The 60,948-nt window shown below is 41.3% G+C and overlaps 1 protein-coding gene and 1 non-coding gene across 4 annotated transcripts; both read left to right on the top strand.

The window, feature by feature from the left end:
- The first annotated feature begins 21,293 nt into the window (after window positions 1-21,293).
- TRNAV-CAC (transfer RNA valine (anticodon CAC)) lies at window positions 21,294-21,366 on the top strand. Its single transcript has one exon. It is a non-coding gene; the product is annotated as a tRNA-Val (tRNA).
- A 7,751-nt stretch (window positions 21,367-29,117) lies between these two features.
- On the top strand, window positions 29,118-60,651 carry CFAP126 (cilia and flagella associated protein 126). Of its 3 annotated transcripts, none has more exons than XM_055587340.1 (5): window positions 29,118-29,670; window positions 58,341-58,403; window positions 58,599-58,679; window positions 59,170-59,346; window positions 60,167-60,651. In XM_055587340.1, exons 1-5 carry the CDS (start codon window positions 29,584-29,586, stop codon window positions 60,176-60,178), a joined length of 420 nt encoding a protein of 139 aa, XP_055443315.1. In that variant the 5' UTR covers window positions 29,118-29,583; the 3' UTR covers window positions 60,179-60,651. The 3 variants fall into 3 exon arrangements, with proteins under 3 accessions (XP_055443315.1, XP_055443314.1, XP_055443313.1); XM_055587338.1 differs by having other exon boundaries at window positions 29,183-29,670; window positions 59,720-60,651; XM_055587339.1 differs by lacking the exon at window positions 58,599-58,679 and having other exon boundaries at window positions 29,179-29,670; window positions 59,720-60,651.
- Window positions 60,652-60,948: the final 297 nt, after the last annotated feature.

Raw genomic sequence — 60,948 nt, forward strand, 5'->3', positions numbered from 1 at the left:
CAACTATATCCAGAGAATAAATTCATGGAAGAATTGCTAAGTGAAAAGAAATATGAATTTGTAATTTTTAAGGAATTTCATTTTGTTCATTTTTCCTTCTTATTGAGATTTAAGGTGCACTGAACTAATATTAAACTTACAGCTTGGTGAGTTTGTATATATTCATACACCTGTGCAATCACCACTCAAGATACAGAATATTTCCAGCATTCTAGGTGGTTCTCTGGAGAAGGCAATGGCACCCCACTCCAGTACTCTTGCCTGGAAAATCCAATGGACGGAGGAGCCTGGTAGGCTGCAGTCCATGGGGTTGCTAGGAGTCGGACACGACTGTGCGACTTCACTTTCACTTTTCACTTTCATGCATTGGAGAAGGAAATGACAACCCACTCCAGTGTTCTTGCCTGGAGAATCACAGGGACGGGTGGGCTGCCGTCTCTGGAGTCGCACAGAGTCGGACACGACTGAAGCGACTTAGCAGCAGCAGCAGCAGGTGATTCTCTCCTGCTCCTTCTCAATCTGTACTCCCCACCAGAGGGAGACACTGTTCTGATATTTATCACAGTTCTTGAAATTTCACATACATGAAAGCACAGGGTAAGTTCTCTTTTGTGTAGAGCGTCTCTCACTCACATAATGATTATTAAAAACAATTATATTGTTGAGGATATCAGTATATAGTTATTTTGTTGCTATGAGTATTACATTATATATCACATTTTTAAAATCCAGTCTCCTAATAATGTCTAGTCAAGGCTATGGTTTTTCTAGTGGTCATGTATGGATGTGAGAGCTGGACTGTGAAGAAAGCTGAGCACCAAATTATTGATGCTTTTGAAATGTGGTGTTGGAGAAGACTCTTGAGAGTCCCTTGGACTGCAAGGAGATCCAACCAGTCCATCCTAAAGGAGATCAGTCCTGGATGTTCTTTGGAAGGACTGATGTTGAAGCTGAAACTCCAATACCCTGATGCTGGGAGGGATTGAGGGCAGGAGGAGAAGGGGACGACAGAGGATGAGATGGCTGGATGGCATCACCGACTCGATGGACATGAGTCTCAGTGAACTCCGGGAGTTGGTGATGGACAGGGAGGCCTGGCGTGCTGCGATTCATGGGGTCGCAGAGAGTTGGACACGACTGAACGACTGGACTGACTGAATAATGGATATACGGGTATTTTTCCCAGTTTTAGATGATATTGGCACACCAGTCTTTTGGTTAATGGCTGCATGGTGTATCATTTTCTGACCTTTTACTTTCAACCAATCTGTGTCTTAATACCTGAGGTGTATTTTGTGTGTTGTAAAGAGCACATAGTTGAGTCTTAGGTTTGTTTATTGATCCGGTCTGACAACTTTTGCTTTCTAACTGGGGTATACAGTCTATCTACACTTATTACGGTTACTCACACAGTTAAGTTTATCTGTTTGTTTTCTACCTGCTCCTTATGTTATTTATTTCCTTATTATTCTTTCCTCTCTTCTCTTATGTTGATTGTATGTTTTGTTATTCAATTTCATCTCCTCTATTAACTTTGTAGTTATTGTTTTTTGGGGTATTCTTTTAGTGGTTATCCTAGAGATTACAATAGGCATCCTTGGTTTCTTTTAGCTTAACTTAAATTAGTATATTTACAACTACTTTATGAACTACACAGGAATCTTAACAGTTCAATTCTACTTACCCTCCTGCATTTGTGTTATTTTTGTCATATATTTTACTTCACCATAGGTTATAACCACCACAAAACATGGTTATCACTGTCACTTAAAATAGGCAATGCTATTTCATATTTATATGCATCAGTTTGCCGGTTGTCTTTTTTTTCCTTATACATACCTTTTTCTATGTGGAGACATTTTCCTTCATCCAAAAAACTCCTCTTAGTCAGCTGGAAATGTACAGCTTTTGTTTTGCCTGAAAATGTCTTTATTTTGCTTTCATATTAAGGATGTTTTCATTGATCATATAATTCTTGGATGGTAGGTGTTTCTTCTGTTTTTCAGCATTTTAAACATGCTATGACACGTCTTCCATGGTTTCTGTTGGAAAACCAGACATCATTCATATTGACAGCTAACAACGGTGTCGGAATCATGATCTCTGAAGAAGACTTAGCTTTGGGACCAAGGACCAGGCCTGATCACTCAGAGCTTTTGTGCGGCAGATGTTTTACTACAATGAAAAAGGGCAGAGAAAGCTTCTGACATGGACATCAGAAGGTACAGAGGGTACCCCCTTGCCAGTCTTATCAAGGCCTTTTATATACTTTTACCAGACCCACTCCTATAACACACATCTTAAATTAACAAGATTAGAATGAACAATAAAAAGATCTTACCAGACCGCTTCTACAATATACATCTTAATATAAAAAGATTAGTCAGAAGGTTCTTGTTAAGGAGAAATATGTCCTCCAGCAAGATACATTGTTGTTATATAATCATTCAGTTCAGTTCAGTTCAGTTGTTCAGTCGTGTCCGACTCTTTGCGACCTCATGAATCGCAGCACACCAGGCCTCCCTGTCCATCACCAACTGCTGGAGTTCACTCAGACTCACATCCATCGAGTCAGTGATGCCATCCAGTCATCTCATCCTCTGTCATCCCCTTCTCCTCTTGCCCCACGATCCCTCCCAGCATCAGAGTCTTTTCCAATGAATCAACTCTTCACTTGAGGTGGCCAAAGTACTGGAGTTTCAGCTTTAGCATCATTCCTTCCAAAGAACACCCAGGGCTGATCTCATTTAGAATGGACTGGTTGGATCTCCTTGCAGTCCAAGGGACTCTCAGGAGTCTTCTCCAACACCACAGTTCAAAAGCATCAATTCTTCAGCACTCAGCTTTCTTCACAGTCCAACTCTCACATCAATACATGACCACTGGAAAAACCATAGCCTTGACTAGATGGACCTTTGTTGGCAAAGTAATGTCTCTGCTTTTTAGTATGCTATCTAGGTTGGTCATAACTTTTCTGCCTATTAGTACAGAGCTTATAAGGAATAACATACCCTTGAGCAAGATGAGTTGTTTTGTTGTGTAATCTTTAGCTCTGGGCTTAAAGGAAAAAAAGTCTTATGTGACTAAGACAAACCAATGGAAAAAAAAGAAACGCTTGTCCTTTTCTCTTTCTTGAGGGATTCAGACCCCTTATCAACCTACCTAAGAATTAACTCTCTCAATATGGTACTCTTTTAAAAGTAACATCTTTTTTTTTTCTATTTTTATGATTTTTATGTTTAACTTGTATTTTTAGTAATTGAACTTTGATTTTTCAGAAACTTAGTAATTTAAAGAAAAAAACAAGATGTGGTTTTCTTTGTATTTGTCCTGCTTGGGATTTGCAGAATTCCTTGAGTCTGGAAATAGAGTCATTCATCAGTTTTGGAAAGTTCTCAGTCACTATCTCTTCAAAATCACTTCTGTCCATTATCTTTCCTCTCTCCTACTGGAACCAAATGCAATGTTTTTGGTATAGTCTCTTTTCCCCCATGTTTTGCATATGCTGCTACTGCTGCTAAGTCGCGTCAGTCGTGTCCGACTCTTCCCAACCCCATGGACTGCAGTCCACCAGGCTCCTCCGCCCATGGGATTTTCCAGGCAAGAGCACTGGAGTGGGGTGCCATTGCCTTCTCTGTTTGCATATGTGTGTGCTTCAATTTGGATATTTCCTATTGACCTGTCTTTGAGTTCACTAATCCCATCTTCTGTTGTCCAGTTTGATGTTAAAGCCATCCAAAGAGTTCAGTTCTAGAAGTCCATTTGCATCTTTGTATGGATTCTTACATCTCTACTGAAATGCTCCATCTTTTCATCTATTTTTCATGTTTCTCTGTATTTTCTTTAAATAATAACCATAGTTATTTTGAAGTTCTTGTCTATAACTTTAAGCAACTGGCTTACCTTTGTTTCTGCTTCTACCATTTGCTTTTTCTCCTGATTAATGGTCACATTTTCCTTCTTTTCATGTCTCCTAATTTTTATTGTATGATGGACATTGAATAAAATAACTATAGAGACTGAAGTAGATGTTTCCTCCCAAAGGGTTTTTTTCCCTTTTATTTTTTTCTGTCAGGCAGAGAGGATTAGAGTTGATCACTTTAATCCAATTGTGAATTAATCTGGGTCATGGATAGGTACATGCCCTAGATCATTGAAAAAGCCAGCGAGTTCGAGAAAAACATCTATTTCTGCTTTATTGACTATGCCAAACCCTTTGACTGTGTGGATCACAATAAACTGTGGAAAATTCTGAAAGAGATGAAATACCAGACCACCTGACCTGCCTCTTGAGAAACCTGCATGCAGGTTAGGAAGCAACAGTTAGAACTGGACATGGAACAACAGACTGGTTCCAAATAGGAAAAGGAGTACGTCAAGGCTCTATATTGTCACCCTGCTTATTTAACTTCTATGCAGAGTACATCATGAGAAACGCTGGGCTGGAAGAAGCACAAGCTGGAATCAAGATTGCCGGGAGAAATCTCAATAACCTCAGATATGCAGATGACACCACCCTTATGGCAGAAAGTGAAGAAGAACTAAAAAGCCTCTTGATGAAAGTGAAGGAGCAGAGTGAAAAAGTTGGCTTAAAGCTCAACATCCAGAAAACTAAGACCATGGCATCCGGTCCCATCACTTCATGGCAAATAGACATGGAAACAGTGTCAGACTTTATTTTTTGGGGCTCCAAAATCACTGCAGATGGTGATTGCAGCCAAGAAATTAAAAGACACTTATTCTTTGGAAGGAAAGTTATGACCAACCTAGACAGCATATTAAAAAACAGAGACATTACTTTGTCAACAAAGGTCCGTTTAGTCAAGGCTATGGTTTTTCCAGTAGTCATGTATGGATGTGAGAGTTGGGCCATAAAGAAAGCTGGGCACAGAAGAATTGATGCTTTTGAACTGTGGTGTTGGAGAAGACTCTTGAGAGTCCCTTGGACTGCAAGGAGATCCAACCAGTCCATTCTAAAAGACATCAATCCTGGGTGTTCATTGTTTTGTTTTGTTTTTTGAATTCCTCATATCATAGTTTATTTGCTGAAATTCCCAGTACAGAAATTAAGGCAAGACAATGCTACTCTTAAACTCCTGTACCATGTACCAAGTTTCCCAGAGAAATAACACTTGAGACCTCAGAGCAATACTGGCCAGGGGCTATTTTAGGTTCTTTGGTTCCCTCAAAGCAACAACATAGTTTGTTCTTAAAAAGAACTCTAGGAAGTTGCAATCTTTCAATGCAGTAGCAGTCTAATAGGAAGAGATCCTATACTGTGGCTATAGCAGCTAGGCTTTGAGAAACTAAACTGGATCATTGTACCTAAAATCCCCAGCTTGCCTGTTAGAAATTAAGCTCTAGACACACTTATGAACCATTACGTTTTCATCATTAAAAAAAAGCTTTATCATGCACCTTCACTGTTCTTCTCTTTGCTCTCAATATACATGTTTCCTTTTTGCATGTAGAAAATATTTTCAGTGGATTTTTGACTCTTCAGCAATGCAAATCTTTGCCCCCTATTCCCCTAGTTCCTTCTTGGTAAATAATGTTAATTTTCCAATAGGAGGTGGAGTACATTATCATCAAGCATCATTTATCTAGCCTCCTTACTTACGAAGAAAGTTACGGGGCCATGTTATACACCTGGAATTCCTTAAAGGTACTTGCTTTCTAGTGAAATACGTGTATTTACACATACACATTATTTTTGAAATCTGTGAAGAATTCACTGAAGCATGAAATCACCTTTTATTGAGAAGCTAAAAATGTATCAAAATGCACATAACAATGGCTAATCTAGATACTATCTCCTATCAAATGTATCATCATCCTCCAAATCTAGAGCATATGCAGGCATAAATTGTATTAATCACGGTTAAGTGTGAAACCTTGCTTCGAAACATTGCTCACTATTAATTCTCAGAAGATATATGCTAGAACCATAGGAGTAATTGATGGACAAGTGGCTGAGGAATACCAGTTAGAAAACAAAGCTTTGAGTGCTCAAAGTGCTTCTCTAGAAACTGTTGTATTCCCCATGGTATTTAGGAAGGGCACTATTAAGAATGAGTGTGAGTGATAGTTGCTCAGTCATGCCTGACTCTACAACCCCATGGACTGTAGCCTGCCAGGCTCCTCTGTTCATGGAATTCTCCAGGCAAAATTACTGGAGTGGGTTGCCATTTCCTTCTCCACTGGGTGTTCATTGGAAGGACTGATGTTGAAGCTGAAACTCCAATACTTTGGTCACCTCATGTGAAGAGTTGACTCATTGGAAAAGACCCTGATGCTGGGAAAGATTGAGGGCAGGAGGAGAAGGGGATGACAGAGGATGAGATGGCTGGATGGCATCACCGACTCAATGGACATGGGTTTGGGTGAACTCCGGGAGCTGGTGATGGACAGGGAGGCCTGGTGTGCTGTGATTCATGGGGTCGCAAAGAGTCAGACACGACTGAGCAACTGAACTGAACTGAACTGAACTGATGGATAGGTACAATTTTAGTCAGATTTAGTCCAACTCTGATATCAATGATCTCAAGAGTAAACTCTGATATATATATTTGTACTTACTGCAGGCCACTCTCTCTGGCACCCTGTCTGCCAAGCACCGAGACGTTGCAGAAGATCTCACTCTGCCTTTTCATCTCAGCACTCAGCCTCCCATGGTAACCCAGTTTTCAACAAATGTTGTGTGTGGGGAAATAGCCATTTGTTTGATGTTCCATTGAGTTTTATCTATCAACAAACCAGTATGGCCATCAAAAGTTCTGCTAGTTCTTCTTTCCTTTAGTAGGGTTCCTGTGCCTTTGTTGTTATTGTTCAGTCGCCAAGTCATGTCTGACTCTTTGCAACCCCATGGACTGCAGCACACCAGGCCTCCCTGTCCCTCACCATCTCTCAGCATTTGCCCAAGTTCATGGACAGACTGTTGCCCTTTTCTCCTTCTGACTTCAATCTTTCTCAGCATCAGGGTATTTTCCAATAAGTTGGCTCTTCACATCAGGTGGCCAAAGTATTGGAGCTTCAGCTTCAGCATCAGTCCTTCTAATGTGTATTCAGAGTTGATTTTCTTTAGGATTGATTGGTTTGATCTCCTTGCAGTCCAAGGGACTCTCAAGAGTCTTCTCCAGTACCACAGTTCAAAAGCATCAATTCTTTGGTGCTCTACCTTCTTTATGGTTCAATTCTCACATCTGTACATGACTACTGGAAAGAACATAGCTTTGACTATCTATACGGACCTTTGTTGGCAAAGTGCTGTCTTTGCTGCTTAATACTCTGCCTCAGTTCAGTTCAGTCGCTCAGTCATGTCCAACTCTTTGCGACCTGATATCTAATTCTCACCTTGGTCCCAGACTCAGAAAATTTTCAGAGGGAAGAGAACAACTAACAATCTCAGCTTACCTGAGGCTATTTCTCTATATAATTTTCGTTCATCTAGTCCTCTTTGCTTCACAGCCCTCTAATAACTTTTTAAAGTATTACATTTACAGTTTACTACATAAACTGCGGCTGCTGCTGCTAAGTCGCTTCAGTCATGTCCGACTCTGTGCGACCCCATAGACAGCAGCCCACTAGGTTCCTCTGTCCCTGGGATTCTCCAGGTAAGAATACTGGAGTGGGTTGCCATTTCCTTCTCCAGTGCATGAAAGTGAACAGTGAAAGTGAAGTTGCTCAGTTGTGCCTGACTCTTAGCAACCCCATGGACTGCAAGGCAAGAGTACTCCAGGCAAGAGTACTGGAGTGGGTTGCCATTGCCTTCTCCAACTACATAAACTACATACGGTTTACATATTATATTTATATTAAAATACTATATGTATTGGGCTTTCCAGTTGGCTGTAGTGGTAAAGAACTCACCTGCCAATGCAGGAAATGTAAGAGATGCAGGTTTGATCCCTGGGTCAGGAAAATGTCCTGGAGGAGATCATGTCAACCCACTCCAGTGTTCTTCCCTGGAGAATCCCACAGACAGAAGAGCCTGGTGGGCTGCAGTTCATTGGGTCGCACAGAGTCAGACAACACTGAAGCGGCTTAGCATGCATACACGGTATGTATTATATAGAGAGCTGCAATATATTATATCATATATAATTTTAAAGTATTCTATTTTTTCAGTTGCTGCCTATTTTTTCAGCCTGCCATTTCCTACTACAATAAACTCTGAAGCAGAGGAATTTTTTTCATTATTTAAATAAATAATATGTACACATTGCAAAGTTTGAAAGGGCAAAGAGTAAAATCTAAGTCTAAAAACCTTCTTTCAGCCATGTAGTTATCCCCAGAAGCAATAGATACTAGCATATTCTGTATCTTTTCAGATATATGTAGATATGGATGCATATATGAGATAATTCCTCTTTTGAGGGAATGTTTGTGTTTTTCCTCTGCATTAAAAAATCTAATATTTAATTTTCTTCCCTTGTGTCCAAGGATCTTTGCCAAGATATGTTAAAATAATGACAGTTGGCTTCAGTGTAATCATCCATGTTAGAATATACATCTCTGTGGTTTCATTTACTCTCCAGAATGGTAAGTGATACATTTCTGCTGTTTACAAACCGAGTCTGTGGTATTTTGTTAATAGCAGCCTGAACGGACTAAAGACAAGCAGCAAGAAGAGGTTACAGATGAAGACGGTAGATTGCATAAGCGTATCTAATTTCACTCTCTTCAACCCTCAGTAAAACAATAGTATGAGATTTTAAAAAGATACAAAACACAGAGATGGGGAGAGCAAAGGAATAGCGGATATCAGTTTATAGGAACCAGTCAACAGCAGTGCAGAGTAGCTTATCTCTATACACCATTTTCTCCAGAGTGAATAGAGAGACTCTTACAAAAGTCAGTGGGACTATCGCTTTCTTGTCAAGCTCCATGTTGCATAAGCATAAGTAAATCAAGCATAAATTAATCTATAGTGATAGACATCTGGACTGCATCCAGCTCTCACTATCACACACAGTCCTATCTTGAATATCCTGGTACAAGTTTCCTAACAGACCTACATGTTCATTTCTCTGTGGCATATAGTAGGAAGACTGCTGAGTCAGAGCACATGGTTACGTAAGGGCTTCCAGGTTGCTTCCCACTATGCTGAGCTATTTGAACTTCTACCAACAAGACGTGAGTATTCCCATTTCTCTATATTTTAGTTAAACTTACTTTCTAATGTTTCCCACTCAAAAATGTGAGGTGATATCTCAGTTTTATTTTCACTTTTCTAAGTACTAGTAAGATTCACCGTCTCTTCAAATTTTGAGCCATCTCGTTTTCTTCTTCTGTGAATTGACTAATGATATTCTTTGCACACTTTTCTTCCTATTGGGTTTCCAGTTGGCTTTCTTATTTATTTTTTTTTTGGCGGGGGGGGGGAGATTATTGTTGAGGAAGTTCCTCATATGTCAATTATATCTCCGTTTTTAAAGAAAGGTCTTTGTAAATTCTAGAATCTAAATATCAGCCCCTCGTTTGCTTTAGATGCTGCGGTACCTCGCCCCATCTGTCGCTGTTCACGCTGTCTGTGCGGTGCCGTGTCGAAGTCTTTCCTTTTCATTTGCTCACATTCATCTGTGTTTCTCTCCGTGCTTTGTGCTTTCACAATCTTATGTTTAAAAAATCCCTTCACACCCCAAGGTAGCAAAAGCACCGTTCTGCCTGTTCTCCTACTCGGCCTGTAGTTCAATCTTTCACTTTTTAATATTTACTCTATTGGAAATTTGTAATTATGTGAGTTACAATCCAAATTTCTTTTTACGGTATACAGTAAGTCACTTTACCCAAGATTATCTACTAAGCAACTCATTAATTTATGCTGCTATTTCTATCCTATACCAATGATAGAATAATACCATTTTATTACTATGGCTTTCTATTATTTTTTCATATCAAGTATAGTGAGTCTCTACTCAGTCTTTTGAGCCGTGTTAGGCATTACTGACAGTATCCTTTTTCAAAATTCCCTTAATTATCCACAGATTTATGTACTCATGTAAATTTAAAAATCAATTGTCAAGTTATAAAGCCACCCTGTTGGTATATAGATGCTGCATGGATTTTGTAGGAGGATTTGGGAAAAACTGTCATCTTTATACTATCAAATTACTTCATTTGTGACTAATGTAGATGTCTTCATTAAATAGTTCTCCTCTTGTCCTTCAGCAATTTAAAATATTTCTCCATACAAAGATGATGTGAATTTGTTCTATGGCTTGTTGTGGGTACTTTAGGCTTTTATTCTATGTCCTCTTAAGTTTCCTAGGTGATTACTGCTGATGTGGTAGATACACCGATTTCTGTGTGTTCATTTTGTAGCCAACAACCTTGTTGAATTCTCGTAGTCTAATAGTTTATTGACTCTGCTCCATTTTCTATGACTATTTTCTATTTCTATTGACTATGCTTCATTTCATTTCTAATCAAAACAACTGTGCCTCTTTGAGAAACTGTCTAGCATCAGGGTTATGAGAGTGAAATCTGGAAGCCATTAAAGTTCATTTCAAAACTCTACTTCCTCTCCAGATTGCAAATTTAATGTGTAATTTTTTTCCCGGAGACTGTGCCTCCTCTATTGAAAACTCGTTCTAGAACATCCTTTGCCTCCTCCTCACCACCACCAGCGTCCACGCCACAAAGAAGTCTCTGCCCATTGTCTCTTGCTGCCAAGTCCTTACATTACATAAGTATTAGAATCCTGAGGAGGAGGGTGTGATGGAAGACATTAAGCAATGGGATTGCAAAGAGTCAGGGACAGAGTCAAGTTTTAAAAGGAAGTGGGGTGGGGTGGGGCAGGGGTGAGATGCGGGAGGAGTGACATGACTTTTCAGAGCCAAGAAAATTTTGTTATTCAACCCAGAAAGGGAACTTCAACTTCTTGTTGGAGGATTGCCACCACCTCTGCCCAGAAAGACGTGATTAATATGTCAGGGTTGCTGTGTACTCAGGGAAATAGCTCCCCGTAAGGAGTTGCTTTAGGGGAAAATCTGGGTGGGAAACAGTGATGAGTAGATGAAGAGTGATTCTCCTGAGCCAGATAAGGTGTGATGCGGTGAACTCCAGGCAGCTCTCCCAGAGACCCACTGGCGCTTGGGGTCAGATGTGTGAAAGGTCTGCCTCCTCGGAGGCTGACAAGGGGAAAGGCACTGGCACGGTCCGGTCCTGGCAGGGGAGGAGAATCAGAGACTAGCCCACACTGACAGGGGTCTGTGGGGATACGGGGGGAGGGTCCCTGTGTTCTGGGCTGTCCAGGGTCTCATCTGACCTCACAGAGTGGGAACTACTCAGAAGAAAACGCCTTTAGAGTAGAAACTCTCCTAGCATCTGTTCCAGTTGCTAAAAGTGTATGCCATCCTTCCCCCCAGTTTTTGTTGTTTTTTTACCATCTTATCCTTTGTAAGAACATTTGAGGGTTGCCACCTCAGCATTCCCGTCTCTTTGGCATACTTCACAAAACCTTGAATTTGTCAGCCATAAAGTCTAAGTAGGATTAATCCTACCTCTAACTTCAAGAGTAGCCCTGATTGGCTCAAACTAAGAAGCACATCCCATCCTCTTTATCTATAGTACAATTACTCTTCAATAATGAGTTCTGTGAGAAATAAACACTTTTCCTGCTAGATGTGGACAAGGGAGCCTATAATCCGAGTTGCTGATGGTGGCATTTTGAGGATAGGTAAGCCAATTTATCGGAGAAGGCAATGGCACCCCACTCCAGTACTCTTGCCTGGAAAATCCCATGGACAGCAGAGCCTGGTAGGCTGCAGTCCATGGGGTCGCTGAGAGTCGGACACGACTGAGTGACTTCACTTTCACTTTTCACTTTCATGCATTGGAGAAGGAAATGGCAACCCACTCCGGTGTTCTTGCCTGGAGAATCCCAGGGACGGGGAGCCTGGTGGGCTTCCGTCTATGGGATCGTACAAAGTCAGACACAACTGAAGCGACTTAGCAGCAGCAGCAGCAGCAAGCCAATTTATGCATTTTCTATTAATTTTACTTCAGCTGATAGACTTCTGACTCTCCAATGAGAATTCAGGCCATTAGCCATTTCTGATGTCTTTTCACACTCAGCACGTTCTCAGCCCACAAACATCTACTCCCCTGGTGCCCTCACATCGCGTTTCATAGCTCCTTAAACCTCCTTATCCTTTGGTTATTTATCCCATACCCACTTTCTCCTCTAGGCCCTTTTCAGATTAGAGCTTCTGGAGTAGTCAGCCAACATGGTGCCATTCTCAGTTCAGTTCAGTTCAGTTGCTCAGTCGTGTCCAACTCTTTGCGACCCCATGAATTGCAGCACACCAGGCCTCCCTGTCCATCACCAACTCCCAGAATTCACCCAAACTCATGTGCATTGAGTTGGTGATGCCATCCAACCATCTCATCCTCTGTCATCCTCTTCTCCTCCTGCCCCCAATCCCTCCCAGCATCAGAGTCTTTTCCAATGAGTCAACTCTTTGCATGAGGTGGACAAAGTATTGGAGTTTCAGCCTCAGCATCAGTCCTTCCAATGAACACCCAGGACTGATCTCCTTTAGGATGGACTGGTTGGATCTCCTTGCAGTCCAAGGGACTCTCAAGAGTCTTCTCCAACACCACAGTTCAAAAGCATCCATTCTTCAGTGCTCAGCTTTCTTCACAATCCAATTCTCACATCCATACATGACCACTGGAAAACCCATAGCCTCAACTAGACAGACCTTTGTTGGCAAAGTAATAATTCTGCTTTTTAATATGCTGTCCAGGTTGGTCACAACTTTCCTTCCAAGGAGTAAGCGTCTTTTAATTTCATGGCTGCAATCACCATCTGCAGTGATTTTGGAGCCCCAAAAAATAAAGTCTGACACTGTTTCCACTGTTTCCCCATCTATTTCCCATGAAGTGATGGGACCAGATGCCATGATCTTCGTTTTCTGAATGTTGAGCTTTAAGCCAACTTTTTCACTCTCCTCTTTCACTTTCATCAAGAGGCTTTTTTAGTTCCTCTTCACTTTCTGCCATAAGGGTGGTGTCACCTGCATATCTTAGGTTATTGATATTTCTCCTGGCAATCTTGATTCCAGCTTGTGCTTCTTCCAGCCCAGCGTTTCTCATGATGTACTCTGCATAGAAGTTAAATAAGCAGGGTGACAATATACAGCCTTGACGTACTCCTTTTCCTATTTGGAACCAGTCTGTTGTTCCATGTCTAGTCCCCCAGAAATGTGTATCATCCAACCACAAGTAAGTCTCCTCTGCTCTTTTGGTAATATTCTCACCTTTCTCTTAACTTCCCAATGTTTTTCTCACATGGTATCCCCAAACTGTCTCTACTCCTTACCTCCTCAGATAATTCCACCCCTGACACCGTTGAGAAGATGAGGTCATTTGACCTCAGCGATCATTTTACACAAAGTATTTTGGGGTTCTACCGACAGGGAGGCCTGGCGTGCTGCAATTCATGGGGTTGCAAAGAGTCGGACACGACTGAGCGGCTGAACTGACTGACTGACTGACTGACTGACCTACCACCCACAGATGTTTCTTGAACCCCTCCAGGCATACTGTCACTGCAGGGTCTGTAGTCTTTAGGCCTCCACTCTTTCCTGCTTCCTCAGGTTATAAGGTATAGTCCTGGTAAGACTAGATACAGCCTGAGACGATCAGGCTCGTGCACTCTTTTTTGATATTAATTGACTCTTCCATCTTAAGCAAGTAAAATGTGCTTAGCTCAGTCTCTTCATCTCTACACGCTTTAAAACATCTTTAACACATCTTATCTCAGGTGGCCTCGGCCTGCAGTGGCTTGAAGCAGAGTTTCGGTTCCCAGCCAGAGACTGAAGTCAGGCCTTGTCAGTGAGAGTACTGAATCCTAGCCACTAGACCGCCAGGGACCTGTGGCCAGTGACAAGGCCCTGGCCCATCGGCTGTGTAGAAATGAATTCCCACAACAGACAGAAAGTAATGAAACAAGAGAAGTGTTTATTGGAAGGGAAACAAGTACAGTACATGTGGATAGACACATGGGTGGGCTCAGGGAGAAAGTCACACCCTTGCGGTAGTTTGAGCCAGCTTTATGGGGCGTTTCTTCCAAGTTTCTACTGGCCAGTCATTTTGCTTTGCCTAGTTCTGAATCCGTATTTGGGATATGACAGGGTCCTCCCTTGTGTGCGTGCACACCCCTTGGCCAAGATGAATTCCAGTGAAGAGGCCGATGGGTGATAAGCATCACATCACTTACTCTGGAGTGGCGACCCTCCCTTTTTGAACTCCAAGGAGCCTTTCTGCACATGTATAGTTGGGGAGTTTCTCTGACTTCAAGAATAAGGAATATGTGGTCTTTTATCTCTTATCTGGGCAAGTCCCAGCTTCTCTCTCACTCCTGCTATTTTGGAGTATCTGTATACAGCAGAGAAACTGTTTAGCCTGGGACCCATCTCTCTCCTGCCTCCCTTCCTTCATATCATTGTTATGAACACTCTCTCTCATTAAATGTGAGAGAGCATGAAAGTGCTAAAAAGGGAACACTTTAGTTCTCCTTCTTCTGTGTAGGGAAAATCCCGTTTTTTCCCCACTGTATGTTTCCTTTCCTATGAGTCTCTTTTATTTCTTACACAGCATATCACTCTGGTCACCAAATGTGTGGAGATTTTTCCCTCACAGCAAGCAATTCTCTGTTTGACACTATGTAGTGTCCAAAGTGAGTTAAACTGTAGAACATCCAGCTGGTGTCACAGACTGAGAATTAGTATGGAGAAAAACCTCCACATATTTTGCGACAGGATGAAGTGTTGTGTGAGTAATAAAGGAGACTCACAGGAAAGAAAAACATAGGAAGGGAAAAACAGGTTTTTCCAAATTCTAGTTGGTGCCAGTGAAGTGGGATTTGCTAGAACCACCCTGGCTCATGGAAACATGTGGTTTGGGAAGAGAAAGGATAAGAGGGTAGTGTCTGATGAATCTTTGACCCCTGGATGGCTACCTGGTCACCCATAGTGTTAAACTTCAAGTCTCTACTAATGGAATTTAGAGACGGGAATCAATCTGACTCCTGAAGAGCTGACTCATTTAATAAGAAGGAAATGCATATAATAAAAAGCACACTAAACATATAATCTCTTGGTCATCATTATCTGTAATAGGTAAAATAAAGAAAGTGCTGGGTCAGAACTTGATGTTCATCCAACCTCAGACTTGGGTTGGTCTGAACTTCAGCCACTAACCTCAAAGCTGCCCACAGTGGGAAAAATTATGCCAGGACAACAAAGTACCTCTAAGGCCTTGGTTAGCAAGAAGGTCGTCAATGTGGGGGGAGGGGAAAACCAACAAACTACTGAAACCAGGGAGTATAGTGTGAAAGGGTCGACTCATAGCAGCATCAGCTTCCTGAAGCGCCTTTATTAAAATGGATGCTGAGAATGGCTAATTGAGGGGCTATGTCTTTCATTTCGAATGCTGCTGAGCGGAAGGGCACATTTACATTGAGACAGGACCCACAGTTCACTATTGAACAATCACAGATGGTGTTATATGACCTAGACACACATATAAGTGATATAGGATTCCTCATGCACTCTGGTACCAAAACCTATTGGTGAAGCCATGACATCTTCAGTTAGATTGCATGCTAAATTGCTTCAGTTGTGTCTGAATCTGTGGGACCCTATCTCTGTCCATGGGATTCTCCAGGCAAGAGCATTGGAATGGGTTGCCATGCCCTCCTCCAGGGGATCTTCCTGACTCAGGGATTGAACATGTGAGCACACCAGTAAGAGTATAAAAGTGGGACTGTCCAAACAAGATTCATGTAAAGCTGTGTCTCCTTTATGTGAATGTTTTCTGGAAATGGATATTATGTCTGGCTGGGGAACACTTCCCTTACCTAGTATTGAAAACCCAAAATCTGTTGATGAACTCCTAGTGGAGGCTACAGTTAGGAGTGTAAATGTTTATGGAATTACAGTACTAGTTGGCAGGAGAATTGGTATGTTTGAACAGGTTTTATGTGAAGTGGTTATGTATCTTCTACCTGATTGTATTATGGGGATGGACACTGGATCTGACTGGGGAATATTTTCCCTCTCTAATATTATAAAACAGGAACCATGTACATCCACCCTTCAAGCAACGTTAATTAGACATGCTAAGTAGAATCAATAGAATGGGAAAGACTAGAGATCTCTTCAAGAAAATTAGAGATATCAAGGGAACATTTCATGCAAAGATGGGCTCAATAAAGGACAGAAACAGTGTGGACCTAACAGAAGCAGAAGATATTAAGAAGAGGTGGCAAGAATACACAGAAGAACTATACAAAAAAGATCTTCATAACCCAGACAACCATGATCACTCACCTCGAGCCAGACACCCTGGAGTGCAAAGTCAAATGGGCCTTAGGAAGCATCACTATGAACAAAGCTAGTGGAGGGGATGGAATTCCAGTTGAGCTATTTAAAATCCTAAAAGATGATGCTTTGAAAGTGCTGTACTCAATATGCCAGCAAATTTGGAAAACTCAGCAGTGGCCACAGGACTGGAAAAGATCAGTTTTCCTTCCAATCCCAAAGAAGGGCAACACCAAAGAATGTTCAAACTACCACACAATTGCACTCATCTCACATGCTAAGTAATGCTCAAAATTCTCCAAGCAAGTCTTCAACAGTACATGAACTGAGAACTTTCAGATGTTCAAGATGGATTTAGAAAAGGCAGAAGAACCAGAAATCAAATTGCCAACATCCTTTGGGCCATAGAAAAATCAAGAGAATTCCAGAAAAAACTTCTGCTTCATTGACTATACTAAAGCCTTCGACTGTGTGGATCACAACAAACTCTGGAAAATTCTTCAAGAGATGGAAATACTAGACCACCTTACCTGCCTCCTGAGAAATCTGTATGCAGGTTAAGAAGCAACAGTTAGAACTGAACATGGAACAGCAGACTAGTTCAAAATTGGGAAAGGAGTATGTTAAGGCTATATGTTGTCACCCTGCTTATTTAACTTATATCATGCAAAATGCCGAGCTGGTGAAGCACAAGCTGGAATCAAGATTGCCAGGAAAAATATCAACAACCTCAGATATGCAGATGACACCAGCCTTATGGCAGAAAGCAAAGAAGAACTAAAGAGCCTCTTGAAGAAAATGAAAGAGGAGAGTGAAAAAGTTGGCTTAAAAGTCAACATTCAAAAAACTAAGATCATAGCATCCAGTCCCATGACTTCATGGCAAATAGATGGGAAACAATGGAAACAGTGAGAGACTATTTTCTTGGGCTCCAAAATCACTGCAGATGGTCACTGCTACCATGAAATTAAAAGACACTTTCTCCTTGGGAGAAAAGCTATGACCAACCTAGACAGCATATTAAAAGGCAGAGATTACTTTGCCAACAAAGGCCCATCTAGTCAAAGCTATGGTTTTTCCAGTAGTCATGTATGGATGTGAGAGTTGGACCATAAAGAAAGCTGAGAACTGAAGAACTGATGCTTTCAAACTGTGGTGTTGGAGAAGGCTCTTGAGAGTCCCAAACAATCAATCCTAAAGGAAATCAGTCCTGAATATTCATTGGAAGGACTGATGCTGAAGCTGAAACCCCAATACTTTGGCCACCTGATGCAAAGAACTGACTCACTGGAAAAGACCCTGATGCTGGGAGAGATTGGGGGCAGGAGGAGAAGGGGACAACAGAGGATGAGATGGCTGGATGGCATCACTGGCTCGATGGCCATGAGTTTGAACAAGCTCTGGGAGCTGGTGATGGACAGGGAAGCCTGGCATGCTGCAATCCATGGGGTCACAAAGAGTCGTTCATGACTGAGGGACTGAACGGAACTGAAATGAGTCAGAGGGTGCTTACACTCAAAATAAGAGGGACTAAAGGAGTCTCCCTGCTCAATGTATCTCTGTTTTACTGGTGGATCTGGGGGACTGGGGTGTGGAAGGATGCTAGTCATTCTTTCTTCAACACATCACCTCGACTTTTTTGTCTCCTTTACTGATGCAGTGGTCATAGGACCAGGGCTACAGCTAGAGCTGAAAATAGGCATAATCCTAACCAAAATGTACAACTGTGTTTCTGATCTTCTGATCTGATTTCTGATCGGTCATAATTACTAAGAGCCTATTGGGGCAGGATGTGGCTTCAACCCACTGACAAAATTGGGGCTAACAGTGAAGGCAGTTATATGGCTTGGTGGTTAAGATAGCCCACTAGTTCTGCACTATGTAAACTTACCTCATCTGAACAGAAGTGGACTGATGGGGAGGCACAGGCCACACTAGTACTACTGCGGGCAGTACAGACCAGCATAGTCTAATATCCCTTCCAAAGGCAAAAGAGTTTGGGTATAAACAGAGAGAAGGAGGAATAATAGCAGTTAACAGTAAAGTAATGAATAAATGAATTATGTAATAAGGAAACATTCCCATATTACATCAACACCCTGAAAGAGGCTCAGAACAAGGCATGATATTGCCTCAGCTCAATTATGTAAGGTGTCTGAAAGGGTGAAGCCATATGTTTGCTGAGAACATGCCTGCTTTTGGAACTTGAGAAGATGGAATGAAAGCCTGCAAACCTGAGTGGTCTTGCCCCGGGAGACAGTCTCATACAATATGATGATGGACAGGAATGATTTTTAATGACTACTTTGGATTCCAGTAATGTGAACTTGTACTTTTGAACTTGTGTATCATTTTGATGGAAGGGGTCAGTGGCCAGAGACCAGGGTTGGTGGGCTGTAAGAAAAGAGAAAAGAGAAAATATATATATTGGTCTCTGTCCCTGACTCCTGGCACAGAATTCCTAAAACCCTTTTAATTTCCTAAGTGATAAAAGCACTAGGAGAATCTTCTGTTCTAAGGAAATGACACTGAATGGGCTCCTGCTTGACGACTAGATTCGTGGCTGGTCACAAGAAAGACCAAGCCATGATTAAAAACTGGGAATTTTCAGCTCCATCCATCAGAAAGGGAAGCCTCCATAAAATCCCAAAAGCATGGGGTCCAGAAAGCTTCCAGATTGGAAAATGTAACACCAGGAGGAGGATGCACATTAACTCTACAGGGACAGAAGTTTCCACACTAGAGAGCCTCCTAGATCTTGCCTGATGTATTTCTGTATCTGGTTATCCATCTGTATCCTGTATCATATTCTTTAATACACTGACGCAGTTGATGCAAGTAAGAGTTCTGTGAGCTGCTCTAGCAAATTAATGCAATCTGATGAAGGGATCACTGGAACCCCCAATCTATCATCTACAGCGGGTCAGAAGATACGACACCACAAAACTCCTAGAAGAGAACACACTGAAACATTCTCTGACATGAATCAAGCAATATTTTCTTAGGTCAGAATCCCAAAGCAACAGAAGTAAAAGCAAAAATAAACAAATGGGACCTAATCAAACTTATAAATGTTTGCACAGCAAAGGAAACCATAAACAAAATGAGAAGAACCTACAGACTGGGAGTAAATACATGCAAATGATGCAACCAATAACGGCTTAATTTCCAAAATATACAAACAACTCATACAACTCAATAACAACAACAACAAACAAACAATGCACCCAATCAATAAATGGGCAGAAGACCTAAATAGATATTTCTCCAAAAAAAACATACAGATGGCCAATAGGTACATGAAAAGATGCTCAGTATCACTAATTATTAGAGAAACGCAAATAAAATAGGAGATATCACCCCACACAAGTCAGAATGGCCACCATCAAAAAGTTTATAAATAATAAATGCTAGAGGTGTGGAGAAAAAGCAACGCACCCTCCTACAATGTTGGTGGGAATGTAAATTGGCGCAGCCACTATGAAAACAGTACAGAGTTTCCTTAAAACACTAATAATAGAGTTACCATATGATTCAGCAATCTCACTCCTAAGCATATACTGGGAAACAATGAATTTGAAAAATACATGCACCTCCATGTTCATAGCAGCATAATTGGTAACAGTCAAGACATTTGGGACTATTGGAAGAAACCCGTGTTCACTGACAGATGATTGACTTAAGATGTGGGGTATATATACTATGGAACATTACTCAGCCATGAGAGAATGAAGTAACATCATTTGCAGCAACATGAATAGACCTAGAGATGATCATAGTAAGCGAAGTAAGTCAAAGACAAATATCATATGATATCACTTGTATGTGGAATCTAAAAAAACAGTACAAATGAACTTATTTACAAAACAGAAATGAACTTATGGAAAACAAACTGATGGCTACCAAAGAGAAAAGGATATATTCGGAGTGTCAGATTAACATATGCATACTACTGTATATAAAATAAGTGACTAGGATTTACCTATAGCTTAAGTACTATATGTAATATCTTGTAATGAACTATAATGGAAAAGAATTGGAAAAAAATTAATATATACATATAAATGTAGAATCACATGTAGAACTACTTTGCTATACACCTGAAACTAACACAGTATTGCAAATAGACTCAACTTCAATTTTGAAAAGAAGTGCAGGTAATAACCTGGGCTTGAGACTGGCATCTGAAGGAAGTGGGGGCATTCTTGTAAGGAAGGACTGGGCCTTTAACCTGTGGATCTGACACTATCTCCAAGTAGTCAGTGTCAAAACTGAGTTAAATTGTAGGACACCTAGCTGGTGTCAGACACAGATTTGCTTGGTGTGGGGGGGAAATCCTCCCGCCTGGTACCCAAAAGTGAAGTCCTGGTGCGAGTAGTAAAAGGAAGAAAGACACGGGAAGGGGAGAACCGAGTTTTCCCATTACAATCGCCTTCACAAGTAAGCTCTGGGCAAACGTTAAGGTGCATATTTGTTTCACGTATGAGCTGGTTTTCCTTATCTTGACCGAATCTGTCACCCAAGTCTCTTCCTACCTGTAGTTACTGCACCATTTTTTCTCCAGTCTCGGAGCAGGGGATGTGAGCTAAGGGCCGGCGGGTGACCTGGCCCCAGGGCGGGCCGGATCCCCGCCATCGTTCCTCCGGGACCACCAGGATCGGGAAAATTGCCCGACAAGCATTTAAGGAAGCCTGGAACTTTGGCCCGCAGACTCCGGCTTTCAACGGCAACAACACTGGCTGGAGCTGCACTTGCGCCTGAAGTTCCAGATAAGGCAAGATGGGGCTCCTCCGGTGCTGCGGCCATGAGGCAGGGCGCGCATCAGGACCTTGCAGGCCACCTCCAGGCGCTTGGGTCAGGCAGGGCTGTGCTCAAAGCGCCCCATGCTTTCCTCCTAGCCAGGGACACAGTGACAAGCCGATGTCTCTCAAGATGAGTTTTTGAGAGCGTTGTTCTTGTAGAGTTTCCGTAGTGTAGTGGTTATCACGTTCGCCTCACACGCGAAAGGTCCCCGGTTCGAAACCGGGCGGAAACAAACTAGTTCTTTATTTTTCCCCCGCTGGTTGATCCCTGACTGGATCAGCGAGCGGTTCTTGACTCATTCCTGCCAGAACCCTGAGACTAGTTCAGCAGGCACCTTCGCAGAAGTCGACCCTTGGAGTTTTTCGTTATCTTTTCTGACACTGTAAATCTAAAACAATTTTGGCCACTTAAATGAAGTCAGAGATCCGATCCGGATCCCCTGGACCAAGTTCTGACTCAGGGCGGTGTCCTCTGCTTAGGCTGCGGACACTTCAGCTGGGACCACAAGGGGCTGTCTCCTGCAGAGAATTTGCAAACCTGTATCAAAACCCAGCTATGTGCCTGACATTATCTCGCTTTAAGCTGACAGCAGATATGTTTACCCTGCAGTCCAGAGGAATAAACGGAACGTAGTTGCAGAGCCAGTGTCCCAAGTCACTCTGCTCTCTCACCACTACCAGACCCACCCTTCCCATTTCTATTCTCGTTTTAAGCTGTTCCCATGCATTCAATACTAAAGTTCCAGGTCATGGAGATGCTTCCTCCTTCCCTCCTGAGTCTTTTCCCACAGGGAATCCTAAAGCCCTAAGGCCTATGGTTCTAAGTCAGGGGAAAACAATATACATTTTCTTTTAATTAAAAGTTATTTTCACACACATTCCTCCCACCCCCATTGGGCAGTTTGCACAGACACTTCTCCAAAGATAGAGGGATAGCAAATAATCATATCTAAAGATATTCCGCATCATTAATCATTAGGGAAATGCAAATTTAAAATACAATGAGATATCACTACACATCGCTTGCTCCTTGGAAGGAAAGCTATGACAAACCTAGGTAGACAGCATATAAAAAGGCAGAACATCACTTTTCCAACAAAAGTCTGTATAGTAAAAGTTATCGTTTTTCTAGTAGTCATGTATGGATATGAGAGTTGTACCATAAAGAAGGCTGAGTACGGAAGAACTGGTGCCTTAGAATTGTGCTGCTGGAGAAGACTCTTGAGAGTCCCTTGGACAGCAAGGAGATCAACCCAGTCAATCCTAAAGGAAATCAGTCCTGAATATTCATTGGAAGGACTGTTGCTGAAGCTGAAATTCCAATACTTTGGCCGCCTGATTCGAAGAGCTGACTCATTGGAAAAGACCCGGATGCTGGGAAAGATCGAAGGCAAGAGGAGAAGAAGCCAGCAGAGGATGAGATGGTTGGATAGCATCACGGAGTCAATGGACATGAACCTGAGCAAAGGATGGGAAGGACAGGATTGCCTGGCGTGCTGCAGTCCATGGGGTCACAGAGAGTCAGACATGGCTTAGCAGCTCAACAAAACAACAAATCACGACACATATAAAACAGTGCATATGATACCAGATGTCCAGAATGTGGAGGGACTGGAACACTCATACACTGCTGAGGGGAGTGTAAAATGTCACATCCACCTAGGAAAACAATTAACAATTTCTTGGAAAGTTCAACTACAACGATATGATTCAGCCATTCTAATCCCAGGTATTTACAAGAGAAAATTAAGTGTATGTGCATTGAATTGTATATGAATATTCATAGTAGCTTTATTTATAACAGCCCAAAGCTGGAAACAATACAAATGTCACTCAACAGGTAGAGATAAATTATGATTACATCCAGAAAATGGAATGCTACCCAGGAAAAATTATTACTATTACTCTTATGCTGGGTGAAAATTTCAATCAAAAAAGTGTTGTATGATTCCATTTATATAAAATTGTAGAAAATGAAAACTATAATGACAGAAAGCAGAGCAGTGATTGCTTGATAAGAGGAAAGAGAATGGCAGGCAATAAGTATTAGAAAGGGAAAATCAGGAAGGGGAAACAATGGATATGTCCACCTTAACTGTGGCAGGGCAGTCATTATGACTTTCACTGGCCCTAGACACTTTGATCTTCGTGGAACCTCTCATAAAAAATAATGTTTAAGTATTAAAATATTAATGTTGAAATATTTCAGTTCAATCACTCAGTCGTGTCTGACTCTTTGTGAACCCATAGAGTGCAGCACGCCTGGCTCCCCTGCCCATCACCAATTCCCAGAGCTTCCTCAAACTCATCTCCATCGAGTCGGTGATGCCATCCCAACCATCTCATCCTCTGTCATCCCCTTTTTCTTCTACCTTCCATCTTTCCCAGCATCAGGGTCTTTTCCAATGAGTCAGTTCTTCCCATCAGGTGGCCAAAGTATAAGCGCTTCAGCTTCAGCATCAGTCCTTCCAATAATATTCCAGTGATTTCCTTTAGGATTGTCTGATATTTTTAATTTAAATTTTATCTATTAATATAGTTTATTTACACATACCACAGATAATTGACTATAGTATATGATTATATAATATATAATTTATTGATATAAGATATTATACAGCTGCTTTGATATAAGTGGGTAAAGAATCTGCCTGTAATGTAGGAGACACAGAACACGAAGCTTCCATCCTGGGTGGGGAAGATCCCCTGGAGAAGGACATGGCAATGCACTCCAGTATTCTTGCCTGGAGAATCCTGTGCCCACAGAAACCTGGAGGGCTACAGTCCCTGGGGTCGCAAAGAGTCAGACACGCCTGAGTGACTGAGCATAGTACATTAATATTAGATAAAAACGTTTGTAAAATCTTATTATGTTCTTTTGAATTTAAATGAATTTTTTTAATTAAAATATTTTTAAAGAGTGGACACATTTTTGCAGGTGTATGCTTACTGTACCCAACGGGCAAGTCAGCCCCCCGTTGTAAAGATGCATTCACAGATCTATACATTTTGGCAACACTTACCAACCTGTACATTTTGAATATGTTCGCTTTGTTGTGTGTCAAGGATGCCCTAAGACAGCTATTAATGATTGTTTTTAAATTTCTCAGAAGAAAAAACACATTTATTGAGGTCTGTTCTGGATACTCATACAAATACGTATTTTTGTTTCTTATTAAAATTTTTGTATGAAATTAAAGTATGTATTCACAACATTGAATAACTTGGGGGTGGACCTTGGGTACAGTGTTAATCTCAATTCATTGCCCTTAATTCACATGGATGGGTGCAAGACTATTGCTTTATTTATGTCAATTTACCACTTTCTTTGATCCTATTCCCTGCTTCCACCCTCTCTCTAATGTGTTGTTAGTATTATGAATCTGTATGTATCCTCATAGGCTGTGTAGTTGTGCTGCGTGTAACTGTTTCCTAATCTTGCATATGTTTTTCACTTAGCATGTGACTTTGGGGTCTACTCAGGTTGCTGTATGCACTTTTAGTCTTTGTTTCTAGCTGATGTAAATAATTTCACACTGGGTACCCACTCATTTTACTTTTCTTCCCTCCATTATAGATACTGGATTGTGACCCACTCCAGTGGATGACAAACAATGCCGTCATAGATTCTTTTTTCCTTTTTATTGTGTGTGTGTGTGTGTGTGTGTGAGAGAGAGAGAGAGAGTGTGTGTGTGTGTGTGTGTGTGTGTGGTTCAGTCGTGTCCCACTCTTCAAAACTCCAAAGACTGTAGCCTTCCAGGCTCCTCTATCCATGGAATTCTGGAGTGGGTTGCCATTCTCTTCTCCATGGGAATCTTGCCAAGCCAGAGATCAAACCCGGGTCCCCTACATTGCAGGCAGATTCTTTACCACTGGGCCACCAGGGAAGCCCAAACGCTATGTAAATAGCTCTAAATACAATATAAATTCCATGTAAATATTTGCTGGCTTGTAGGAAATTCAAGTTTTGCTTTTGGGAATTTTCTGGAATTTTTTTTCCAACTATTTTTGATTTTTGGTTGGTTCACTCCAAGAATGTGGAATGCATGGGTAAGGAGGGCCAACTGTATTGTTATAAAACTGCTTGTCTTAGTGAGGATGCAGAGACTGCTTATTCTTTACAGCATTGGTTACAAAATTAGAATTTTCTTAAATGATAAGGAATTGGTTAGTGGTTACCTCATACCAACATGGTAAAGAGTTTAAGTTGTGCCTGTGATTTCCAGAGGCATAAGCAAGAAGTGACCAAGTCAAGTTGGTCTCCCTTGTTTTGCAAAATAAGATAAATTAAGCTGCTCAGGAAAATTTCAAAGTCAGTCTTCATTTGTTCTTTAATTTAACAATTTCCCCCCTTCCAGTTTTATTGAAAAATATTTGACATACAGCACAGTATAAGTTTAAGGTGTACAGCATAATGATTTGACTTATATACATTATGAAATGATTACCATAATTAGTTTAATGAACATCCATTACCTCATACAGATACAAAATAAGATAAGGTTAAAATTATGTTTTTCCCCTTGTGATGAGAACTGTTAGAATTTACTATCTTAAGTAACTTTAACATGTAACATACAGTAGTGTTAATTATACTTATCACATTGTACATTACGTTCCTTGTTGTTCAGTTGCTCAGTTGTGTCCGACTCTTTGTGACCCCACAGACTGCAGCATACCCCGCCCTGTCCTCCGCCATCTCCTGGAGCTTACTCAAACTCATGTCCATTGAGTCAGTGATGCCATCTAACCATCATGTCCTCTGTCATATCCTTCTCCTCCTGTCTTCAATCCTTCCCAGCATCAGGAACTTTTCTAATGAGTCTGCTCTTCATATCAGGTGGCCAAAGTTTTGGAGCTTCAGCTTTAGCATCAGTCCTTCCAATGAATATTCAGGGTTGATTTCCTTTAGGATTGACTGGTTTGATCTTCTTGCAGTCCAAGGGACTCTCAGAGTCTTCTTCAACAACACAATTCAAAGGCATCAATTCTTCCATGCTCAGCCTTCCTTATGCTCCAACTCTCACATTCATACATGACTACTGGAAAAACCATACTTTTGAATAGACAGCTCTGTTGGCAAAGTAATGTCTCTGCCTTTTAATACACTGTCTAGGTTTGTCATAACTTCTCTTCCAAGGAGCAAGCATCTTTTAATTTCATGGCAGCAGTCACCATCTGCAATGATTTTGGAGCCCAGAAAAATAAAGTCTCTCACTGTTTCCATTGTTTCCCCATCTATTTGCCATAAAGTGATGGGACCTGATGCCATGATCTTAGTTTTTTGAATGTTGAGTTTTAAGCCAGCTTTTTCATTCTCTTTTTTCTCCTTCATCAAGAAGCTGTTTAGTTCCTCATCGCTTTCTGCCATAGGGCTGGTGTCATCTGTGTATCTGAGGTTATTGATATTTCTCCCAGAAGTCTTGATTCTAGCTTGTGCTTCATCCAGCTCAGCATTTCTTATGATGTACTCTGCATATGAGTTAAATAAGCAGGATGACAATATACAGCCTTGACATACTCCTTTCCCAATTTGGAACCAGTCTGTTATTCCATGTCCAGTTCTAACTGTTGCTTCTTGACCGGAGTATTGGTTTCTCAGGAGGCAGGTCAGGGGGTCTGGTATTCCCATCTCTTTCAGAATTTTCCACAGTTTGCTGTGATCCACACAGTCAAAGGCTTTAGTGTAGTCAATGAAGCAGAAGCAGATGTTTTTCTGGAACTCTCTTGTTCTTTCCATGATTCAAGGGATGTTGGCAATTTGATCTCTGGTTCCTCTGCCTTATCTAAATCCAGCTTTCACATCTGAAAGTTCTCAGTTCATGTACTATTGAAGACTTGCTTGGAGAATTTTGAGAATTACATTGCTAATATGTGAGATGAGTGCAATTGTGCGGTAGTTTGAACATTCTTTGGCATTGCCCTTCTTTGGGATTGGAAGGAAAACTGATCTTTTCCAGTCCTGTGGCCACTGCTGAGTTTTCCAAATTTGCTGGCATATTGAGTACAGCACTTTCAAAGCATCATCTTTTAGGATTTTAAATAGCTCAGCTGGAATTCCATCCCCTCCACTACCTTTGTTCATAGTGATGCTTCCTAAGGCCCACTTGACTTTGCACTCCAGGATGTCTGGCTCTAGGTGAGTGATCACACCACCATGGTTATCTGAATCATGTTGATCTTTTTTGTATAGTTCTTCTGTGTACTCTTGCCACCTCTTTTTAATATCTTCTGCTTTGGTTAGGTCCATATTGTTTCTGTCCTTTATCGTGCCCATCTTTGCATGAAATGTTCCCTTGGTATCTCTAATTTTCTTGAAGAGATCTCTAGTCTTTCCCATTCTATTGTTTTCCTCTATTTCTTTGCATTGATCACTGAGGAAGGCTTTCTTATCTCTCCTTGCTGTTCTTTGGAACTCTGCATTCAGATGGGTGTATCTTTCCTTTTCTCCTTTGCCTTTTGCTTCTCTTCTTTTCTCATCTATTTGTAAGGCCTCCTCAGACAACCATTTTGCCTTTTTGCATTTCTTTTTCTTGGGGATGGTTTTGATCACCGCTTCCTGTACCATGTCACGAACCTCCATCCATAGTTCTTCAGGCACTCTGTCTATCAGATCTAATCCCTTGAATCTATCTGTCACTTCCACTGTATAATTGTAAGGGATTTGATTTAGGTCATACCTGAATGACCTAGTGGTTTTCCCTACTTTCTTCAATTTAAGTCTGAATTTTGCAATAAGGAGTTCATGATCTGAGCCATAGTCATTTCCCAGTCTTGTTTTTGCTGACTGTATAGAGTTTCTCAATCTTCAACTGCAAAGAATATAATCAATCTGATTTCAGTATTGACCATCTGGTGATGTCCATGTGTATTAATTATATTTATCATATTGCACATTATGTTCCTAGTACTTATTTAACTTATAACTGGAAGTTTGTGCCCATGACCATCTTCATCCAATTCTGCCTCTCCCCAGACTGCAAATCTAGTATTTTTCTTTCTCTTTAAGTTACTTTTTAAAAAATGTTATTTATCGTATTTTTTTACGCCAGGAGGTATGGCACGTGGGATCTTAGTTTCCCAATCAGGGATGGAACCTGTGGGCTCTGTATTGGAAGGGTGGAGTCTTAACCACTGACCCACCAGGGAAGTCCCTGATCTTTTTTTCTATTAGTTTGCTTGTTTTTGAGGTATATTTGATATACAATACTATGTTAGTTCCTGGTGCACAACATATTCAGTATTTCTATACACTTCAAAGTGATTACCATCTGTCACTATACTAAGATACTACATTGTCATTTACTATATTCTGCACACTGAGCATGCACAAGCACCATACTGTATATTTACACTAATTCATTTACTTTGTAATTGGAAGTTTGTACCACTTAACCTCGTCACCTATTCCTCTCCTCTGGGCTATCGCCCCTTTGGTCTCACTATCAACTTTCTTAGGGTATGAATTTATTTTTATTACTTTTATACATTACCATCACCGACTCGATGCACATGAGTTTGGGTGAACTCCGGGAGTTGGTGATGGACAGGGAGGCCTGGCGTGCTGCGATTCATGGGATCACAAAGAGTCGGACACGACTGAGCGACTGAACTGAACTGATACATTACCTAGTCAATAATTATCAAATGTTTTTAAAATTTAAAAATACCATTAAGACTAAATAGAAAGAAGTGTATGCGACCTAACTTTAAGTGAAAATGTCTGGATAATTTGTGGAATGGGTAGCCGAATTCAAGCAAGCTAAAAAGAAAAAGACACACAATATCATGAGAAGAGAGTAGTCTAGTTATGTAAAGGCGAAGTTATAAACTTTTATTACACAGACAAAGAAGATATGGACACATTAACAAAATTACAAAAACGAGAATTTCTCCAAAAATTAATTGGTAGCGTGATTTCGCCTTCGTACTCCTGGGGGCGTCCAAGCTCCACCTAACCCCTCCTTCCTCGTTTTTTCCCGAAGGCTCCGAGGACCAGCAGCTGGGCAGCGTGCGAGCCAACCAAGACGGCCCGGGATGCCGGGACAGACCCGAAATCTGGGCCCCTGGGCCAGGCGCGCCGAGGAGGAGGACGGCCGACTCCGAGGCAGGAACCGTGCACAAAAGCCACTTTCGTCGCCCTAACTGTTCAACCCTAGAACCCTAACCCAGGACCAGAAGCCTGAGACTTGGGCAAAAAGCGGCCTAGGTTTCCCGGAAGCCTGAGAGGTCCGGTAGCCGCAGCCCGCACGGGGCCCCGCCCGCACTCCCGCCGGCTCGACTCAGCCAGCGGAGGGCCCCGCCCAGCACTTGCCCAGGCCTGCCGCGGTCGGGCCTTCCGGCGAGTCAGGCCTGAGTCAGGACTGGAAAGCTGGAAAGGAGCGACGGTTTCCCGGCATCGGGATCAGCATGACACGATACCAGCCACGCCACACATCGGTGGCAGGGACATGGAGTACAGCGCAGGCAGCGTCCTGCTGGTGTCCCCAGCTAGGCCCCAGGAGCTGGAAATGACTCGGCCTTGTCCTTGCTCCCAGGCGAGTGGTAAGCCCATAGATCTGAACGCTTCTCACTCGTGTGCGTGTTCCAGCCGGGTCCAGTTTACTCAGCTCCTCCAGCTCCACCCTAGTCCCAGCGTTAACTGCAGGTTGACATTTGCCATGGGCACTTGCCATCTACCTCTAGAAGGACTAAATCCTGTGCTGTTGCGCTGCTGACCATCAACACCCCCTTGATGTTGGGAGCAGGAATGAGGCCCTCTGTGCTGGGGTGGGGTGGGGTGGGTGGAGAAAGGAAACTGGCAGGACAGTTCTTTAAATAGATATTTGCAGGAGCCGCCTTTACTAACCCAATTCTTTTTTTTAATTTATTTATGTACTTTTGGCTGTGCTAGGCCTTTGTTGCTGCACATGGGGTTTCTCTAGTTGTGGAGAGCAAAGGCTACTGCTACTCTTCACTGAGGAGCACCGGCTTCAGTAGCTGCGGCGTGTGGGTTCAGTAGTTGTGGTGGCTTAGTCTCTCTTCGGCATGAAATCCTCCCGGACAAGGGATTGAGCCCAGGTTCCCTTCATTGGCAGGCGGATTCTTATCCAATGTACCACCAGGAAAGTCTCATGAACCCAGTTCTTGAATCTACTCATATCTAGAAAATCACTGAAATCCTTCAGGGTGATGACTGTTTTCATGATTAGCAGAAAGCTTCATGGAGACTAGCAGAAACCTGGACAAAAATATGCACTCAATTGCATATATTCCCCTTTCACCAAAATCACGTATATACTGACATTCCTCCTTGCTTCTTCCGAGCAGTTTCTCAGAGGCATCTGCGGTGTTGTTTACAGGCTGCAGTTATTTTGCTATCCCAGTAACTTACAATGTCATTTAACCATTTTAACGATCTTATGAGATAATCATAAGGGTAGTTTTCCAGGTCACATGTCAAAATGTTACAGGTGAGGAAATAAGTTGTAAAGCGACGTGCCTGAGTTTCCGTTCTAGTGATGGAGCTAGACCCAGACCCAGGTCATTTATACTGATTGTCCACAAATCCCTTTTTAAATCAGAGCATCTTGTCCTGGAGTCCTTGGAGGGAGCGACTGTGAGGTTCCAGTTAAACAAGGGAATGTGAGTGCCAGCCCTACCATGGAAGAGGTGGATTGCCTGGCTTCTGACGACAGACTGAGGCAGAGGGGAGACTGAGGTTGGGGTTCCAGCAGTGCTTCTTGCTGCCTTACACACCGCTGCTCTGGCTGTAGCCCTTGTAGAACACTCCCAGATACTCCAATGAAACCCTGAAGGTGGAGCTAGTGCTGGAAGGGCATCTGAGCTTCCCATTTCTGAGGAATGGATTTAAAAATAAAACAAACCCCAAAACCCCTAAGAGTAGGAAGTGAGAACTTGACCCGCCATCTGGTTGAATCCAGTCACACTGGGAGTTGTTGGGGGCAGGGTGGATGGAGAGAGGAATGGTTTCTGAATAGATTCAATTCCCATCTCCTTCCAAGGAAAGACACCTAGACAAGAACAAATATCTTTCGTAGAAGTCCGGGAATGGGACAAGGCAGAGATTTTGCAGCTAAAGGCAAATGAATGGGGTGGGTCCATGGACCTGAGCAATTACTATCAGGTTGGCTAAAGATCCAACAGAATCTGCTGCAACTTAGCACATAGTACCTAGGGACAAGGCCACCCCAACACATCTGAGAGCAGTAAGGTCCCAGATGCCAGCCACAGGCACCTGAGGTTGCCTCTTTTTCTGCTACCTCTAGGCCATGGTAGCACCAGCTTCCCCTAGATGCCACCTGGAGGGGGATAAGAGAGTGTTCTGGTTGTCTATTGCTGTGTAACAAACTATTCCAGGGGTGGGAATTTGGAAAGAGTATGAGGGGAGAGGCAGTTTATCTCTGCTTCTGAATTTCAGCTGAGAAGACTTGGAGGCCAGAGGTGACTTGATGACTGGGGACTGGAATCATCTGAAAAATTATCTATTTCTGCATAATCACTTTAAAATTTAGTGCCTTAAAATAACAATTTATTATTTCTCATGGTTCAGATGTGAATTTGGCTGGAGCCAGAATGATCAGTTTAGCCTTAAGCCTTTCTCCACGTGCCTTTATCTCTGGCAGAGTAACTGGTCTTGTTGCATGGCATGGAGTAGCAAGAGGGAATGCTTCAACCAAGGCAAGCAGAAGCTACAGATCTGTTAAAGCTCTCCTCTGAAAGTTACATATCAGTACTTCCATTCCATTCTGTTGGTCAAAACAGGTCACGGGGCCAACTTGGATTTAAAGAGCGGGGAAATAGACTCCACCTCTTAAAGGGTAGTTTTCCAGGTCACATTTCAAAAGAGTTTATGGGGTGAGAGATATTGCTGTCATCTTTAGAAACACAGTCACCGCTACTACTTAAACAAGAATAAATGCAGAGATTTTTAACTGGACAGTTAAAGTTTCCCCATTTCTCCCCATCTTGTAGGCTACAGGTTTAAGAACAGGTTAGGTCAATTATAACAGAGGCTGCATGTTTTCCTGTGCATTGTTGTTCAGTCACCAAGTCATGTCTGACTCTTCAACCCTGTGAACTGCAGCATGACAGGCTTCCCTGTCCTTCACTATCTCTGGGAGTTTGCTCAAACTCATGTCCATTGAATCAGTGATACCATCCAACCATCTCATCCTCTGTTGCCCACTTCTCCTTGTGCCGTCTCTGAATGTAATGAGTAAATGGTGAGCCCCTACACATGCACAAGCTAGATGTAGAAAAGGCAGAGGAACCAGAGATCAAATTGCCAACACCCGCTGGCTCATAGAAAGAGCAAGAGAATTCCTGAAAAACATCTATTTCTGCTTCATTGACTCCACTAAAGCCTTTGAATGTGTGGATCACAACAAACTGAGGAAAATTCTTAAAGAGATGGGAATACTAGACCACCTGACCTGCCTCCTGAGAAAGCTGTATGCAGGTCAAGATGCAACAATTAGAACCAGACATGGAAAATGGACTGGTTCCAAACTGGGAAAGGATTATGTCAAAGCTGTATATTGCCACTCTGTTTTTTATAACATATGCAGAATACATCATGCAAAATGCTGGGCTGGATTACTCACAAGCTGGAATCAAGATTGCCAGGAGAAATATCAATAACCTCAGAAATGGAGATGATATCCTAATGGCAGAAAACCAAGAGGAACTAAAGAGCCTCTTAATGAAGGTGAAAGAGGAGAGTGAAAACCTGGCTTAAAACTCAACATTTAAAAACCTAAGATCATAGCATCTGGTCCCATCACTACATGGCAAATAGATGGAGAAAAAATGGAAACAGTCACTTTCTTGGGCTCCAAAATCACTGCAGATGGTGAGTGTAGCCATGAAATTAAAAGACGCTTACTCCTTGGAAGGAAAGCTATGACAAACACAGACAGTGTATTAAAAAGCAGAGACATCACTGTCAACAAAGGTCTGTCTCGTCGAAGCTATGGTTTCTCCAGGGGTCATGTAGTAGTGAGAGCTGGACCATAAAGAAGACTGAACACTGAAGAACTTATGCTTTTGAACTGTGGTGCTGGAGAAGACTCTTGAGAGTCCCTTGGAGATCAAACCAGTTAAATGAGGGCTTGAGATTTCAGATTTTGAGAGTCAGTTCCTAGGCAGGTTGATAAGAAGTCCAGGGTCCCCGAGGAGGAGAGAGGAGTCTGGGGTTCTCAAGGAGGAGAAAAGGACAAACTTTTTTTTTCTCTCTACATTCCTTAGTCTTAGTCGCATAAAACATTTTTTCTTTAAGCCCAGAACTGATGATTACACAACAAACAACTCAGGTTAAAACTCTGTACTAAGGATTATAGAACAACAATGTATCCTGTTTGAGGACAGTTTCTCCTTCCTGAAAACCTTCTGGCTAATCCTGTTATCTTAAAATGTAAATTGTGGGAGTGGGTCTAGTAGATCTTTACAAACTTGAGACATTCTTTTGATTTATTTTAATAAGTAATTAAAAAAGTATATGACTCTCTTGCTTAGACTAGTGAGGAGGGCACTCTCCATCCCCCTTCTGATGTCTGTGTCAGAAGCGTTCTCTGTCCCATTTCATACTTTAATAAAACTCTGCTACACAAAAGCTCTTGAGTGATCAAGCCTGGTCCCTGGTCCCAAAGGTAAATCTTCTCCGGAGATCAGGAATCCAACACCGTTCACTGTAAGCTATCAATTTTAGGATCTGGACTTTTAGAAACAGGTCAGTTTGCGAGTTGGAAAACTGATTCTTCAACTTCAGTTCAGTTCAGTTCAGTCACTCAGTCGTGTCTGACTCTTTGTGACCCAATGAATCGCAGCACGCCAGGCCTCCCTCTCCATCACCAACTCCCGGAGTTCACTCAAACTCATGTCCATCAAGTTGGTGATGCCATCCAACCATCTCATCCTCTGTCGTCCCCTACTCTTCCTGCCCCCAATCCCTCCCAGCATCAGGGTCTTTTCCAATGAGTCAGCTCTTCGCATGAGGTGGCCAAAGTACTGGAGTTTCAGCCTCAGCATCAGTCCTTCCAATGAACACCCAGGACTGGTCTCCTTTAGGATGGACTGGTTGGATCTCCTTGCAGTCCAAGGGACTCTCAAGAGTCTTCTCCAACACCGCAGTTCAAAAGCATCAATTCTTTGGTGCTCAGCTTACTTCACAGTCCAGCTCTCACATCCATACATGGCCACTGGAAAAACCATAGCCTTGACTAGACGGACCTTTGTTGGCAAAGTAATGTCTCTGCTTTTGAATATGCTATCTAGGTTGGTCATAACTCTCCTTCCAAGCATCTTTTAATTTCATGGCTGCAATCACCATCTGCAGTGATTTTGGAGCCCCCAAAAATAAAGTCTGACACTGTTTCCACTGTTTCCCCATCTATTTCCCATGAAGTGATGGGACCAGATGCCATGATCTTTGTTGAGCTTTAAGCCAACTTTTTCACTCTCCTCAAGAGGCTTTTTAGTTCCTCTTCACTTTCTGCCATAAGGGTGGTGTCATCTGCATATCTGAGGTTATTGATATTTCTCCCAGCAATCTTGATTCCAGCTTGTGCTTCTTCCAGCCCAGCTTTTCTCATTATGTACTCTGAATATACGTTAAATAAGCAGGGTGACAATATGCAGCCTTGACGAACTCCTTTTCCTATTTGGAACCAGTCTGTTGTTCCATGTCCAGTTCTAACTGTTGCTTCCTGACCTGCATATAGGTTTCCCAAGAGGCAGGTCAGGTGGTCTGGTATTCCCATCTCTTTCCAACAGTTTATTGTGATCCACACAGTCCAAGACTTTGGCGTAGTCAATAAAGCAGAAATAGATGTTTTTCTGGAACTCTCTTGCTTTTTCCATGATCCAGCGGATGTTGGCAATTTGATCTCTGGTTCCTCTGCCTTTTCTAAAACCAGCTTGAACAACTGGAAGTTCACAGTTCACGTATTGCTGAAGCCTGGCTTTGAGAATTTTGAGCATTACTTTACTAGCATGTGAGATGAGTGCAACTGTGCGGTAGTTTGAGCATTCTTTGGCATTGCCTTTCTTTGGGATTGGAATGAAAACTGACCTTTTCCAGTTCTGTGGCTGAGTTTTCCAAATTTGCTGGCATTCTTCAATTTAACTGGCTGTATATCTTGGACATACTGTTTAAGCTTCCTATGTTTCAATTTTCTCATATACAAAATGTACTAATATTATTCTCACTTTACATGGGGCTTGCAAAACTTAAGTTTAAAAACTTTGGCTTTAATAGCTCAAAAATTTTGATGATTGTGAGAGTGAAAACTTTGATCTAGACTTTTTAGGCAGTCAGTGACTTGGCCTTATTTCTGACAAAAGAAGAAGGGGAGGATAAAATTTGGGAGTGGTCTGAGGCAGTATGTTCTTGGAGAAGAGGACATTTGAGTGATTCATGCATGTGAAAAGGAGGGACACAGAACTCTGGAGAGGTGTGTTCCTCCTGGTACTTAAAATTAGACCTGAGATCTAATCCTAGCATCATTCATTAGTACCTAGTCTCATTATTTTTTGGCAGTCTTGAGTAGAGTTCACTTTACACATTACTTTAAAAAATTTTTCTTATTGTAAAATACATATAAAATTTATCATCTTAGATGAACCCTTAAAAGGGTACAGTTCATATTGTTGTGTGACCATCACCCTTATCCATTTCCAGAATTCTTTTCATCTTGCAAAACTGAAACTCTGTACCTATTAAACAATATCTCCCCATCCCCATTACCTGTGCCCCCCCAGCCCCCATCTGTAGAATTCTACTTTCTGCTTCTGTGATGTTTGATCATTAACTACCTCATATAAATGGAATCAGTATTTTCAGTATTTTTCTTTTTGTGACAGGCTTATTTCATTTAGCATAATGTCTTCAAGGTTTGTTCAATGTTATAGCATATGTCAGAATTTCATGCTTTTTTAGGGCTAGTAATATTTCATTGTATAAACTTCACATTACTTTTTGTTATATCAAGAACTTTGGCCCTTTATAACATGTTTCTTATATTTTTCACACAGGAAGGGTCACCATACATAGTCAGGTCAGTGTTTTCCCTCTAGGATTTCAGTTCACCTTTTCAAAGGAGGAAGTGAAGGCAGAACAAAGACAGGAGTGGCAACGGACTAAAATAATCATTCAAATGAGTAGTTATTTCCTGGACAGTATTCCCGGCTAGATCTGTAACACAGCAGGCCCCCAGAGCTAAAGTAAGGAGTTAGATTTGGGGAAAGGGGGTTATTGACTCATATATTTATTGGTAACAGCTTTATTGAGATATAATTCATAGACCATACAATTAATTCATTTAATGTTATTTAATTCATTCATTTAACTTCATGACTTTTCACATATTCAGATTTGTATAACTGTTATCACAAAATCTTAGAAAATTTTCATAGTCCCTGAAAGAAATCTTGTACCAATTTGCCATCATCCCCAGTTCCCTCCTCAGCCCTGTGCAACCGTTAATCTACTTTCTGTCCATACAGAGATGCTTGTTCTGGAAATTTCATGTAAATGAAATCATATAATATGTGGTTCTTTGTGACTGGCCTCTTTCACTTAGCTCAAGGTTCATCCATGTTGTAGTATGTATAGATAATTCATTTCTTTGCTTACTAGATGAGAGAAATAATAGCAGGAATTCACTTCTTTTTATTATTCAATAATATTCCATTCTGTTGATTATACTGCATTTTATCTACTCATCAGTTTTTGGACATTAGAGTTGTTCCTATTTTTTAGCTATTATGAGTATTGCTGCTTTGAATTCTCATGTCTAAATTATGTGGGCCTATGTTTTAATTTCTCTTAGGTATATACCTAGAGGTGGATTTTTTAAAAATATTTTTATTTTATATTGGAGTATAGTTGATTTATAATGTTGTGTCAGTTTTAGACAAACAGCTGAGTGATTCAGTTATACACATATCCCTTCTTTTTCAGATTCTTTTCCCATATATGTTGTTACAGAATACTGAGTACAGTTTTCTGTGCTATACAGTAAGTCCTTGTTGATTATCTGTTTATATACATATGTGTGTGTGTGTATATGTGTGTGTATGTGTATATATGTGTGTGTGTGTATGTATGTGTATATATATGTGTGTGTGTGTATGTATGTGTATATATATATATAGAGAGAGAGAGTAGTGTGTACACGTTAATCCCAAACTCCTAATTTATCCTTCTCCTGCAAGGAGTTAGGTTTTATAGGACCAGAGAATGAATTTAGGAAACTAAACTACCTGTTCACTTCTTTTTGTATTCTTATTTAAAACTATAAAGGAGGTTGGAGATACATGCTGAGGTGGCAAGCACTGAACGTTGTCTACAAGCCACCGTGAGACAGAGAGGGGAAGGATGGCACACATTTTTAGCAACTGGAACAGATGCTAGGAGAGTTTCTACTCTAAAGGCGTTTTCCTCTGAGTAGTTCCCACTCTGTGAGGTCAGATGAGACCCTGGACAGCCCAGAACACAAGGACCCTCCCCCCGTATCCCCACAGACCCCTGTCAGTGTGGGCTAGTCTCTGATTCTCCTCCCCTGCCAGGACCGGACCGTGCCAGTGCCTTTCCCCATGTCAGCCTCCGAGGAGGCAGACCTTTCACACATCTGACCCCAAGCGCCAGTGGGTCTCTGGGAGAGCTGCCTGGAGTTCACCGCATCACACCTTATCTGGCTCAGGAGAATCACTCTTCATCTACTCATCACTGTTTCTCACCCAGATTTTCCCCTAAAGCAACTCCTTGGGGGGAGCTATTTCCCTGAGTACACAGCGACCCTGACATATTAATCACGTCTTTCTGGGCAGAGGTGGTGGCAATCCTCCAACAAGAAGTTGAAGTTCCTTCCCTGTTCTGGGTTGAACAACTAGATTTTCTTGGCTCTTATGGTCAGTCTCTCATGATTGGCCCCACTCCACACCCAACCCCATCCCGGCTTCCTTTTATTTATTTTTTTAAATTAATTATTTTAATTGGAGGCTAATTACTTGACAATATTGTAGTGATTTTTGCCGTACATTGACATGAATCACCAGCTTCCTTTTAAAACTTGACTTTGTCCCTGACTCTGGACTTTAATACTGACGTCATTTAAGGATTTGGAGACAATGGGCAAAATATTTCTTCCTTTGTAGTGTAGGCGGACTAGTTGGAAAACTAATCTCCACTAGAGGGAGACTTCATCTTAAGAAAGAAAACGATATGAAATTTGTGATGTTTAACGGAAGTAGATAAAATATAGAACATGTAGCTGCTGCTGCTGTTGCTAAGTTGCTTCAGTCGTGTCCGACTCTGTGCGACCCCAGAGACAGCAGCCCACCAGTCTCCCCTGTCCCTGGGATTCTCCAGGCAAGAACACTGGAGTGGGTTGCCATTTCCCTCTCCAATGCATGAAAGTGAGAAGTGAAAGTGAAGTCGCTCAGTTGTGTCCGACTCCTAGTGACCTCATGGACTGCAGCCCACCAGGCTCCTCCATCCATGGGATTTTCCAGGCAAGAGTACTGGAGTGGGGTGCCGTAATTCATTTATATAGCTGTTGCATTTAGCCAACTATCTCTTCTTTTAAAAAAAAAAAAAAAAGCTGTTATTTCCACATTATTTTCACAATGATAATTCTTTTTATGTAGGAATAACTTTTTGTTTTTAACTTAATTTTGTAATTATGTAAAATATTTACATAATTACTTAAATATTTACATAATTTACTTCCCTGGTAGCTCAGATGGTAAAAGCCTCTGCCTACAATGCAGGAGACCTGGGTTCTATCCCTGGGTCAGGAAGATTCCTTGGAGAAGGAAATGGCAGCCCACTCCAGTATTCTTGCCTAGAAAATCCCATGGACAGAGAAGCCTGGTAGGCTACAGTCCATGGGCTTGCAAAGAGTCGGACATGACTGAGCGACTTCACTTTCTTTCACTTTTCTTTAATTTTATAATTATATACAATATTTACGTATTTTTCATATGTAATATTTGGGGGGCTTCCCTGGTGGTTCAGTTGGAAAAGAATCCGTCTGCAATGAGGGAGACCTGGGTTTGATTCCTGGGTTAGGAAAATCCTCTGGAGAAGGGAAAGGCTACCCACTCCAATACTCTTGCCTGGAGAATTCCATGGACAGAGAAGTCTAGTGGGCTACTGTCCACGGGGTCGCAGAGTCGGACACGACTGAGTGACTAAACACACGCACAAAATATTTACATGGTTCTAAAATCAACTGTACAGAACAAAGTATATTCAAACAAGTTTATCTTCTGTCTTTTCTGCATTATTTCTCCTCTCCCTCTCTCTCTCTAAAGGTAATCACTAATCATATCACTTATTTTTCCTACATTGTTTTTTCTATTAGAAAGACATGTGTTTATCAGTTCAGTTCAGTCAGGCAGCTCAGTCATGTCCGACCCTTTGCGACCCCATGACTTTAGCATGCCAGGCTTCCCTGTTCATCACCAACTCCTGGAGATTGCTCAGACTCATGTCCATCGAGTAAGTGATGCCATCTAAACATCTCATCCTCTGTCGTCCCCTTCTCCTCCCGCCTTCAATCTTTCCCAGCATCAGAGTCTTTCCTAATGAGTCAGTTCTTCCCATCAGGTGGCCAAAGTATTGGAGTTTCAGCTTCAGCATCAGTCCTTCCAATGAATATTCAGGACTGATTTCCTTTATGATGGACTGGTTGGATCTCCTTGCTGTCCAAGGGACTCTCAAGAGTCTCCTTCAACACCACAGTTCAAAAGCATCAATTCTTTGGCACTAAGCTTTCTTTATAGTCCAACTCTCACATCCATACATGATGACTGGAAAAACCATAGCTTTGACTAGACGGAACTTTGTTGGCAAAGTAATGTCTCTGCTTTTTAATATGCTGTCTAGGTTGATCATAACTTTTCCAAGGAGCAAGCGTCTTTTAATTTCATGGCTGCAGTGATTTTTGGAACCCAGAAAAATAAAGTCAGCCACTGTTTCCACATCTGTTTGCCATGAAGTGATGGGACCAGATGCCATGATCTTAGTTTTCTGAATGCTGAGTTTTAAGCCAACTTTTCCCTCTCCTCTTTCACTTTCTTCAAGAGGCTCTTTAGTTCCTCTTCGCTTTCTGCCCTAAATGTGGTATCATCTGCACATCTGAGGTTATTGATATTTCTCTGGCAGTCTTGATTCCAGCTTGTCCTTCATCCAGTCCAGCATTTCTTATGATGTACTCAGCATATAAGTTAAAGCAGGGTGACAATATACAGCCTTGACGTACTCCTTTCCAGATTTGGAACCAGTCTGTTGTTCCATGTCCAATTCTAACTGTTGCTTCTTGACCTGTATACAGATTTCTCAGGAGGCAGAGCAGGTGGTCTGGTATTCCCATCTCTTTAAGAATTTTCCACAGTTTGTTGTGGTCCACACAGTCAAAGGCTTTGGCCTAGTCAATAAAGCAGAAGTAGATGTTTTCTGGAATTGTCTTGCTTTTTCAATGATCCAGCAGATATTGGCAATTTGATCTCTGGTTCCTCTGCCTTTTTTAATATCTCCTTTTAAATATAAACAATAGCACACTATTCACATGTCCTCCACCTTTCTTTATTCACTTTAAAGTATTTCTTGGCGATCACTCCATAGCAGCGTCTTCCTCACTGCTTTTTTACAGTAAAAAGTACTGTATAGTACTCCTTTGTGTGGAGGTACCATATTACTGACAGACAGTTGGGTTGTTTCCAGTCTGTAGCTATTACAAATAATGTTGTATACAATAGTGTACACTTTTCATACTTCTGTTAGAGTATCTTTGGGATGGAGTTCTAAAAATGGATTGCTTAATTAAAAGGCCCTGATAATCATGCTAGTTAGATACTGTCAAAGTCTCCATGTGGAGGCTGTACCATTTTACATTTCCGTACTCAGCATATGAGAATGCCTGTTTCCTCACAGACTCATCAACAGAGTAAGTTATCAAAATTTTGGATGTATTCAGTCTCATGGGTAAGATGTGCTATCTCCATGTACTTTTAATTTCCATGTTTTTAAAATTATGAGCAATACTGAACATTTTTCATATGGTTAACAGAAATGTGTATGTCTTTCTCTGTGATAGGCTCATTTTATCAATTCATCTGTGGAGATGAGCATACATTTTCGTTTTTACCTTGGATCCATTAATATGATTAACTACATTAATGAATTTCCTTTGACTCTCCAGTTTTGCATCCATGGAGTATATTATCCACTTGTTTATGATACAAATTTTTTAATGTACTATTGGCTTCTGTTTACTAATATCTTATTTAAGATTTTTATATCAGTATTAGCAAGTGAAGTTGATCTATAGTGTTTTTTGTTTAGCCTTTGTCATGATTCCAAAATTTAGGTTTGGGAATCAATATTACACTCACTTCGGAAAATGAATTTGAAAATGTTCCTCTTTTGCCATGTTCTAAAATAGCTTGAAAAGCTAAGGATTTATTTTTTTAGGTTTGATATTATCTTCTGTGAAACTATCTGGGTCTGTTTTCTTTTATGGGATAACTCTAATCAGTTTCTCTAATTCTTTTATGTTAAACGGTCTGTTTTTACTTTGTGTCCACATGAATCAATTCTATTAAATTGGGATTTTACACAAAATTATATACTTAATATAGATTTTCAAACATATTTACATAGACTATTTTAAAAGTTCCTCTTCTATGTCTCTTTCTTTCTAGTTTTATGTATTTGTGGTGAAATTCCCCCCTCCCTGTTTTTTGAGTAGTTCAGCTAAGAAGTTGTCAATTTAGTTTTTTCAAAGAAACATTTTTGGATTTATTTTTTAGTTCTACTTTTGTTGTTGTTTTCAAACCCGTCAGTCACTGACTCTCTTTTGACTAATTTCTTCTTTTTGCTGTTATTTGGTTTGCTTTGCTTTTTCCCCTAGTTTTTTGAGTCATAATGTTTATTCATTTATTTTTGCTTTTAAACTTTTATTCATTTATCATTATAAATCTTTCTCTGACAGCTGTTTTAACTATTTCCCATAGTTCTTGTTTTCATTATTAACATTTTCAATTTGTTTTGCATTTCTCCTTTGACCCAGAAGTGGTTAACAGCAGGTTTTTAAATTTCCCACTTGGAAATTTAAATTGGACTTTATTGAGATATTTTTTCTGTGGCCAAAAATGTTTCCAGGTGGCACAGGTGGTAAAGAATCTGCCAGTGTAGGAGACTCAAGAGACTTGGATCCCTGGGTCAGAAGGAAATGGCAACCCACTCCAGCATTTCTTGCCTGGAAAATTCCAAGGACAGAGGAGCCTGGTGGGCTGAAGTCTGTGGGGTCACAAAGAGTCGGACATGCCTGAGCACACACATGCCGTGCCAGAAGATGAATGGACCACGTTTCTGTGATTTTTGTGATTCCTTTATATGCATTTGTTGGTGTGTGTGGGGGTCCATATTCTCTATTATCAACTTTCAGAGTTTAATATATTTTAAATGTGCCTTATTTATTGTGTTGTTTAGGTTGTCTGTATCTGTACTAATTTCTTGTCATTTTCTCTCCCTAGATCTGAGAGATTTGTTAAAGTTCCTATTATTATTAATGTGTTTCTGTTTCTCCCATTTTAAGTATAATTTTTCTGATCTTTTAATTGTGGTAAAAATTTCTTTATTTCTTTTAAACCTTTTAAGTCAGAATCCTACTTTCTTGGATAATCACAATTGCAACCCCTGCTTAAATTACAGAAAAAATTCTGGTACATTTTTAGTCATTTATTTTTAGGCTTCCTGAATCTCTTCGATTTAGATATATTTCTTTTATACAGCATAGTGTTCGACTTTGCTTTGGTAGTCAATACGAAACTCATTTTAACAGGTGAGGTAAGCTTATTTATATATTTACTGATGTAGTCAATATGTCTGGCCTTAGATCCGCCTTACTTTTTTTCAAAAGTTGTTTATTTGTGGTTGCGCTGAGTCTGTGTTGCTGCGTGCAGGCTTTCTCTAGTAGCTGAGAGTGGGGCCACTCTGACTGGGATGTGAGGGCCTCTCCCTGCACTGGAGTTCCTTGTTTTGGCGCATGTGCTCTGAGAGCATAGGCTTCAGTGGCTGTGGCCTGGGGGCTCAGCAGTTCTGGGGTAAAAACAGGCTTAGTTGCTGTGTGGCATGTGGAATCTTCCCCCACCAGGGATCGAACTAGTGCCCCTGCATTGCATGGCAGATTCTTATCCACTGTACTACCAGGGAAGTCCTGCCTTACGGTTTTATGTTACATATTTTTTGTATATTTAGGTCTCTCACCATATGATCTATTTCATTTGCTTCCTCCCTCCTTTTAAACATATCTTCTGATATTTAAAAGAGTTTATATTTTTGTTCTAATGGTTACCTTTATCCTAATACTTTTATTATGTAATACGTAAGTTCTGTCTCTTTTTGGCTATTGTCTATATGCGCATGTGAGATGATCGAAAATGTATATATTGGTCTCTGCCCACGTTTTTCCCACACAGCTCCTGACCCTGGTAAATACCTACGTAATAAAGGCTCTAGGAGCATCTTTTATGCTAACATTTGGTGTTTGATCCTGGTTCCTAATAGAGTGCTTGGAATTTCCTGGGTAATAGGGGTGCTTTTGTTCCCAGTGAGGTGATTCTTGGGGGGCTCCTAGATGAAAGCTGGTCACAGAAAGACCAAACTGTGATTAGAGACTTAGAATTCAACCGCACCCCCATTCTCTGTATAAGGGAGAGATGCTGGAAGTGGAGTTAAGGATGGATTAGGCCTGTGTGATAAAGCCTCCATGGAAATCCCAATAAGATAAGTAAGGTTTGGAGAGTTTCCAGGGAGAGTGGCAGGCCTGCAGAGGATATGGGAGCTCCACACTGCTTCCCACACACCTTTCCTGAGCATCTCTTCCATCTGGAGGTTCATCAGTATCCTTTATCATATTCTTTTAAAGAAATTTTATTTTGGCTGTTCTGGGTCCTTGTGGCAGCACACAGGCTCTTTGTTGCATCATCCGGACTTCTCTTTTTGTGCCACGCAGACTTAGCTGCTCTGTGGCACGTGGGATCTTAGTTGACCGACCAGGGATTGAACCCAAGTCCCTTGCACTGCATGGTGGATTCTTCACCACTAGACTACCAGGGAAGTCCCCTGTCATTGCCTTTTATAAAAAGCAGTAAAGAGTACTTTCTTGAGTTCCGTGAGCCATTCTAGCAAATTACCTAAACTCAAGGAGGGGATTATGGGAATCTCTGACTTACAGCTGATTGATCAGAAGCACAAGTAGCAACCTGGACTTGGCAATTGGGATCTGAAGGGTAGGAGGGCAGGCAGTCTTGTGGGACTGAGCCCTTAACCTGTGGGGTCTGATGTTGTCACCAGATATTATCTCCTTGAGCTAAATTGTAGGATACCCAGCTTGTGTCATGGAATTACTTGTATGGGTAACCCCCCCCCCCCCCCCCGATCTGGTGTCAAAAGTGTTAATGAGATAGTAGTGTGAGAGTAAAGGAGGACTGGAGTTTTTCCTAATATAGAGAGCAATATTGAAAAACTACCTAGGAATCTCTTAACCCCACCTCTCCACCTGCCCACCTATTGAATTCCTCTAGCATCTTCATATGTGGTACTTAGTGTGTGTGGACTCAGTCACGTCCAACTCTTTGCAGCCCCATTGCAGGAAAGAAAATAGGGTCAGAAATTTGTAATCTATAGAGAATTTTTGAAATCGTTTCTATATTTGCAGCCATCCATTTTTTCAGTATTTACTGTGTACACAACTGTGTCTTCAGTTCCTATAAAAATATATAGAAAACAGGAAGTTTAAATAGTTCAAAGTCGGGCCAATAGCAGGTTGGATAAGATCCTGTTAGCTCAGGAAAACAGGCAAAAGCCAAGCCTCCACTCTAAGACCCATCATCACCTGCCCCAATGAAATAGCATGCAGGGCACTTTGGAGCCATCTGGAAGAAACCTTCAAGAGCTGTTTGCTAAACTATGTAATAGATGAGATGATACCACTTTAATGGTAGAAAGTGAAGAGGAACTAAAGAGCCTCTTGATGAAGTGAAAGAAGAGAGTGAAAAGCTGGCTTGAAATTCAATATTCAAAAAACTAAGATCACAGCATCTGGTCTCATCACTTCAAGAAAAAAATAGATGGGGAAAAAGTGGAAGCAGTGACAGATTTTATTTTCTTGGGTTCCAGTATCACTGTGGAAGGTAACTGCAGCCATGAAATTAAAAGACACTTGCTCCTTGGAAGAAAAGCTATGACAAATGTAGACAGCATATTAAAAAGTAGAGACATCACTCTGCCAACAAAGATACATATAATCAAAGTTAAGGCTTTTCCAGTAGTCATGTATAAATGTGAGAGTTGTACCATAAAGAAAGCTGAGTGCTGAAGAATTGATGCCTTAGGATTGTGGTGCTGGAGAAGACTCTTGAGAAGCTGAAGCTCCAATCCTTTGGCTACTTGATGCAAAGAGCTGACTCATTAGAAAAGAACCTGATGTTGGGAAAGACTGAGGGTAAAAGGAGAAGAGGGCGACAGAGGATGAGATGTTTAGATAGCATCTCGGACTCAATGCACATGAACCCGAGCAAACTGGGGGGTGGGAAGGACAGGATTCCTGGCGTGCTGCAGTCCATGGGGTCTCTAATAGTCGGACACGACTTTGCGACTGAACAACACAACCAAGTTTTTACTATTGAGGCTACTAATGATTCTTCTGGTTTTAAAATTGCCATGGGGGGAATTCCCTGGCCATCCAGTGGTTAGGACTCTGAGATTTCACTGCCAAGGGCCTGGGTTCAATTCCTGGTTGGGGAACTAAGATCCTGCAAGCTGCATGACAAAAAAAGGGGGGAAAAATTGCCATAGGAAGTAAAAATACACTGAAAGTTCAAGTAGAAACTTTTGACTGTTACCAATTAGAAAGCACTAAATGAGATAGTTTACCTAACAATGCAAATTTTTCTTTAATGTCTGGGAAGAGATGCAGGATAAAAGCAAACTTGAAGATCTAACCAATCTATCAAGGCCTCAAGATCTCTGATACATGTTTGGAGAGGGAATGACCTCTAGAAGGCAATTTGGCAGTATCTATCAAATTGTACATAACTTTTGACTTCACAATCTTATTTCTATAAATTTATCATACAAATATACTCACACAATGAAAAATAACACATGTACAAAGTTAGTCATTGCTGCATTGTGATAGCAAAAGTTTAAAAACAAACTAAATGTTCAACAACAGGAAACTGGTTAGATAAATTATAATACATCATCAGTGTGATACTATGCAGCTGTAAAATAAGCAAGGAAGGTCTTTAGCACTAATATTTAATGATTTTCAAAGTATATCTTTTGATCTTAAAAATGAAATAGTATGTATGCTGTGATATATGAAAAAGGTAATGAATAAAATATATTTTTCTATGTATTATTTCTATCCTTTAAAAAATTTGTTTTATTTTTATTTCATTTTGTGAGGCATGTGGGATTTCAGTTCCCTAATCAAAGAACAACTGTGCCCCTTGCATTGGGAGCATGGAGTCTTAACCACTAGACCGCCAGGAAATCCCTACTATTTCTATTCTTGAATATGCACAAAAGCATGGAAAACTACACAGAAAACTGATAACTGACTGTGGGAAAGTTATTACCTATTTTTTTTAAAAGAAGATCTGCTGCTTCAAAGCAAAAGTTTTACCTTCTATGGTCTCTCTCCACTTAAACTAACCAGCATTCTTTCTGTTCTTCCCATTCTCTCCTACTGTATTAGTTAAGACTCTTTCTTACAAGGTTGAAAGAAAGGTGTGAACCCAAGTTATCTCAGGATGGTGGCTGTCAGTGAGGAAGCAAATCAGTTGGCTGACTTGCAGAGGAAAAAGAAATGGAGGGAAAAAAATCTCCCTTCCTGATCATGTTCTATCGTCCAGATTCTAATACCCTCTGAGACCCAAACTATACTATCTACTTTTGAAATCTGTTATAAATATCCTATAACTTTATAATAAATTCCCCCTTTTCTGTTTCAGGTAACCTGAATATGTACTTCTTTTTACTGGGCAGTCTTGAGCCAATGATAATGCTAAAATTATTGAACACTCACTATGCATCAAGCACCTACTAGGCATGTTATGTATGTTTAATGCTCAAAACTAAAATTATGCTCATTTCACACCATAAGGGTACTCAGATCCAGGAAGATCAACTAACTTATCCAAAGTCACACATTTAGGCAGAGCTAGAATTTAATCCATGCAATCTGATTCCAGTGCTCAAGGTGGTAGCTGCCCTCAATTATACAGTTTATACATTTCCTCTAGACACAAAGTAAGTTTGTTGTTCAATGGCAGATGATCCCAATCCAAATAAAAGATTTCCTAATGGTCTAAAGAACAGTATGAAAAGGCAAAAAGATAGGACACTGAAAAATGAACTCCCCAGGTCAGTAGGTGCCCAATATGCTAGTGGAGATCGGTGAAGAAATAACTCCAGAAAGAATGAAGAGACAGAGCCAAAGCAAAAACAATACCTAGTTGTGGATGTGACTGGTAATGAAAGTAAAGTCTGATGCTGTAAAAAACAATAATGCATAGGAACCTGGAATGTTAAGTCCATGAATCAAGGTAAATTGGAAGTGGCCAAACAAGAGATGGCAAGAGTGAACATCCACATTTTAGGAATCAGTGAACTAAAATGGACTGGAATGCGTGAATTTAACTCAGATAACCATTATATCAACTACTGTGGGCAAGAATCCCTTAGAAGAAACGGAATAGCCCTCATAGTCAACCAAAGAGTCTGAAATGCAGTACTTGGATGCAGTCTCAAAAATGACAGAATGATCTCTGTTTGTTTCCAAGGCAAACCATTCAGTATCACAGTAATCCAAGTCTATGCCCCAACCAGTAATGCTGAAGAAGCTGAAGTTGAACGGTTCTATGAAGACCTACAAGACCTTCACAAAAATCTAAAAGACGTCCTTTTCATTATAGGGGACTGGAATGCAAAAGTAGGAAGTCAAGAGATATCTGGAGTAACAGGAAAGTTTGGCCTTGGAGTACAAAATGAAGCAGGGCAAAGGCTAACAGAGTTTTGCCAAGAGAACACACTGGTCATAGCAAACACCTTCTTCCAACAACACAAGAGAAGACTCTATACATGGACATCACCAGATGGTCAACACCAAAACCAGATTGATTATATTCTTTGCAGCCAAAGATGGAGAAGCTCTATACAGTCAGCAAACACAAGACCGGGAGCTGACTGTGGTTCAGATCATGAACTCCTTATTGCCAAATTCAGATTTAAATTGAAGAAAGTAGGCAAAACCACCTGACCTAAATCTAATCCCTTAAAATTATACAGTGGAAGTGAGAAATAGATTCAAGGGATTAGACCTGATAGACAGAGTACCTGATGAACCATGGATGGAGGTTCATGACATGGTACAGGGGGCAGTGATCAAGACCATCCCCAGGAAAAAGAAATGCAAAAAGGCAAAATGGTTGCTGAGGAGGCCTTACAGATAGCTGAGAAGGGAAGAAACACTAAAGGCAAAGGAGAAAAGGAAAGATATACCCATTTGAATGCAGAGTTCCAAAGAATAGCAAAGAGAGATAAGAAAGCCTTCCTCAGGAGAAGGAAATGGCAAGCCACTCCAGTGTTCTTGCCTGGAGAATCCCAGGGATGGGGGAGCCTGATAGGCTGCAGTCCATGGGGTTGCACAGAGTCAGACACGACTGAAGCGACTTAGCAGCAGCAGCAGACAACTGTGTGGTATTATTATTGGCTCCATTTTAAAGACGAAAACAGCACCAAACATAACCAACTCAGCACCAAACATAACCAACTTGTCTAAAGTCACCTCTGTGGTACGTGGCAGAGTGCAGAGCTGAAACTTGGCAGTCTGATTCCAGGGTTTGTGCTTGTAATAGTAACAGAATAGCAGTGGAGCAATGGTAATAACAAAAACAACCCCCCACCCCTCAACCCAAATGGGGTTTCAGAAATGGAAGAGATACAAAGACAACAGTCAACACCAAAGAGACAAGGAAATACTGCAACCCCCTCTTCCTCCCTTCCTCCTATCACTTTATCATATGAGTCACCAGGGAAGCTCTCCTACCACTACTAGAGAATGCTTTTGTAATTGGTGGTGGTAGAATTCTCTAGTTATATATAACAATTTATTGGTATCCGCTGTAGATGGGGAGAAGGGTCAAGTTGGTATAACGTTTGTACTTAAAAGAATGATGATGATTGAAAAAAGAATTGCCATGCTGATGATTATGATCTTTTTGCAGTGTTTCCGCCATATCCTCCTAAGAATCTTCATTGTTTGGGGGGATTCTTTGGCCTGAAATAAATAAACAAATTTCATGATTTCAAAAAAAAAAGAAAGCCTTCCTCAGTGATCAGTGCAAAGAAATAAGAGGAAAACAATAGAATGGGAAAGACTAGAGATCTCTTCAAGAAACTTAGAGATACCAAGGGAACATTTCATGCAAAGATGGGCACAATAAAGGACAGAAATGGTATGGACCTAACAGAAGCAGAAGATATTAAGAAGAGGTGGCAAGAATACACAGAAGAACTATACAAAAAAGATCTTCAGGACCCAGATAACCACGATGGCGTGATCACTCACCCAGAGCCAGACATCCTGGAGTACAAAGTCAAGTGGGCCTTAGGAAACATCATTACAAACAAAGCTGGTGGAGGTGATGGAATTCCAGTTGAGCTATTTAAAATCCTCAAAGATGATGCTTTGAAAGTGCTGCAGTCAATATGCCAGCAAATTTGGAAAACTCAGCAGTGGTCACAGGTCTAGAAAAGGTCAGTTTTCATTCCAGTCCCCAAAAAGGCAATGCCAAAGAATGTTCAAACTACCACACAATTGTACTCATCTCACATGCTAGCAAAGTAATGCTCAACATTCTCCAAGCCAGGCTTCAACTGTACATGAACCGAAAACTTCCAGTTGTTCAAACTGGTTTTAGAAAAGGCAGAGGAACCAGAGATCAAATTGCCAACATCCGTTGGATCATCAAAAAAGTGAGAGAGTTCCAGAAAAACATCTACTTCTGCTTTATTGACTGCGCCAAAGCCTTTGACTATGTGGATCACAACAAATTGTGGAAAGAGTACCATCTTCTTAAAGAGATGGGAATACCAGACCACCTGACCTGCCTCCTGAGAAATCTGTATGCAGGTCAAGAAGCAACAGTTAAAACTGGATATGGAACAAAAGACTGGTTCCAAATCCAGAAAGGAGTACATCAAGGCTGAATATTGTCTCCCTTCTTATTTAACTCATATGGAGAGTACATTATGCAAAATGCCAGGCTGGATGAAGCACAAGCTGGAATCAAGACTGCCAGGAGAAATATCAATAACCTCAGATATGCAGATGACACCACCCTCATGGCAGAAAGTAAGAAGAACTAAAGAACCTCTTGAAGAAAGTGAAAGAGGAGAGTGAAAAAGTTGGCTTAAAACTCAACATTCAGAAAACTAAGATCATGGCATCTGGTCCCATCACTTCATGGCAAATAGATGGGGAAACAATGGAAACAGTGACAGACTTTATTTTTTGGGCTCCAAAATCATTGCAGATGATGGTGTCTGTAGCCAGGAAATTAAAAGATGCTTGCTTCTTGGAAGGAAAGCTATGACCAACCTAGTTCCAGTTTAGTCACTCAGTCGTGTCCGACTCTTTGCAACCCCATGAACTGCAGCACGCCAGGCCTCCCTGTCCATCACCAACCCCCGGAATCCACCCAAACCCATGTCCATTGAGTCAGTGATGCCATCCAACCATCTTATCCTTTGTCGTCCCCTTCTCCTCCTGCCCTCAATATTTCCCAGCATCAGGGTCTTTTCAAATGAATTGGCTCTCCACATCAGGTGGCCAAAATATTGGAGTTTCAGCTTCAGCATCAGTCCCTCCAGTGAATACCCAGGACTGATCTCCTTTAGGATGGACTGATTGGATCTCCTTGCAGTCCAAGGGACTGTCAAGAGTCTTCTTAAACACCACAATTTAAAAGCATCAATTCTTTGGAGCTCAGCTTTCTTTATAGTCCAACTCTCACACCAATACATGACTACTGGAAAAAACCATAGCCTTGACTAGACAGACCTTTGTTGGCAAAGTAATGTCTCTGCTTTTTAATATGCTGTCTAGGTTGGTCATAACTTTTCTTCCAAGGAACAACAGTCTTAATTTCATGGCTGCAATCACCATCTGCAGTGATTTTGGAGCCCCCCAAAATAAAGTCAGCCATTGTTTCCACTGTTTCCACATTTGCCATGAAATGATGGGAGCAGATGCCATGATCTTAGTTTTCTGAATGTTGAGTTTAAGCCAACTTTTTCACTCTCCTCTTTCACTTTCATCAAGAGGCTTTTTAGTTTCTCTTAACTTTCTGCCATAAGGTTGGTGTCATCCGCATATCTGAGATTATTGATATTCCTCCCGACAATCTTGATTCCAGTTTGTGCTTCATCCAGCCCAGCGTTTCTCATGATGTACTCTGCAAATAAGTTAAATAAGCAGGGTGACAATATAGAGCCTTGACGTACTCCTTTTCCTATTTGGAACCAGTCTGTTGTTCCATGTCCAGTTCTAACTGTTGCTTCCTGACCTGTATACAGGTTTCTCAAGAGGCAGGTCAGGTGGTCTGGTATTCCCATCTCTGTCAGAATTTTCCACAGTTTATTACCCCAGTCAAAGGCTTTGGCATAGTCAATAAAGCAGAAATAGATGTTTTTCTGAAACTCTCTTGCTTTTTCCATGATCCAGCGGATGTTGGCAATTTGATCTCTGGTTCCTCTGCCTTTTATAAAACCAGCTTGAACATCTGGAAGTTCACAGTTCACATATTGCTGAAGCCTGGCTTTGAGAATTTTGAGGATTACTTTACTAGTGTGTGAGATGAGTGCAATTGTGCGGTAGTTCGAGCATTCTTTGGCATTGCCTTTCTTTGGGATTGGAATGAAAATTGACCTTTTCCAGTCTGATGGCCACTGCTGAGTTTTCCAAATTTGCTGACATATTGAGCACTTTCACAGCACCATCTTTTACTATTTGAAATAGCTCAACTGGAATTCCATCACTTCCACTACCTTTGTTCTTAATGATGCTTCCTAAGGCCCAACTGACTTCACATTCCAGGATGTCCGGCTCTAGGTGAGTGTGAGTGATCACATCTTCATGATTATCTGGGTTGTGAAGATCCCTTTGGTACAGATCTTCTGTGTATTCTTGCCACCTCTTCTTAATATCTTCTGCTTCTGTTAGGTCCATACCATTTCTAGACAGCATATTAAAAAGCGGCGATATTACTTTGCCAACAAAGTTCTGTCTAGTCAAAGCTATGGCTTTTCCAATAGTCATGTATGGATATGAGAGTTGGACTATAAAGAAAGCTGAGCACCGAAAAATTGATGCTTTTGAACTGTGGTGTTGGAGAACACTCTTGAGTGTCCGTTGGACTGCAAGGAGATCCAACCAGTCTATCCTAAAGGAAATCAGTCCTGAATATTCATTGGAAGGACTGATGCTGTAGCTGAAACTCCAGTTCTTTGGCCACATGATGCAAAGAACTGACTCATTAGAAAAGACTCTGATGCTAGCAAAGATTGGAGGCGGGAGGAGAAGGGGACGACAGAGGATGAGATGGTTGGATGGCATCACTTACTCGATGGACATGAGTTTGAGTGAGCTCCGGGAATTGGTGATGGACAGGGAAGCCTGGCATGCTGCAGTCCGTGGGTTGCAAAGAGTCTGACATGACTGAGCGACTGAACTGAACTGAACTGAATGGTCTATTTCAGGCATTAGAGAACTGAATCAAATCATGAAAATATCGTGAGGCCTGTTTTTTCAGTGGGGCCTTTATGAGCCCTTCCAACTTTGAAAGAGTTGGTTTGATGAAAGAACAACAGCTGTACCTGAAGTCAAGCAGTCAATCAGAAGAATGGCTAAAATTTAATACAATTTTATTAGAAGCTTGTAAATGCCTGTTACTGATTATATTACAATTCCTGTAAGTGTCTGTGAAACACTAAGTGGAGAATTCACACAGGACTCAGGCAGGATTGAACCATGGATTTTAAAGAGACACAAATAACCTAAAATGGTCACGTCTCCCCACAGAAGAATGGGCTAGAGGATCCAGAAAGAGATCCAAATATCCGGGAATACAATAAAGGTCGTATTTCAAGTCAGTAGGAAAAGACGGCTTATTCAGTAAATGATGCTGAGACAACTAGTTAGGTATCTAGAGACTGACCTCAGTTTAGTCACCAAAACAAAAACCAACAGAACAAAAATTTAAATATAAAAACTGTAACCAGGGGTAAATACTGGAATTTACAAAAAGCTTTCAAAGCACAAGATATGGAAGCACAGAAAGGAAGAGTAATATATTTGACTACATAAATATTAAGAAGATGTCTATGGCAAAAAAAAAAAAAAAGCCACAAACAAAAATTAAATGAAAACCTGGGGGAATTAAATTTTTTAAAAAATAGAAAAAAAAAAAAAAAGAACAAGAAAATCTGGGGGAAAATGTTTGTCACGTAGTTGACAAAGGGCTGATTTCCTCAATACATAAAGTTTCAGACAGCTAATATAAATGATCAATAGCCCAATAGCAAATGGCGAAAAACATGAAAGGCTATTTTCAGGGGAAAAAAAACAAAACATATAAACATAAGGGGGAAAAAACCTCGTAATTAAAGAAATGAAAATGTAAAAAATGAAACACCACGTTTCACCTACAGTTTAAGAAGCAATACAGTGTAATGGTTGAAACTGATTGCTCTAGAGTCAGAATACTTGAGATTGAATCCTGGTTCTACTCCTCACTATGCATTCTCTTGTTTCCTAGGCCTGGGTTCTTCTGAGAACAAAAGGAGAAAATATAATAAAAGGCAATGAAGACTGCATGGCATATAGTAACCACATTAGTTCTTATTATCGGGTGGACAGAAACAGGGAAACCATTGGTATAGTGTTGGAAAGGGAGTGGAGAACTAGGCGCTCACGTGTACCACTGGCAGATGTATAAACTGGCAGTGTCTTTGAGCAGCAATTTGATATTGTCTACTCGTGTTCTAAGTTCATAAACCCTGTGAGTTTGCAGTTCACTTTTAGAATTATCCTACTAATCACATACATTCATAAAGACATGCTTCTATCTCTCTCTCTATATATATCTTTATACTCATAAAGCCATATACTTCTCTCTCTGCTGCTGCTGCTAAGTCGCTTCAGTCATGTCTAACTCCGTGTGACCCCATAGACGGCAGCCCACCAGATCCCCCGTCCCTGGGATTCTCCAGGCAAGAACACTGGAGTGGGTTGCCATTTCCTTCTCCAATGCCTGAAAGTGAAAAGTGAAAGTGAAGTCGCTAAGTCATGCCCGACTCTTAGCGACCCCATGGACTACAGCCTACCAGGCTCCTCCATCCATGGGATTTTCCAGGCAAGAGTACTGGAGTGGGGTGCCATTGCCTTCTCCACTTCTCTCTCTCTCTATATATATATATATCTTTATACTCATAATGATATATAGGTAGATACAGATTTTCATTGCAGCAATGTATGTAACAGCGAAAGACTGGAGATGACCTAAATATAATCTAAATTAGACTAAAAAATACATGATGGTATACCCTAAAATGGAGAAGGCAGTGGCACCTCACTCCAGTACTCTTGCCTGGAAAATCCCATGGATGGAGGAGCCTGGTGGGCTGCAGTCCATGGGGTTGCTAAGAGTCAGACACGACTGAGCAACTTCACTTTCACTTTTCACTTTCATGCCTTGGAGAAGGAAATGGCAACCCACTCCAGTGTTCTTGCCTGGAGAATCCCAGGGACGGGGGAGCCTGGTGGGCTGCCGTCTATGGGCTCGCGCAGAGTCGGACACGACTGAAGTGACTTAGCAGCATACCCTAAAATGAAATAATATACTGCTATGAAAAAAATCCCCAAAATGGTCAAAAAAGCAAATCACCAAACAATGTGGACAGCTTACTCCCATTAGTCTAAGAATGCCTATAATATTTCTGGAAGGAGACACAAGAAAATAATAACAGTAGTTGCCTTTGAGGAGCAAGAATGGGAGCTGAAGTCAGATGGAGATTTGCTCTTCATTAAATACCCTTCTGTAAAAATGAAACTTTCTTCCCCATGTACATTTTTTTAATGAAACAAAAACTAGTTAATTAAAAAAATAAGAGTGCAACCATCGTATAACATTACATCTCTGTTAGAAAAGCATACCAGCTAAATATAGAAGTTCTAAGAGAGATGATGCTTGCTTAAGTATAATCATGGCTTTAGGGACCAAAATATTATCACTCTAGAGAGTGATGAGAACCACAGCGACTGAACACATGAGTCTCCTTTCCAGACCTCGTATTATCCATCTGTTAACTACCTCTAAAATAAGAGCTGTTTCTACCTCCACCTCTAGAAGTGTATGAGTGTTCTTGTACTTGGTGTATTGATTGGGATAAGGACTTTGGGGGAAGAAGGAAGGGAGAAGGACTGACAAGCATCCACTAAAATGCTCTCCTGGATCTCAATGATCTATTTTTTTTCTTTGACAACTTATTTCTTAGTTTTTTTCCTTTCATCTTAACACCTTACACATAAACTTTATAATTCAGAAAGCACAATTCCACTTTCTCCCTAACAACCCAGTAGATAGGTCTGATAATGCCATTTTAGATGAGTCTCAGAGAGGTCGCCTGATCCAATAGATATTAGGTTTGTGTCCTAGCATCACCACTTCATCTTCTAAATCTGTTACTTTCCACACTACAGCATTCTTTCATCATCCCTGCTCAGTCTCATGGCACCAACTCCAGATTCCACCTCAACCCAGCCAACATCAAGCACCTGTATTCTTAGGCTGTATGATTCTAGAGAGTGATGGTAGAGACAGGAGTCAATTAAGAACAAAAGATAAGATATGTTTTTCTTTCTGGGAACAAATCTGAATAGACTGCTTTTTAAAACATCATTCCTTTGTTCTGTCTGAGAAAATGAAGTAGTGTACCCTGTAAACAGGGTCTTGGCAGTACTGAGCACATTATCTAGATACTTAATTCACTTTACCTGGTTTCCCCGGTAAAGGTTCTATTATATCATCTTCACAATACAAATGACTACAGAAATTCAGTGAAGGGATGTCAATTGCTTTATATCACACAGCTCCTATGTTCCTGTGTTGAATAAGGACTCAGACCCCAGTGTCTGGGTCTAAAGTATGTTGAACATTACACCACTCCACCCAAAGAACAAACACTGCTCTTGGGCTCCATAATTTGCTAGGGTGGTTAAAGAGCCCAGTCAAAGACAACCTGGAAGTTCTTAAAGCATGCTAAGAACCTGGAAGTTATGCTAGAAAAGTCAGGGCCGCTATTCAACCAGTTTTCCCCCATTTATTTACTCTGTCCCTCACATCTCTAAAATGAAAATGCACCTAAGTTTCAGGGGAGAATACTGGGGGCACTATCACCCAATAAAATGAATAACAAGAAGCAAAAGGCAGCCCCTGCTAATTGCGAGGCCCTCCTGCAAGGGCTGCCTTCTGCGGTTGCCAGGCAACAAAGGTAAACAGCAGGAAGTGGCAGGATCATGGCCACTAACTACAGTGCCAACCAGGTAAGCACTTTTTTCCCTTTTCTGTAACATTTAATTTTGCCTTCCAGAGTCCACCTTTTGCCTGACCCCTCCCATAGGATTCTGATTACTGAATAGACAGAAAAAAAAAAAGTGCTATGTGATAGTATTTTTTTTTTTTAACTTCTTGGCTCTCAGGGGAGGGAGGGCCCAAAGTACATGTAATAGATATTTCTGTGTTAAGATTGTAGGCTCTAATCCAGAGGTCAGCAAATTTTTTTCTGGAAAGGGCCAGAGAGGAAATATTTTAGCCTCTGTGGGCCAAGTGATAAAATCAAAGATACCATATAGGTATGAGAGAAAACATTTTCCATAAAATTTTTGACAAAATTCAAAATATAACAGTATAATTTTTTATATTATTAATGAAAAGAATGAAATTCTTATAGGATGAGAAAATATTTTTGCTTAATTGGGATACAAAGTTAGTGTTCCCTTTTATCAAATCAACTGCAAATGTTCATCTATTAAAAACAGTTCTTAGCTTTCTCAGGCCATCTCAAAACAGACAGGAGGATGGATTTGGCGCATGGGCCAGAGTTTGCTGACCCTGGTCTAGACCAGCACTATAATAAAAAGATAATGTGAATCACAAATGTAACTTCAAATTTTCTAGTAGCTACATGCTGCTGTTGCTGCTAAGTCGCTTCAGTCGTGTCCGACTCTGTGCGACCCCGTAGACGGCAGCCCACCAGGCTCCGCCGTCCCTGGGATTTTCCAGGCAAGAACACTGGAGTGGGTTGCCATTTCCTTCTCCAATGTGTGAAAATGAAAAGTGAAAGCTAAGTCGTGTCTGACTCTTCACAACCCCAGGCACTGCAGCCTACCAGGCTCCTCCATCCATGGGATTTTCCAGGCAAGAGTACTGGAGTGGGTTGGTAGCTAGCTACATGAGAAACATTTAAAAGAAAAAGTTAATTTTAACAATATATTTAATTTAGCCCGGTAAGTCCAAAATATTATTTCTAACATTTAATCAATATTTTAAATTATAGTTAGATGTTTCACGTTCCCTTTTTTTGGTACTAAATCTTCAAAATCCAGTATTCTTTATATAGCTGATCCTTGAACAAGGCAGGAATTAGGGCACAGATCCCCACACAATTGAAAATCTGCATCTAACTTAACAGTCAGCCCTCCGCATCCAGGGTTCCACATTCACAGATTCAACCATTGATCATGTAGTACTATAGTACATGTTTTTTGAAAAAAATCTGTAAGTTAACTTGCACAGTTCAAACCCACATGTTCAAGGGTCGACTGTACATACAAAGCACCTCAACTTGGACTGGTCGTGTTTCCAGGGCTCAAGAGCCACACGTGGCTCGTGGCTTCATGCTGGGCAGCACACAGAAAAACGACTTACATGCTGTCTGCAGTGAGTTAAAGCTTACTTAGCTGGTTGTTCATGCCTCTGGTCTTCACATCTAAAGAACTGTGTCTAGCTATCATTTCCTGGGCTTGGGACCTTTGAGTCTCAGGGATTCTTATCTTTCTCTCCACAGTACGAGAAACCTTTCTCACCCAAGTATCTGCAGAACTGGTCTCTTGCGAAGCCAACAAAAGAGGTAGTCCAGCTTCAGTGCACCCTCTTTATGTCATACTCTGTAATTCACTGGCACCTCCTAAACTCTTTCAGCATTCTTTGCATTCCCATAGCCTCCTCTCCCTCAGCCCTTAATTCAAATTTAAGCCCTTCAGATACTTTCTCCCACTTTTCCACTCCATCTTCACAAGCACTTTTCTCTCCACCTCTACCCCAGAGGATTTCTTCCCATCAAGGCTACACTCAGATTATTGCCAATGATCGTGGTCATCTGTTGCCTTCAGTGCCCCGTTCCAAGGTGAGATATTCATCTCCATTCTCATCTAGAAAGTTAAAGAACCAAGGCATAGAACTGGAGTAACAGAGGGAAGACTTGTAATCTCCTGCAGCCACTACTTGGAAGATTAAAGTGCAATCTAATTTACATTGTGACAAGAGTGCTCCCAAACTTCCAGCCAACAGGATAGGTTTAACACCCAGAACTCCTTCAGTTGATGAATGATTGATATAAAATGAACACCTTGAGGCAAGAGTGTTATATAGTGGGTACCCTGCCAAACTTAGGCTAAGGATGTAGAGTTTAAGCCAGTGGAGGTAAAGGGGATTAAAAAATTAGGGCAATCTAAATGAGAAAGGGGAAGAGACTGGGGACGTTATGCTTTCAGTCTTGTTTCATGACAATCCCAAAGGTAAAAAGATGGAACTAAGACAAATAGAACAGAACTGCCAATAGGCCAGTTACTGCGAGTGAGAAGCCCTGTTGAGGAATCCCATCTTTTTCCATTTAGGCAAGTCCCTGGGGCTCCTTCATGGGCACCTGGCAAATGCCTCTGAAGGTACCCCCTGCTCGGGCGACCCTGACCTCCCGTACAGCTGCTGGTGCTGCCTCCCTCACCAGATGGATACAGAAAAATCCTGATTTACTTAAGGCTTCCAATGGGTTGCGTCCTGAAATCTTCGGCAAGGTATCTATTTCTCCCACTCTCTCCCTCAATCCTATTTCCTTTTCAACCTCAGAAATGTCTATTGTTATACTAACACAATCCCAGCAGGGGGAACCTTTCACCAATTCTGTCTTATCTTGTCTAGTCCTTAAGCAACCTCTTCAGGTTGAAGGGATAAGCTAAGGACATCTTATCCACCCCACCCATCTCCCCCTTCACACAGTACAAAATGATCTGATCTCAAGGGGAGGTTAATGGTACCAATTTGACATGTATTTGAAACCTGACTTCTTGCCCATGGGATGCGGAAACGGGGATTTAGAATTGAGATGGATTGAGAACGATCTAGGCCTAACCGGAAACACAATTGTCTCTTCTGTTCTACCCCTGACAGCCCCATTATCCAGACAGTCAGAAGAAACTCAGGAAATCTATCACAAAGACTGTACAACAAGCACCAAGCCCCACCATAATCCCAAGCTCCCCAGCCTCAAATCTCAATTCCCCAGATCAACTCCAAAGCTCACATCCCTCTGCGGGTCACACTCCAGGTCCCCAAAGCCCACTCAACTCTCCAAAGTGCCCACCTGGAAGCCCCTGTTTGCCCCACGCAGGCCGTAATCTAGCCGAGGTCCAGAAATGCAAACCTGCAACTCCGTAAGGGTCTAAGGGACTGAGTGGCCTAAGGAAGACCCCCCTTAATCAGGGAAATTACAGATGGGAATAAAGGCAAATTTGTAAAATAAACTTTTTTTTGTTATTGGAGTATAGTTGCTTTACAATTTTGTGTTAGTAACATTGTATGCTGAATCTTTTACTGACTTGTAATTTTTCTCTTCAGCTCTTGAGGTAGGAGGTAGATGGGCACCCTCCACCTCACTCCCCCAAGGTAAAGCGATTGGAGATTCATTACCTATAAACTGAAACTCCACTTCAAGGCAATAGCAGGACAATTAAGGGAGGAGGCTGGGCCCTGTTCAAACCATTTCTCACTCTGGAAGTCAGGAGACCTCCCCAACCACACATGCACAGAAAGGCTCCTTGCAGGCAGAAGCGGGGAGCAATGTCAAGGGATGCTCTACCCATAACACCTCTTCAGTAGAATCCACCTTGGCTAAGAGATGTGTGCACTCACCTGAGAGAATCCTGATATACCACATATGGACTGTGAACCAGACAAGTCAAAATGATTGGCCAAAGGAAACCAACAAGAAATGCCTCATAAAAGTAATTCAAACTGCTTTGAGGGCACAAGTCTGGGACAGTCTGCCTGTGTGCCTATCCACATGTATTATACTCTTTTTCCTCTTAATAAATACCTTACTTGCTTCACTTTCTTTGTGGGAATTCTTTTCTGCAAAGTCGAAGGGCCAGGGCCCTTGCCACTGACCACTGGTCTAGTACCTAGAATTTGGTGCTTTCACTGCTGCGGCCCAGCCTTAATCTCTGGCTGGGATACCAAGCCCTGCTCTAAGCTGCTGCAGGCCAAGGCCGCCCGAGGTCACTCTGGCCACCTCTTTTAACCCATAATTAGAAGGGTTGGAGGAAATAAATACCCCCTCACTTTTCACTCCGAGCATGAACTTCAAAGTCAGAAGTACGACCATTTAGAGTAGAGCAGGT

This window comes from Bubalus kerabau, chromosome 6 (assembly GCF_029407905.1).
Source record: "Bubalus kerabau isolate K-KA32 ecotype Philippines breed swamp buffalo chromosome 6, PCC_UOA_SB_1v2, whole genome shotgun sequence".
NCBI lineage: Eukaryota > Metazoa > Chordata > Mammalia > Artiodactyla > Bovidae > Bubalus > Bubalus kerabau.

Coding starts and splice junctions, on each gene's coding strand:
- CFAP126 (XM_055587338.1), top strand. CDS start 29,584: ATGGAGTACAGCGCAGGCAGCGTCCTGCTGGTGTCCCCAGCTAGGCCC. Junction 58,404..58,598: donor TTGCGAAGCCAACAAAAGAG/GTAGTCCAGCTT, acceptor CCTCTACCCCAG/AGGATTTCTTCCCATCAAGG. Junction 58,680..59,169: donor CTTCAGTGCCCCGTTCCAAG/GTGAGATATTCA, acceptor TTTTCCATTTAG/GCAAGTCCCTGGGGCTCCTT.